Source organism: Lepisma saccharinum, chromosome 15 (genome assembly GCF_977018435.1).
Source record: "Lepisma saccharinum chromosome 15, izLepSacc3.1, whole genome shotgun sequence".
Lineage (NCBI taxonomy): Eukaryota > Metazoa > Arthropoda > Insecta > Zygentoma > Lepismatidae > Lepisma > Lepisma saccharinum.
In genome coordinates, this window is record NC_139243.1 from 6,676,757 (window position 1) to 6,737,475 (window position 60,719).

The following is a 60,719-nucleotide window of genomic DNA, read 5'->3' on the forward strand; positions in this document are numbered from 1 at the left end:
AAATCGCCACGCTCCAAACGCAATGTCTCGACCCCATTCTGAAAATCGATTCCGAACTGAAAACGCTCATAAAAAATTATGTAGACGTACCTTCTTACGACAGCGTTCAAAATATACAGTTGAGCGTGGATTCGCTTCAAAATGATTTGGCCAAATTACAGCAATTTCAATCGAAAAATGAAGATTTGGAAAAACTGAAACTCGAAATCGAAGAACGAACTTCCGCAATAGAAAAGAATTTCTCTGAATTTCAAACCGTCGTGAACGATATAGACGCAGAACGCTTGCATGTTGTTGTTTCCAAATTACAAGAAGAATTCACCAGCACGTTGGAAGAAATTAAATCCAAGTTGCAGACTTTGGAAGATACAATGACGAACCTACCATCGTCGGACGAACTGCAGGTCATCGGTAAAAGCGTCGCGAACATAAAAATTCAATTGGAGGCCTATCAAGATTTCGAACACATTCAAACCACCATCGCCACGCTTCAGGCGTCCTTGGAATTGATCAACGAAGAAATTAAAAATATTCACGCTGAAGCGAGAGCGTTGACGAGCATTCAAGACACGTTAAGCACGGTTCAGCAGAAGATCGAATATTTAGAAAATTTGAACGTCGAAACGAATCTCGCTCATTTTCATCACGTACTCGACAACATACAGGGTGACTTGGAATCGTTACGGACGAGCGTACCTTCGAGCGAAGATTTGGAAAAATTGAAAACGGCGGTGACGGCACTATCCGATTCGAGCGACATCAAAAGTTCATTGAGCGATCTCGAGAGTAAAGTGGCCAATCTCCCCACCTCCAAAGAATTGCACGTTTTGAAAAGAAACATATATCGAATGCTGAAACGACTAGAAACGGAAACGGCGAACGTGGAACAGATTCGAGACGAAATCAGTTCGCTGGTGTCGACGCTGCCCACTTCGCAGAGCGTCGCCGACCTTTACACGCAGTTTACAGAGATGCGAAGCATCGTGAACGATCTTACCGAGAAGAGCTCGAAATTGAATCAAGTCGAGAACCTTCAGAACATCGTCGTCAACATCAGAGATCAAGTTGGAGTGCTGGAATCCACGCAGGAATCGACGCTGGCCTCTTTCGGTGCCAAGTTGCAAGAACTCAACGAAAACTACAAGCAGTTGAACGTGGAAGTGAAAATCAAACCGTCGTTTTCTACCGTAACGGATACCATAGTCGAGCATTTGCTGCCCATCGAAAATAAACTCGGACAAGTTCACAGTAATCTGCTCGGCGTCGACACTAAATTCGCTAAACTGCATTTTCTGCAAGCCATCGAAATCAACAGCATACCCAATCAACAGAGAATCTCCACGTTCGTCGAAGGTAACAAACTGTACATGTTGCATCCTTATCATCCGTACTACAAGTTTCTCCTCGATGGAACAATTCAGATAAACGAATTTTCGTACTGGTCTCACGGTAGAAAAGCTAGCGTTCCCACCATGACTTTGATATCGAATCGTGGTGTCCAGAAAGCGGGAAACATTCCTCTGGCACGTTGGAACGAAACGCGCAACATATATGAAATACACGAAGACGAAGATCTCACCGTTTTCGACGTGAGTGCCGGCGATAAGCTGATCATTCAAAACACGAGCGAAGTGCCACCCTCTTTGAATCCCATCACGCTGGTGCTTCTCTTGAAACGTAATCTCTAAGAAAAAATGTCTAGGCAAGCCATCGTCGAAGAATTGCATAAACCTGCACGCCGCAACTACGAACGTTTGGCCGTGGTAACCAAGGGCATCGACGACCTCTGGCAAAGCGACCTCGTGGAGATGAGTAGCGGCAATTTGAAAAACGTACATAAATTGAACAAGGGCAACAAGTACCTTCTCACCGTCATAGACACGTTTTCGAAATTCGCATGGGCTCTACCTTTGAAGGCGAAAACGGGATCGTGCGTCACGGAAGCATTCAAATTAATTTTTCGCGAAAGCGGCGGCAGACGACCACGGTTTCTGCAAACGGACAAGGGGAAGGAATTTTACAACGCCGTATTCCAAAAATTTATTCAAAAACACAAGATTCGACATTATTCGAGCTTCAGTCACATCAAAGCCAGCATCGTGGAAAGATTCAATCGAACCTTGAAAACACACATGTGGAAACGATTCACGCTTCGGGGAAATTACAAATGGGTCGACATCCTGCCGGAACTCGTCGACACCTATAATGAAACGGTACACAGAACGATAGGCATGAAGCCAGTTGACGTTACCAAGTCCGACGAGCAGCGTTTAATTTCTACCGTTTACTGTCCAAAGTACACACCCACGACAAAAAAAGCTAAATACAAAATTGGAGACCGGTGAGGATCAGCAAATTCAAACGCACCTTCGAGAAGGGATTCACAAAAAATTGGAGCACGGAACTCTTTACGGTGGTTCGAGTTTTACCTGGAAACCGACACACGTATATAATAAAAGATAGTAGCGGCGAGATTTTGAAAGGGAGATTTTACGAAGAGGAACTCTCTAAAACGAAACACCCCGACACGTACCTCATCGAGAAAGTATTGCGTAGGAAAGGTGACAAACTGTTTGTCAAATGGCTGGGACTTCCGGAAAAGAGTTGGATCGACGCGGACGAAGTGATCTTGTAAGTACGTGGAACGTGGTGAAGCGTCTACCGGATCCAGAAAGTCAAACGAAGAAAAAGAACGGCAAGTTGCTTCCCGACAGCATCCGCTGTCTGATCGTAGGTCCATCGGGGTGTGGGAAAACGACACTGCTCGTGGACAATTTTCTCCTCGCACCGAATTGGTTAGATTGGAAGAACAGGCACCTGTACGTGTTCTCGAAAAGTTTGGAGCAATCCAAATACCAGCAACTGATGAAACTGTACGATGGTCTGGACATTGCAACGTTCGCTTCGGAAATAAAACCACTCGACGATTGTCGTGAAAATTCAGTCGTCGTGTTCGACGACGCCATCCTGGAAAATCAAAATGAAATTCGCAACTTTTTCACGCAAGGTCGTCACAAAGGAATGGATTGTTTTTACCTAGCTCAAACGTTTTCCAAAATTCCAAAACAGTTAGTACGCGACAACGCTAATTTCATATGTTTGTTTCGTCAAGATCACACCAACCTCAAGCACGCGTACGATGACTACGTAGGCGGAGACATGAACTACAATCAATTTTCGGAAGGCTGCTCTACTTGCTGGAACGGTGACGATTTCGGATTTGTGACGATCGACATGACGAGGAAACCCAACGACGGAAAATACAGAAACAAAATCAACGACTTTCTAAACGTTGCAACGTTGTGAGAAACGACGTATATAAATAACGTCATGACGAAACGAAAAATCGAGGACGAAAATCTCAAGCTTCGCGATTACCTCGCGAAACGCTTCAAAGGTTGGAAATCCGAGAATCGCGGATTCTACGAAGAGACGAAACGTCAGGATCAACCCGTGATCGATGCCATCAGCAGTCTAGGTAAAGAAATTAAAAGTGTCACGGAACAAAATAAAAATTTGATTAATGAACTCGTACCGCTCGCAGCTAAAAGTTATGCCGTACCCACACCCATTTCGAGCATTCCTTCGACGCCGTTCGAACTGAAGGATGCACCGGCACGACGTCGAGCCATAGGCAGCACGTCTTCGGATAAAATCGAGTTGGGGCCTTTGGCACGAGACTACCTGAGCACGGGGAAATTCGACAAGGATGAAGTGTTCGGATTGTATCCCAGCATGGAAACCAGCGAAGGCGGCGGTGTGGTGTGGAAGATTGGGAAATCGAAGGTGACCTTCGAAGGCAACGACATTAAAGTCAATTTAGGCGACAAGAATAGTTGGAACAGGTATCCGGGTACGGTGGGACTGTGGGAACTCGTCGCCAAAAAGCAGCCGAAAGATTACACCGACGAAGATTACCAAAGTTACAAGGAAATTCTGATCATGACGGATGCCTTGTACCAGAACAACGACGCCTCGCAGAATAGGGTGAAATCGAGCAGCGGCGAGAAGTACAGGAATCTCATCAAACCGATTTGGAACCAGGTCAAAACAGGCAGCGGCGTCAAACGCTACAACACGTTACCCAAAGAATTCGTTTGGGTGGAGGACGTTAGGAAACTCGTGGACCGATTGTTGGTGATAGCCGGCGAAGAGAATGCAGGCAACCGTAATTTCTACAACGAGAAGGTTGGCATCGTGGACATGATCAGCACGAAACTTTCCAACTTCATCGTGAACGACGACAAGGGCATAGGTTACCTGATCAAAATCATCAACACGCTGCCTCCGAAATTTTGGAACGTGGCCGAAGGAAAGGGACTCGTGAACGACATCATCAACAAGTTACCTTTCGAGATGCATCTACCTGGCTACCAGTACTGCGGGCCGGGTACCAAACTCGAGAAAAGATTGGAGAGAGGAGACAAGGGTGTGAATCCGTTGGACGCCGCATGCAAAGATCACGACATCGCCTACAACACCACGCAGACGGATCTGAATGCACGTCACGAAGCAGACAGAAAGTTAGAGCACGCAGCTTTCGAAAGGTTCGTGAGTAGAGACGCATCGTTGGGTGAACGGGTCGCCGCACTGGGTACCACCATCGCCATGAACACGAAACAAAAATTGGGGTGGGGTATATAAATAACATACAGTAAAAAAAACAACATGGCTTGCATAACTGATTTGCCACCCGAGCTACTATCTAAAATATTCAAAAAGGTAGTTAACGGAGATGTTAATAAACTTGTAATCATGGCAAGAACGATGCCGGAATTTCGCATCCCTTGTGAAATGGTTCTCAAGGACCTTCTTCGGGAGATCAGCGGCCTGAGGTGCGGTGATCTCAACACTCTGCTTTCGGCTGCAGGGGAAAAATTAAACGATAGGTCGGACGAACTGTACGAGGCGATGCAGGGAAGAAGACAGTATACTGATGATTGGTACAAGTCTATGCAGGAGAAGGAAGATATCACTACGCACATCCTCGCGTTTTCCGAAGCACGAACTTTCTTCCTCTGTTAAAAAAATAATAATATATATACGTGCCAAAAAAAACTTGATATATAAATAACACATATCATAAAAAAATAATCTTCGGTATATATATATATATAAATAACACACATCGTGAAAAAAAAGCAATTAAATTTCTCTCTAACACTCTGACAACTGAAAAAATGAGCGATCTCCAAGCATTAAAACAAATGCTAAATTTGTCAGTCGAGTATGTAAAAATTCAGGAATTGGAAGTCGACAAACCTTACACGATAACTTCCGGTTCAATCGTTTCTACCCAGTATGGTCCCAAGGTACGCCTGTTGCTCAACGCACAATACAGTCTATTTTTACCAGATCGATACGCTAACATGTTATCCGACGAGAAGCTATCTATTTTAATCGAGAACAAAACTCGAATCGTGTACAAGGGGACAAAGGAACTTCTTGGCAAGAAAACGAAGCACGTAATAGAATTTGTGTAACGACTGCGAGGCCTTGAAAATATATAAATAACATACCGTAAAAAAAAACTACACAAAAAAAATCTCAGAATATATATATAAATAACATACCGTGAAAATAACACATAGAGCATCAACATGAAGCCCAAGGGTGTCGTGTACCAGATACCATACTCCAATCTTAAAAATCTAGGTGCCCTCGATGGGTTACTCACCAAGAAACAACGCGAGAAGAAACGTTCTTGCTTGTCGAAAGGACACGGAATGAAATTGCTGCTCAGCACACCTCAATTGAAAAGATTGCAGCGTTCGCGAAAACAGCAAAAAATCGGAGGTTTCATATTCAGCATCCCGGCCATCCTGGCAGCATTGGGGGCCGTTGGAAGTTTGGCCGGCGGAAGTGCCGCCATCGCGAAAACCGTCATCGACTCGAAGAAGAACAAGGCGGAATTGGAAGAACAGAAACGTCACAACCTGGCCATGGAGAAGAAAAAGGGGAAGGGCGTGATGAGAAAGTTTAAAAAAAAGAAACAGAAGCACTCACCAACCGAGACATTGAATCTCTGATCGAACCGTTACAAATCAAACACTTCAGAGGAGTTTTCATGTCCGACTCGTTACCTTCAACCGTCAAAAGAAGAGAATGCGGAGTAGTCAACTTGGACGGTCAAGAAAATCCAGGCACGCATTGGATATGTTACCACAAAAATGATGATAAAGCATTCGTTTTCGATTCTTTCGGAGGTGTTCCACCTACAAATTTAGTCTATTATCTGAAAACGAACAAAACCTCCATATACTACAACGACGAACGCATTCAAGATTTCAGAGACGTGAACTGCGGTCATCTCTGCCTCTCCGTGCTCGCGTTTCTCTCTAAAATAAATAACCCTACGATCGAGGGTTTCCAGAAAGCACTGTGGAACCTCAAACAGCATCACTAAGATGGGCGTGTTCCATCTCACGAGCGAATCTTCAATCTTGAAACTCACGCTGCACGACGACATCGTCTATCCTAAATCCGTGGCTCTGCGTGCATTCTACAGCATGTACCTCATACCTAACGTCACCCAGCACAACAACAAAATTAGCGTTGGAAGCGAACACATCGTCGTCACGCCAGGCCAATACAATCTTTCCACTTTGCAAGCTCAATTACCCAAAGGCACATACCTTTCTCAAAATTCGGTCACGCACAGAGTGGAAATCCTATCCGCGACGGAGACCGTGGACCTGGGCACCATGGGAGAACTTTTAGGTTTCGAGAACGACACCAAACTCGAAGCTGGCATCAAGCACGTAGCAACCAACATTCCTAAATTTTTGGCCATAGAGACTCTGAACGTACACTGCAACGTGGCGGAAGGTATGATCACGAAATCTTCGGACGGATTGTTAGGAAGTCACAAGCAGACGGGAATCATAGCCACTTTCAAACCAAGTTCCGAGTTCATGGAACCGATCATCTACACGCCCTCTTCACCGATCTATTTTCCAGTATGTCGCAACCGCATAGACGACATAGAGTTGGTGGTGACGAACGAGAAAGGAGACGTGGTGGATTTCGCAGGTGCCACTACGACGGCCATCGTGGAGATCAACGTATAATAAATAACCATACATGTAAAATGGAGCAAATCGAAAGTTACGAATTGCAATCTTTCCCTCCCAACCGTCGCACGTTTGCCAATCTGAACGAGGCGAACAGGGAGATCGAATACGACGTGGACGTAGGCGATGGGTTCATTCATCCTCACAGAGCGGACCTCTACCTTCAATTCGACGTGGTGAAGAAAGAAAATGGAGACGCGTTTCCTGCAGCAGCAAACTTGATACTCGTGGACAACTTCGTGCCTTACCTGTTCTCGCAGGTGGAGGTGAGGAAACACAACACCGTCATCGACAGAATAGATTATCCAGGCATCACGTCGACGGCAGTGGGAACGTTGAAATTATCCAAAACGGACGCAGCGTACTACCAGGCCGGGGGATTCGAAGCCGGGACCAAAATATCGACGAAAAGTCACACGGTGCTCTTTCCCATGCGTCTGCTGCCTGGTTTCTTCTCGGACTACAAGGAGATCATGTGGAAGGGAGGACTGAGGGTCACGTTTCGAAGAGCGGCCAACGACAACGACGCACTGATGCGATACGCTACTTTGGGTCCGGACGGCACCACGCCGATAGCCAACACTTTACCCGAAGCGGCGAAATGCGTCATCCGGAGCATGGAATTGAGAATGCCGGTGGTGGAATACGAAACGAACTACGCCCTCAAGTACAAAGCGGAGATCTTGAAAAATCCGCAGGTGTTGATTCACTTTCACGGTTACCAGTGCGTGCAGAAGATGGCGTCGGGAAGTCACATGGAATTCGACGTGACGACGCAGTTCAACAACATACAGTTCGACATGCCAGATTTCGTCGTAGTGCTTTTTCAGACCGGGCGCGATAACAATCAGGAGAAAGATTCCAGCAAGTTCGACGACTGCAAGATCAAGAACGTTTATCTGAAGAATGGACGCAACGAAGTGTTCCCGCGCGAGAATTACAACCTCGACGTGACCAAAAACGATTACCTCAAACTTTACGAAGCTTACACGGCTTACAAACGCGTAACCGAGGGAAGCGTGGACATGTATTACACGCCCAGCGAATTCAAAGCACGGAGACCCATGACCGTCATCAACACATCTAAGAGGAAGAAGGTTGTGGTCAACGATCGAACCAACATCAAGGTCGTCTGCGAGTTCCACGACGCCTTGCCCGAGGATACTCTATGCAGTGTCATCCTGATTGCAGAGAAGTCCTTCGCCTACGACGTGAAGAACGAGAGGGTCACAGAGCAGTTTTAAAATTCATAAAAAATTGCCACATACTAAAAATCAACATCCAACACATTTTAGGTTATATAAAATTTGTGAAAACCTTATAATACTGAAATATTAAAACAAACAGAGTCCCTTGTAGGTTAGTTCGGTGCGTAAATAAAAAAATGATAGGTTAAGTTATATCACTTAGGATCGTAAAAAAAATTAAAAAATCGTAAAAAAAAAGGATAGGTTAAGTTGTATCACGTAAGATCGTGATATACCTACCAAGTATAAATGGAAAAAATGAGTGCAGTGAAAATTTGTACTAAAACATCGCTAAACGCTATAACATCGACAAAAAATTGTCAAAATATGTCAAAAACTTATATTCGATTGATAAAAAAAAATACCTACAAAATATGATCCTCAAATGATGACGTTCAAACAGTGCATAAATAAAAAAATGATAGGTTAAGTTATATCACTTAGGATCGTAAAAAAATTAAATAATCGTAAAAAAAGGATAGGTTAAGTTGTATCACGTAAGATCATAATATACCTACCAAGTATGAGTGGAAAAAAAATGAGTATAGTGAAAATTTGTACTAAAACATCGCTAAACGCTAAAACATCGACAAAAAATTGTCAAAATATGTCAAAAAGTGATATTCAATTGATAAAAAAAGAGGATACCTACAAAGTATTGCGTTGAAACAACTAATATACACTACTAATGTCCAACCCTGAGTTGGGGTGAACTGTACTCAAGGCCATTGTCTTGACCCGGTCATCAGTTTCATCGGTTAATCTGCAGAAAAAGTGAACAACCAGATAATAAGAATAGATAAAGGAACAGCTGTGGCGGTGATTCGACCACTCGGCCAGGTGAAATGCCTTTTTATATATAAAAAAAATGCTTAGGTTATTGCACTTGCTTTGACCTGAAATAATACCTGATTAGATGGTTTTGTCCTGCGACCAACATCCAACCACACACAACATTAAAGTCAGCTCAGACGTTACAGCTTTCACTGTTATTGATTATACCTTACATTTTCATTATTGCAGTTAAAGCTATATCCTTTTAGGTGGTGCATTTCCAATTCAGTGTTGCCAACGCTGCTACCTGTAATTCACGAATGAAAAGTTTTCATCATGTGCAATTCTCCATTAAATGTTTGCACCGATACGTACTACCTTCGTTTTCTTTGTTACAGACAAGTATTCTTTGCACATTACATGTAGGAGGAGAGTTGCATCTACATTTCACACTGGTCAGCTCCTCCTAGCTATTCTCAAGAACGAAAATTTGTAGGGTAGTGGTTACCGTTGTATATTGTCAACCTGATGGTCGTAGGTTCAAACCCCTCCGGTGGCAGAAAATTTTCGTAAGTTTTAGACATATCCCATTGTGTTCATTGTCCACGCAGTGCGAAACGGAATGATTCTGCTTGGAATTAACGATGGGGGGAGGAGAAATGTTAAATAACAAAACCTCCATTTCAACGAACTGAGAAGTGGAGAAAAATTGGATAATTCTTATAAATATGAAAATTACATTCATGTTTTTAGTGGTATAATCGCAGGTAGAATCAAAGATCTTACGTGGCAGATTTTATCTCGCTCTGTACTCAGCCAAATGGCTATTCGCACAGATCTAATACATTCTCCAGTTCATTTTAAAATATTATTGAATGTTTCATGTCGATATTTTGATCAATGCATCAATTCTTGACGCTGAAACGATATTTTTATACAAATACTTCATCTCTCCTCTCGTCTCCTATCTCTTATCTCCTTCTCCATCTTCTCTCCCCTTCTTCTCCTCTGCTTATATGTCATAACCCCTTCCCTCCTGTTCTCGCCTCTTGTCTCCATCACATTCTTCTCCACTCTTCTTATCTCCTTTGCTGTCTTAGATTTCCGACTTCACTGCACTCTTCTTTTCGTTCTTCTCATGTTCTCTCTTTTACTCTACTCTCAACTCCCCTCTTCTGGTCTCCTCCTCTCCACTCAAACCTCCTATTCTCCTCTCCTCTCATTTCTTTCCCTCCTCTCTTCTCCTCTTTGCTCCATTTTCCTCATCTCTCCTCGCATATTTTCCTTTTCTCCTCATTACTTCTCCTATCCACATTTGTCCTATCTTTTCTTCCTCTTTACTTTTCATCTCCCCCTTTCGCTCTCTCTTTTCTCCTCTCATTTGTTGTCATTATTCGTTTCCTCTCTCCTCTTTTCCTTTGTGTAGACGATTTTCTTTCTTTCAGAAAGTATTTCTTATTTGCGACAAATGTAATACTGATATATTTTTAAAAGTTTTATACAATAATACTTGGTTATATTCCTTTCGCGTATTTCATAAATATCTATTGTGAATATGGCAACCCTGAAATTCAGCCTAACTCTACACGCAACCCACCAGCGCCTTACGTAATTTGGGTTGCCTAGTTTAGAATGACGTTGTCCTAAAACTTTTGAGAGACACTGTACAAGCAAGCAAAAAAAAATATTATAAATCCAACCGGCGACGATTTTCTGTAAGCCGGCTCGGTGGCCGAACGCGTTAATTACTCAGCTTTCGACCCCGCTATCGAATTGCCCGGGTTCGAATTCCGGCCTGGGCATGGGTATCAAATTCCCATTATTTTGTAACTTGTCTTTAGGGTTGGCAACTCTGGTTCACATTTCCTTAAGCGCATTATGCTGTACTGAGATAAAAAAAACTTGTCAATTATTATCCCGTGATGCACATAAAATGTGACTATTAATGACGTCACAAATGTTCCAAATGCAGTTAGAGTACATACATTAAAAGATTCTGCTTTATGTGTATTTTGTTAGGGTACCATCCAATAACATGTCATGTCGAACATTCTACATTAACATAATATTCGCATGCAATCGATACACACAATTAGGTTAATAATAGAGGTGATTTCGATTTTTCTCAAACCCCTCCTCTCTATTTACTGACTGTGTACAGGGTGTCCACCAATCTGGAAAACCTCGAAATCCACGAAAAGTCTGGAATTTACTTCTTCTGGACATGTCAGGGAAACTTACGCTTTTTCTGGAAAACTCAATATTATTTTGGTGCAGTGAGAGTAGGTTTTGATGGAAAAAGAATAGACAAGTTATAACTTTGGTAAAAAATGACTACAGGACTTCGGACAAATGTATTCTGCACCACCTGCAAATTTTCCTCCAGTGTGGATGCTGAGGGACGAACGCTTTTTATAGTATCTAACCCAGATTCCATACATCTCGCACCCTGTACATTCATGGAACGATGCATTGCATTGGACAAAGCCGTAACTTCGCGGGGGAAAGGGGTGGGGCGCTTGGCCCCCAAAATTTTCAGGGTACTAAATTTAAAAGTTAATGATGTTTTTGTTAACCTCTTTGGACCTGAGTAGCAAAGTGTTGAAGTGTATTTGTTTATGATTGTGCAAATGTAAGCTATTCAGAAAAATAGATCTGAACGCTATTTTTATGGGATGGAAAACTTATTAATTCTGCCCCTCCCCAGGTTAAGTGCTAAGTTTGATTATGACCCCAAAGTTAAGTCCCAAGTTTATTCTGACCCTTAAAGTTAAGTCCCAAGTCTGATTCTGCTCCCAAAGTTAAGTCCCAAGTTTGATTCTGCTCCCACCCCCCCAAAGTTAGGTCCCAAGTTACGTCCATGGCATAGGGTAGTTCTTTACCTTTTGTACCGGACTCCCGGATGGCGCAGTGGTAATAGTTCGCATTGTAATCAAGGGGTCCCGGGTTCGATACCCGGTGGAGGTACATAGTGGTTCGGATCCCACTTTAAACTGTAAGTCCAGTCCCGATTAGCCTTTCTGTGCATAAAGTGGACTTAAAACGACAAATCAATCAATCAATCACTGTTTCTGAGGCAGTTTTTAAACTATCCTCACCTTTTTCAATGTGTTGTGTTGCTTACTATTTTTTTCAACCTCCGATAGGGCATGAAATCAAAACCACAGTGAATAGCAAAATGGGTTTATTGACAAAAGTTACGTACACGTATAATCTACTTTTCAACGTAATCACCAAGAAGATTCAGACATTTATCGTACCGATGCACCAGCTTTCCAATACCCTCTGCAAAGAAAGGTGCCGCCTGTCTGTTGAGCCAGGCCTGCCGAAGCTCCGCATTGGTGTGGAAGCGCCGTCCTTCCAATCACTTCTTCATCGCTGGGAAAAGGTGGAGGTCACTCGGCGCCAGGTCTGGGTTGTAGGGGGTGTGTGATCAAACACTTCTTGGTGGAATCATTGAATAAGGTCTTGGGTTGACGCAGTAAAATGCGGTCGGGCATTGTGATGAAGCAAGACAATATCTGAAGACAGCATTCCTCTCCATTTGTTCTGGCTCTGCGAAGTCTGCGCAATGTCTCACAGTATGCAGCCGAATTGATTGTGGTCGCCGGCTCCACAAAGTCAACCAGTAACACACCTCGCACTTGGCGGGAGAGTCGATTGTAGCAGACATCTCTACGCACCTCAGCTTCAACTGAAGCGTTGCCCTTGGCGGTGATGATGGTAGTGGCAGGCGGGACGCCAATCATGCTGCGTGTCGCCCCGCTTCTCAGCGCTTCACGGGCCACCTGGCGGCTCCATCGGAGGTTGAAAAAAAATAGCCCTCGTATTTCAGTATCTAATTGTCTTATTTTTATTGCTGGTGAGTGTACTTACGGGTAATGACGGCATGATATAAAATTGGTAAAGACAGAACTTTATTCACTCCTGTCTGTTAAGAAAAATAGAAGTATAACAGGTCTTTTGACTACTCAGCAACATTACCAAAAAATAGTTCATGAAGTGGTTATGAATCAAACGTTCAAACGTCAAACACAATTACTATGCACAGACCACTCTCAAACGCACAGCATGAAAAAACGGTACAGTCACTACAACAACCTTACACTTGACACAACCCTTATCCTATCTGTGAAAGAGTGGTTAGGACAATATTGATAGCGTAGTGATGATTTATTCCGTTTGTCCACTCATCGATTTCTTCAATTCATCACTCATCCTCGTCGTCGCAATTAATACAAGATGAAAAAAAAGTAAAAGAAAGCAATTTATGAAAATGGGAGAAACCTTTATTGAACTGATGCCATATCAACTACATTAGGCTAAGAGTTCCCATTGTATTAGCCAGCAAAGAACTGTGTGATGAGGTTCCTCGATGACGTACTGGCAATCATTGACTTCTTGTATTCATGCTCCTGGTGCAGTCATTGTACAGTGATTCGGATAATACTTTCAACTTTCGGTCCAGTCCCGATTAACCTATCTGAGGAAAGAAAATCCAAACCATAAGCTGAAGGGAAAGTAGTGTAAATCCGTTAGAATCACACGTGGTTGTAAATAGTATACACTACGTTGTTCATTTTACATTTTTATGAACACACGCATAAGGTAAATTCCTCCTAAAGTTCCTTCATTTCTATAATACGTGTGAAATTCTTGATGTCAGTTTGACAGCGAGCCTGCATTTTCTTCAGATACTCTTTTGGAGAGAGAGAGCATAGAAATATTCGCTAGAGCGTGTTGTGCATATGTACAGTCAACGGTAAAGATTATGGTAAGCAAATTGTCCACCGCTATTTTCATTACTTTCTCATTCTGCATCCTGTGTTGTTCTAAGGAATGAAACTATGTTGGTTCGAAGCAGGCATTGTTCCCTGCTAATTGACGTCTTTATTTCAATTCATTGTCATCACATTGTGTAATTCAAACCGAATGAAAATGGTGGTGGACAATTCGCCTACTGTTTCTTTCGCTGTTGGGTGTACAACGGCAAGTCTTCGCTGCTACGTCATTGAGAAATATGCGCAGTAGTCTCCTTGCGCACGCGCAGATGGAGGAAAAGCGTCAAGTAGGAGGACTCTTCTTTTCAACGTCAGACGTTAGGCTCGCATCCAACGTGCACACAAGGCATGGCCAGCAATGTTGCAAACGTGAACCGTTTGTATTCAATTCAGGAACGTCATGGCTGAAACCAAATCGCTGAGATTCCGGTGTCAAACCAACTGATTTTGCTATGATGGAGAAATCTGCTTAACTGGAACATAGCTGTCCTTTCAAACTTTCTCTTCCAGCTTGGCTGCCAAAAACCCTTCCCACTTCTTGTTCATTTTAGTCATATGGTGGTTCCAGTAGTATGCGTTGAATGCCATGAACACCAGGGGAAACATCAAGAGCGAAATTGCATCCAGACATCCTTCTCGCCGTAGCAAATTGCCGAATGCACGACAGCATTTTCCACACACATTGACACATTTCCATCTACTTTTGGTCACCTTTTTCTGCAACTGAAAAATTAAAGAAGATAGGAGTCAATTGCGACCCTTTAAGCATAATTCGAACGTATAGCTCTTTACGAAAACTGTGGCATATGAAACTTGTATTGTTCTAACAAAATGCCAGAGTGAGTTTGCTATCTATTGCGGAGATACATTGGTACTTCCAATTAATTCCAAATGTACTGGTAAATTAAGATATTTTGAGCCAGTGACAAATAAAGTATCTGCGTGAACAAAGCAATAACAATATTCTCTTTTAAGTGCCGAATGTGGCTTGAGTATAATACTGCTGAACGTTTTAAAATTCACAGAAAATTATGATAATAGTAAAAATAATAAACTACATATGTTTTCTGAGAGGGAGATCATATGAACATATTAAGTAACCATAAAGTACAGAATAAGAATAATTGATGGTTTGATATGGTAGGTTCGACTTCAAAAATAGTTCAAAACTTCAGTACAATAAACTTGCAGATGAAGTATTTTGATGACGAACAAGATAAACTTGGAAATTCCACCCCTTAGGAGCACCACTGCTTAACCTGCATAAAGATCAAGGAAGAAAGAAGATGGACCTCACCATAGGCTTAAACCTCGGAGGCATTGGGAAGACCATCTCGGAGTTCTGCTCTTTCCTCAACGCCTTGCACCTTATTCCTAGAAGGATGAGTGCATACTCCAGCAGGGCTGCCACCACGAAAGTCATGCACACCATTATCCACACCTCCACTGGCTTCACGTCGAAGGACGGCTGCAGCTTCTGCCTGTTGGAGTAAAGGGTAAGTACACAAAGTTCAAATTGTCTCTTGCATTATGGCAAAACTAGGTAACTAGGGAAAAGTACTTTATTTCTGTGGGAATGGAAGTGCAAACCACATATTACAAATCTTGTGTAAACTTTTGTTGATCTTTTTGGTACACGACATAGACGTTACCAAACATTTTTGCAGAGTTACAAGAAAATCCTACTTTAACGCATATACTAGCAATGAGATCACAACTGTTGACAACAACTTCATCAAGCCTCTCCGATGATGCAGTGGTAACTTCGTCAATTCGTGATCAAGGAGTCTCCATGAAGGCACATTACACAATGACTAGATGAAGTCAGAGAGTTCTGCAACCTCTATTGAGGCTCGGTGAGGCTCGCCTTAATGGATTTTTCTCGTAAGGCATGAGCCTCATTTGATAGCAGTGTTGCCAGCTGCTTACGAGAAAAAATCACCAAGATTTTTTTGGGTCTAACGTAGCCTAAAGCAAGGAGCTGGCAATCTTGCTTGAGGCTCGCCTTAATAGATTTTTCTCGTAAGGCATGAGCTTTATTTTCTCGCAGTGTTGCTAATATTTTACTCGAAAAAATCACCAAGGTTTTTTTTTTTGGGGGGTAACCTAGCCTAAAACAAGGAGCTGGCAACTTTGCTTGAGGCTTGGTTTACAGTGCATAAAGCACCTAACCTAACCTAACCTAACCTAACCCAACCTAACCTAACCTAACCTAACCTAACCCAACCCAACCCAACCCAACCTAACCTAACCTAACCTAACCCAAACCAACCCAACCCAACCCAACCTAACCTAACCTAACCCAACCCAACCCAACCCAACCCAACCAACCTAACCTAACCTAACCTAACCCAACCCAACCCAACCCAACCCAACCCAACCTAACCTAACCTAACCTAACCTAACCTAACCCAACCCAACCTAACCTAGCCTAAAGCAAGGAGCTGGCAATCTTGCTTGAGGCTTGCCTTACAGTGCATAAAGCAAGAAGCTGGTAACCTTGCTTGAGGCTTGTCTTACAGTGCATAAAGCAAAGTTGCCAACCTACTGGTATTTTTGCCATAGTTTTTTAAAAAAGAGGAGAGAGAGAGGGAAGAGTTAAACAACCGACGGCCCACCTACAGCTTTTTTTTTGTCTAACCTAACCTAAAGCAAGGAGCTGGCAACCTTACTTAAGACTCGCCTTACAGTGCATAAAGCAAGGTTGCCAACCTACTGGTATTTTTGCCATAGCCTTTTACAAAAAAAAGAGAGAGGAGAGAGAGAGGGAAGAGTTAAACAACTGACAATGTCGCTAATATTTACCTACAGTTTTTTTTTTACTTGGCAAGGGTTTAGCCAATTTATATACTGGCGTAACATACATACACTGGGCAAGGAGAGCCGGCAACAAATATATACTGCCGTAAAAGAGAAAGAGATGGATGGATGGCAACACAGTATGCGTGTGCGCGTGTGTGTATAATATGTAGCATTATTAACTAGAGTGTGTTGGCAACCCACCTGCAACTAAAAAAAAAGATAGAGATACCAACATTGCTGTAAGATAAAAAGAGAGACCTATCGTGATTTTTGTAAACCTCTCTCGGGGGAAACACGATGTGCTATACACACGTGCGCGCGCTGGTGCTTCTTATTATTTTTGTATTGTGACGCAAGCAAAACAAATAATTTTTTAAAATTTTTTTTAAGATTCCTGGCCCCTAACCCCGCCAGGGTGCGTGGTGCCCAACCCAACAAGGTTCTAACGGCTACGGCTCTAGATAACCGCACCTCTGTAGGGTTTCACGTGTTTTTTTTTTTCCCCCAAACTTCCATGAAACCCTACAGAGGACCTCCGTAATGCATGCAACGTGTACTAACGACTCTAGTGTTATTTGATGTTGTGATATTTTTGGATATAGAGTTTTATTGTGAGATATAGATAAAAATAATTATGTTTATTATAATATTTTCTTGATGAAGATGGAGAATATGTGTGTGTTACAAATAAAGTTGCATGCTTTTTTTTCTAGTGTGTGTGTATGTGTTTTTGATGTTTCGACAGCATCTGAAACGATAAAAAAAGAAATTTTATTGTTAATTTTCACGTGTAAAAACAAGAACAAATTTTTTTTGTGCAAATTTTCTGATTGTCTCTCGTGCTATAGTGCAAAAAAGATATTGTAACTGATAACTAATGAAATTGACATTGTAACTGATCTGAACTAGTGAAATTCGTATTGTGCTATTGTAACTGATTGTGCTAGTACAAAAAATTTCTTATTTGTGCAAGAAAAGATGTTAAAAAACTTGTTAAAACTGCTCTGTGACCCTCTCGTTCTTCACGTCGTAGGCGAAGGACTTCTCTGCAATCAGGATGACACTGCATAGGGTATCCTCGGGCAAGGCATCGTGGAACTCGCAGACGACCTTGATGTTGGTTCGATCGTTGACCACAACCTTCTTTCTCTTAGATGTGTTGATGACGGTCATGGGTCTCCGTGCTTTGAACTCGCTGGGCGTGTAGTACATGTCCACGCTTCCCTCGGTCACGCGTTTGTAAGCCGAGAACGCTTCGTAAAGTTTGAGGTAATCGTTTTTTGTCACGTCGAGGTTGTAATTCTCGCGCGGGAACACTTCGTTGCGTCCATTCTTGAGATAAACGTTCTTGATCTTGCAGTCGTCGAATTTGCTGGAATCTTTCTCCTGGTTGTTATCGCGCCCGGTCTGAAAGAGCACTACGACGAAATCTGGCATGTCGAACTGTATGTTGTTGAACTGCGTCGTCACGTCGAATTCCATGTGACTTCCCGACGCCATTTTCTGCACGCACTGGTAACCGTGAAAGTGAATCGGCACCTGCGGACTTTTCAAGATCTCCGCTTTGTACTTGAGGGCGTAGTTTGTTTCGTATTCCACCACCGGCATTCTCAATTCCATGCTCCGGATGACGCATTTCGCTGCTTCGGGTAAAGTGTTGGGCAGCGGCGTGGTGCCGTCCGGACCCAAAGTAGCGTATCGCATCAGTGCGTCGTTGTCGTTGGCCGCTCTTCGAAACGTGATCCTCAGTCCTCCCTTCCACATGATCTCCTTGTAGTCCGAGAAGAAACCAGGCAGCAGACGCATGGGAAAGAGCACCGTGTGATTTCTCGTCGATATTTTGGTCCCCGCTTCGAACCCTCCCGCCTGGTAGTATGCTGCGTCCGTTTTGGATAATTTCAATGTTCCCACTGCCGTCGACGTGATGCCTGGATAATCTATTCTGTCGATGACGGTGTTGTGTTTCCTCACCTCCACCTGCGAGAACAGGTGAGGCACGAAGTTGTCCACGAGTATCAAATTTGCTGCTGCGGGAAACGCTTCTCCGCTTTCCTTCTTCACCACGTCGAATTGAAGGTAGAGGTCCGCTCTGTGAGGATGAACGAACCCATCCCCTACGTCCACGTCGTATTCGATCTCCCGGTTCGCTTCGTTCAGATTGGCGAACGTGCGACGGTTGGGAGGAAAAGATTGCAATTCGTAACTTTCGATTTGTTCCATTTTACATGTATGGTTATTTATTATACGTTGATCTCCACGATGGCCGTCGTAGTGGCACCTGCGAAATCCACCACGTCTCCTTTCTCGTTCGTCACCACCAACTCTATGTCGTCTATGCGGTTGCGACATACTGGAAAATAGATCGGCGAAGAGGGCGTGTAGATGATCGGTTCCATGAACTCTGAACTTGGTTTTAACGTGGCTATGATTCCCGTCTGCTTGTGACTTCCTAACAATCCGTCCGAAGATTTCGTGATCATACCTTCGGCTACGTTACAGTGTACATTCAGAGTCTCTATGGCCAAGAATTTAGGAATGTTGGTTGCTACGTGCTTGATGCCAGCTTCGAGTTTGGTGTCGTTCTCGAAACCTAAAAGTTCTCCCATGGTGCCCAGGTCCACGGTCTCCGTCGCGGATAGGATTTCCACTCTGTGCGTGACCGAATTTTGAGAAAGGTATGTGCCTTTGGGTAATTGAGCTTGCAAAGTGGAAAGATTGTATTGTCCTGGCGTGACGACGATGTGTTCGCTTCCGACGCTAATTTTGTTGTTGTGCTGCGTGACGTTAGGTATGAGGTACATGCTGTAGAATGCACGCAGAGCCACGGATTTAGGATAGACGATGTCGTCGTGCAGCGTGAGTTTCAAGATTGAAGATTCGCTCGTGAGATGGAACACGCCCATCCTAGTGATGCTGTTTGAGGTTCCACAGTGCTTTCTGGAAATCCTCGATCGTAGGGTTATTTATTTTAGAGAGAAACGCGAGCACGGAGAGGCAGAGATGACCGCAGTTCACGTCTCCGAAATTTTGAATGCGTTCGTCGTTGTAGTATATAGAGGTTTTGTTCGTTTTCAGATAATGAATTAAATTTGTAGGTGGAACACCTCCGAAAGAATCGAAAACGAATGCTTTATCATCATTTTTGTGGTAACATATCCAATGCGTGCCTGGATTTTCTTGACCGTCCAAGTTGACTACTCCGCATTCTCTTCTTTTCACGCTTGAAGGTAACGAGTCGGACATGAAAACTCCTCTGAAGTGTTTGATTTGTAACGGTCCGATCAGAGATTCAATGTCTCGGTTGGTGAGTGCCGTTGTTTCTTTTTTTTAAACTTTCTCATCACGCCCTTGCCTCTTTTTTTCTCCATGGCCAGGTTGTGACGTTTCTGTTCTTCCAATTCCGCTTTGTTCTTCTTCGAGTCGATGACGGTTTTCGCGATGGCGGCACTTCCGCCGGCCAAACTTCCAACGGCCCCCAATGCTGCCAGGATGGCCGGGATGCTGAATATGAAACCTCCGATCTTTTGCTGTTTCCGCGAACGCTGCAATCTTTTCAATTGAGGTGTGCTGAGCAGCAATTTCATTCCGTGTCCTTTGCTCAAGCAAGAACGTTTCTTCTCGCGTTGTTTCTTGGTGAGTAACCCATCGAGGGCACCTAGATTTTTAAGATTGGAGTATGGTATCTGGTACACGACACCCTTGGGCTTCATGTTGATGCTCTATGTGTTATTTTCACGGTATGTTATTTATATATATATTCTGAGATTTTTTCTTGTGTAGTTTTTTACGGTATGTTATTTATATACCCCACCCCAATTTTTGTTTCGTGTTCATGGCGATGGTGGTACCCAGTGCGGCGACCCGTTCACCCAGCGATGCGTCTCTGCTCACAAACCTTTTGAAAGCTGCGTGCTCTAACTTTCTGTCTGCTTCGTGACGTGCGTCCAGATCCGTCTGCGTGGTGTTGTAGGCGATGTCGTGATCTTTGCATGCCGCGTCCAACGGATTCACACCCTTGTCTCCTCTCTCCAATCTTTTCTCGAGTTTGGTACCCGGTCCGCAGTACTGGTAGCCAGGTAGATGCATCTCGAAAGGTAACTTGTTGATGATGTCGTTCACGAGCCCCTTTCCTTCGGCCACGTTCCAAAATTTCGGAGGCAGCGTGTTGATGATTTTGATCAGGTAACCTATGCCCTTGTCGTCGTTCACGATGAAGTTGGAAAGTTTCGTGCTGATCATGTCCACGATGCCAACCTTCTCGTTGTAGAAATTACGGTTGCCTGCATTCTCCTCGCCGGCTATCACCAACAATCGGTCCACGAGTTTCCTCACATCATCCACCCAAACGAATTCTTTGGGTAACGTGTTGTAGCGTTTGACGCCGCTGCCTGTTTTGACCTGGTTCCAAATCGGTTTGATGAGATTCCTGTACTTCTCGCCGCTGCTCGATTTCACCCTATTCTGCGAGGCGTCGTTGTTCTGGTACAAGGCATCCGTCATGATCAGAATTTCCTTGTAACTCTGGTAATCTTCGTCGGTGTAATCTTTCGGCTGCTTTTTGGCGACGAGTTCCCACAGTCCCACCGTACCCGGATACCTGTTCCAACTATCCTTGTCGCCTAAATTGACTTTAATGTCGTTGCCTTCGAAGGTCACCTTCGATTTCCCAATCTTCCACACCACACCGCCGCCTTCGCTGGTTTCCATGCTGGGATACAATCCGAACACTTCATCCTTGTCGAATTTCCCCGTGCTCAGGTAGTCTCGTGTCAAAGGTCCCAACTCGATTTTATCCGAAGACGTGCTACCAATAGCTCGACGTCGTGCCGGTGCATCCTTCAGTTCGAACGGTGTCGAAGGAATGCTCGAAATGGGCGTGGGTACGGCGTAACTTTTAGCTGCGAGCGGCACGAGTTCGTTGATCAAATTTTTATTTTGTTCAGTGACACTTTTAATTTCTTTACCTAGACCGCTGATGGCATCGATCACAGGTTGATCCTGACGTTTCTTCTCTTCGTAGAATCCGCGATTCTCGGATTTCCAACCTTTGAAGCGTTTCGCGAGGTATTTTCGCAACTTGAGATTTTCGTCTTCGATTTTTCGTTTCGTCATGACGTTATTTATACACGTCGTTTCTCACAACGTTGCAACGTTTAGAAAGTCGTTGATTTTGTTTCTGTATTTTCCATCGTTGGGTTTCCTCGTCATGTCGATCGTCGCGAATCCGAAATCGTCACCGTTCCAGCAAGTAGAGCAGCAGCGTTCCGAAAATTGATTGTAGTTCATGTCTCCGCCTACGTAGTCATCGTACGCGTGCTTGAGGTTGGTGTGATCTTGACGAAACAAACATATGAAATTAGCGTTGTCGCGCACTAACTGTTTTGGAATTTTGGAAAACGTTTGAGCTAGGTAAAAACAATCCATTCCTTTGTGACGACCTTGCGTGAAAAAGTTGCGAATTTCATTTTGATTTTCCAGGATGGCATCGTCGAACACAACGACTGAATTTTCACGACAATCATCGAGTGGTTTTATTTCCGAAGCGAACGTTGCAATGTCCAGACCATCGTACACTTTCATCAGTTGCTGGTATTTGGATTGCTCCAAACTTTTCGAGAACACGTACAGGTGCCTGTTCTTCCAATCTAACCAATTCGGTGCGAGGAGAAAATTGTCCACGAGCAATGTCGTTTTCCCACACGCCGAAGGACCTACGATCAGACAGCGGATGCTGTCGGGAAGCAACTCACCGTTCTTTTTCTTCGTTTGACTTTCCGGATCCGGTAGACGCTTCACCACGTTCCACGTACTCACAAGATCACTTCGTTCGCGTCGATCCAACTCTTTTCCGGAAGTCCCAGCCATTTGACAAACAGTTTGTCACCTTTCCATTCAATACTTTCTCGATGAGGTACGTGTCGGGGTGTTTCGTTTTAGAGAGTTCCTCTTCGTAAAATCTTCCTTTCAAAATCTCGCCGCTACTATCTTTTATTATATACGTGTGTCGGTTTCCGGGTAAAACTCGAACCACCGTAAAAAGTTCCGTGCTCCAATTTTTTGTGAATCCCTTCTCGAAGGCGCGTTTGAATTTGCTGATCCTCACCTGGTCTCCAATTTTGTATTTAGCTTTTTTTGTCGTGGGTGTGTACTTTGGACAGTAAACGGTAGAAATTAAACGCTGCTCGTCAGATTTCGTAACGTCGGCTGGCTTCATGCCTATCGTTCTGTGTACCGTATCATTATAGGTGTCGACGAGTTCCGGCAGGATGTCAACCCATTTGTAATTTCCCCGAAGCGTGAATCGTTTCCACATGTGTGTTTTCAAGGTTCGATTGAATCTTTCCACGATGCTGGCTTTGATGTGACTGAAGGTCGAATAATGTCGAATCTTGTGTTTTTGAATAAACTTTTGGAATACGGCGTTGTAAAATTCTTTACCGTTGTCCGTTTGCAGAAACCGAGGTCGTCTGCCGCCGCTTTCGCGAAAAATTAATTTGAATGCTTCCGTGACACACGATCCCGTTTTCGCCTTCAAAGGTAGAGCCCATGCGAATTTCGAAAACGTGTCTATGACGGTGAGAAGGTACTTGTTGCCCTTGTTCAATTTATGTACGATTTTCAAATTGCCGCTCCTCATCTCCACGAGGTAACTTTGCCAGAGGTCGTCGATGCCCTTGGTTACCACAGCCAAACGTTCGTAGTTGCGGCGTGCAGGTTTATGCAATTCTTCGACGATGGCTTGCCTAGACATTTTTTTTAGAGATTACGTTTCAAAAGAAGCACAAGCGTGATGGGATTCAAAGAGGGTGGCACTTCGCTCGTGTTTTGAATGATCAGCTTATCGCCGGCACTCACGTCGAAAACGGTGAGATCATCGTCTTCGTGTATTTCATATATGTTGCGCGTTTCGTTCCAACGTGCCAGAGGAATGTTTCCTGCTTTCTGGACACCACGATTCGATATCAAGGTCATGGTAGGAACGCTAGCTTTTCTGCCGTGAGACCAGTACGAAAATTCGTTTATCTGAATCGTGCCATCGAGGAGAAACTTGTAGTACGGATGATAAGGATGCAACATGTACAGTTTGTTACCTTCGACGAACGTGGAGATTCTCTGTTGATTGGGAACGCTGTTGATTTCGATGGCTTGCAGAGAATGCAGTTTAGCGAATTTAGTGTCGACGCCGAGCAGATTACTGTGAACTTGTCCGAGTTTATTTTCGATGGGCAGCAAATGCTCGATTATGGTATCCGTTACGGCAGAAAACGACGGTTTGATTTTCACTTCCACGTTCAACTGCTTGTAGTTTTCGTTGAGTTCTTGCAACTTGGCACCGAAAGAGGCCAGCGTCGATTCCTGCGTGGATTCCAGCACTCCAACTTGATCTCTGATGTTGACGACAATGTTCTGAAGGTTCTCGACTTGATTCAATTTCGAGCTCTTCTCGGTAAGATCGTTCACGATGCTTCGCATCTCTGTAAACTGCGTGTGAAGGTCGGCGACGCTCTGCGAAGTGGGCAGCGTCGACACCAGCGAACTAATTTCGTCTCGAATCTGTTCCACGTTCGCCGTTTCCGTTTCTAGTCGTTTCAGCATTCGAGATATGTTTCTTTTCAAAGCGTGCAATTCTTTGGAGGTGGGGAGATTGGCCACCCTACTCTCGAGATCGCTCAATGAGCTTTTGATGTCGTTCGAATCGGATAGTGCCGTCACCGCCGTTTTCAATTTTTCCAAATCTTCGCTCGAAGGCACGCTCGTCCGTAACGATTCCAAGTCACCCTGTATGTTGTCGAGTACGTGATGAAAATGAGCGAGATTCGTTTCGACGTTCAAATTTTCTAAATATTCGATCTTCTGCTGAACCGTGCTCAACGTGTTTGAATGCTCGTCAACGCTCTCGCTTCAGCGTGAATATTTTTAATTTCTTCGTTGATCAATTCCAAGGACGCCTGAAGCGTAGCGATGGTGGTTTGAATGTGTTCGAAATCTCGATAGGCCTCCAATTGAATTTTTATGTTCGCGACGCTTTTACCGATGACCTGCAGTTCGTCCGACGATGGTAGGTTCGTCATTGTATCTTCCAAAGTCTGCAACTTGGATTTAATTTCTTCCAACGTGCCGGTGAATTCTTCTTGTAATTTGGAAACGACGACATGCAAGCGTTCTGCGTCTATATCGTTCACGACGGTTTGAAGTTCAGAGAAATTCTTTTCTATTGCGGAAGTTCGTTCTTCGATTTCGAGTTTCAATTTTTCCAAATCTTCATTTTTCGATTGAAATTGCTGTAATTTGGCCAAATCATTTTGAAGCGAATCCACGCTCAACTGTATATTTTGAACGCTGTCGTAAGAAGGTACGTCGACATAATTTTTTATCAGCGTTTTTAGTTCGGAATCGATTTTCAGAATGGGGTCGAGACATTGCGTTTGGAGCGTGGCAATTTCCGACTCTAAACTTTTGTTTAAGGTCTCCTGCAAAGCGATCAAATCGGTCCTCAACTTCTTAACTCGAACGTCCAACATGAGAATCTCTTCTGCATGGTCTACACGCTTGGTGTTGCCGAAAATGTCGTTAGGCATTTTTGGTTAACGGTTATTTATAATAGGATAGACGATTCGTAATTCTACGAAGAGAGGAATAAGTTTGTCGTAATCTCCGAGGAGTTCCATGTAAAGATAATCTCCTGCAGACACATCGTACGTAATGTTAGAAAGCATCTTGTCGTGCTTGATTCGAAAAATGTTCTTGCCGGTAGAAATTTTGATTTCGCCTGCGTTTTCCGGATTCACGGTGATTTGAAGTTTCCCGTCGATCGGAATTTCGTAGAAATGTAAATTGTTATTAAAAACATAAAACATTTTGCCCACATCGTCATTCAGTTTCGTCCAAATGCTGTTGAGGTGAATGATCAACAGACCGTTGAGTTTAGGTAACACGGAAGGTAAGACTTCATGATCTGGTATGGTTTCCATAATGATCTGTTTTTTGAAACCGAACAAATTCATAGGCATGCTGGTTATTTAAGAATACGGTCAAAGTTTTTTGTAATGACAGTCAAAATGTTTTTTTTTGTTTTGTTTTGTTTTTATTAATCTTCTGTTGAAGATGGACATATGTTGCAGGTTTTGCTTTTTGCTAAGCGATAGTGCCCCCACGACAATGTGTGAATACCACACTCGAGGACGTACTTCTTATCGTCATTGGGATCCAGCGCAATTTTTCTAACTTTGTTTGTGGTCAACACATGGTCGACGCTCTGGATGCGCTGTTCTGCTCTTAAAACCAGCGACCTGGTCTTGAGGCAATCGACGAAGTCCTCGAATGTGAGATGCTTCCGAACCACCTGTCTGCCGACACCCTTGGCCTTCTTGGTAACGCTGCCCTCGGCTTTGATGGCATAGGTTTTGGAGCGAAGACCGGCATCCTCGAGAGCCACATCACCTTTCTTCTCGTCTTTGAGTTTGCCGGGCACCATCTTGTTGCGAGCCGAGATGCCGTATCGGTTCGGCTGGGGATAGTTTGAGGTGTCGAAGAGGTCAACCAAAGATGGAACCGTGGCCATATCCTTGTACGCGTCGGCTGTGCGAACCTGATATATTAAACTGTCCGTGTCCGTGTAGAGTAGGCTAATATTGTCGTTATAGTGCTGGCGTAGTATCCCATAATATATTTGAAACATGTGCAGCTTGCTCAGGTCTAATACTGAGGCGCCAACATAAATTGGCTTGTTGAGCTTCACCTCGCTCTTCCTCATATGCACCAGAGCAAGCTGTTCGTTATAAATAGTCCCCGATTTGAATAACGGGTTTGCTACGAGCCTGCAATATTGTGCTTTGTTTGATATTAGCCTCACATCTACACGATTCCGTACATTCTCCATGGTTTTCCCGAACACCGCATTGTTCATAAGCTTAAAGAAATCCTTATCAAGCTCGGACGTGGCTGCGGTGCGGTGTTTGGTGTTGACTTCAATATATGGACGCAACCACGGAGAATGCTTGAACTTGAGGATGCGGTGAACTGCGTGGACCGCGACCCCTTGCTGCATCAACCACCGGAGATTCTGGTAGTGTAGGACGTAATTCTTCTTGGGCTCGAAATCCATGACGAGCTTCTTCTGGTTGGAATTGGGTGGACACTTGAACTCGGGTGCAGGGGAGAGATCGTTGAACAAATCCTGCAGCTTCTCGGAGAATTGCAGATCAACCTCGGCGAAGAACCCATGTTCTGAATCGTCGAAGCTTTCAATGTTAAAGTTGGAGGGGTCGGCCCACTCGAACCCTCTAAAGGGGAGTGGCTGCATCATGGAGTGTCCGTACAAGTTATTCACGTCCGTGTGCATGATGTAGCTGGACGGTTGTGAGGGGTCGTAGCCAGTAGCCATGTGATGGTTGTTGGCGCGCGCGTACCGTTGCGACACCTGGACCATTCCACCCCGGATGCCGCGTTCCACAAACAGCACCATGTCATAATCGGAAAGAAGCTCCAGCTCGATCTTCGTCACCAGAAACATGGCTGACCACGCCAGTCCGGGGAGACTATAGAAGTAGGCGGGGTCCAGCTGGTAGATTTTTATTGCGGTCGCACGGAACGTCTGGAACACGTCGGCGAGGAGCGTTACATCAAGTCTGAGGTAGGCGTCGTGGTAGTCCCCGAGAGTTCGACAGCCCAGCTCGCGCCACATGGACTGGGCATGGTGATATTCTTCGTCGGTGATGTTCGAGCCTCGTAGCTGACTGTAGAACTTCGCCTGGGGAGGTAGCGACGTCTCCGCGAACTTGGAAGGGTCTGTGATGTATTCGTAGGGATAGACCCCCTTACGCTTGAAGAGGCCGGCGTCCAAGTTCGGAACGTTTGCAGAAGTGATGAGCATTTGCTCGTCGCTAAGCTTCCCCGCGAGAGCATCGAGGCTTGCCGGGAGGAACCTCAGGGAGTCGAGGAAGCGAAGCTCGACGGTAGAGCGTGATCCCGGGATCGACACTCGTTTGCTCACACTGATGTAACGCTCCTCGTTCTGGGCGAGAACGTTGATTCCCTTGTTGTCGTATCCAAGATGCTTGATCAGGTGGTGGAAGTCGTATCCCGAGCCATTATGAAAAAACACAGGGATGAAGCGCGGGTCCCGGGCCATGAGGTTGCATCCGTTGCACCATGGACCAACATACCTACCGTTAAAATGATCATGGTGTTGGACTTTACGGTTGTTGGCGGTGTACTCCTTGACGCAGACAGGGCAAGCGATGGCCTCGTCGTGTCTACGTTGATCGTCGGGGGACAGTGGGAGCATAGACTTGGGGGCCAACAGTACCTTCCCTATCTCGATGGCCTCGACAACCATCCTCTCGAGGAAGTGTTTGGCTGCGTCGGGACCGCGATACACGTAGGGCTCGGGGGCGATGTGCTGGTCACGTCGCACCACAACGTATGCGAAACTGGATGCCTCGTGGAGTTGGTAAGGGGTGGTGGAGGAAACTTCGGGATCGGGATCGCAAGTGGACAGGGGTTTGAGGAAGGCCTCGAAATCTGCGATGATGATAGCGGGGTGCTCCACCATGGCACCGTGCATGCGGAAACGCTCCACGACACCAGGTTCGGGCAAGACTGCCACACCCGGCTCGTTGTTACTACAGTAGAACTTGTGGCGAGCGAGCTTCTCGGCAGCGATGTTGGGGCCTCTGATGCGCTGATAATCCTGCTGTTTTTGATTGTCAAAAGTGAACAGACACCTTCGACAAACTTCTATGCTACCACGATGCTTGCTTTTTTGGCTCGACACCAACCGGGAGAGGGAACGGATAAGGGTGTAGTGGTGATGGGTCTCGTCCTTGATGAGCAGAAGGTGAATTTCCTGCGCACCATCGTCCTCTACGTCGCTCACCTGGATGGGGTACACCGCATTTTTGTCAGTGAGGCCATAAACGTTGATAGCCAACCGCGCACGAGCCTCGAACTTTTGAATGTCCGGGACCTCTACGGAATAGTCGATCCCAACCATCGCAACTTCCAGCTCTGACTCGTAGGGTAGGTAGTGGTTAACTCGGTGTGGTTGGTTTTTCCTGTTGACAGGGTGCAACGCTGCCAGAACACACCATACGAAGCACTTGGCGTCGCTGTTCTGAATGTTCAGGACGGCCTTCTTTGCCGCGATGGAAGGTGGTAAGGGGACGTAGCTGGAGGCGGAGAGAGGCGTAAACTTGCAAAGTTTGACGCACAGTTCGTGAGGCCCCCCACACAGCGAACCCCCCGAGCCCTCAGCTTCATGTTCTTCTTGTTTCGCCACCAGCTCCTCGGCAAACTTGTTGTAGATGACCTCGAGGTTGTTGACATCCGCCAGATGCAGCGTCTTCGCCTTGGTGTTGTGGCAGAAGCTGTAAATTTCATCGGACGGCTTCTTGTACTGGCAACGTAGCGATGCGTAGAATTTGGTGGAGTGCGTTGCAAGCGCATCACCGAGAATAGAAATTATCTCTGCTCGCTTCTCCTCCAAAAAGCTACGCACGTCGCATAAGCCCTCCGAAGTGATGACAAAATCCTCCAACAAACGCTCGAAAGCAGACCGGTCTGCTTTCATCGCAGGCTTGACGCGTTTGGCGGATGGTGCATTGATGGAGGCTGCTTCTGCCTTCCTCTTGGTGGAGCTGGTCGACGGTTGTGGAACAGGTGTTCCGACGACAATTTTGCATGATGTTATATGCCTCTTTAAATTATTAATGGTAATATGTATACCGCACCTGGGACATGGTTCGGTGGCAGCCAAATGCTTGCCTGGCACGCAGGTACGACAATGTCTTGCAAAATTTCTGCTTGATATGCTTATTTTGCACACAGGGCAACTTTTCATGGAGCGCATTTTTTTTGGGGGGTATGTTTATTTATATGTGATCTGTTGGTGGTAGAGTGTTTACAAAAAAAATGCCTTACGAGAAAAATTTTGTTTTCCTCAAATATGTGCTTTAATATACCCTGTAAAAAAATTTAAAAAAATATATAAGAAAAATATGATTGTAGATAGAAAAAAAAGCACAATAAATATTGTATGCATGTGTAATTCTATTTAGTTTATTTTTTGCTAGACACGAATCTTCTTCAGATTTTATTGCCCATTAGTATATTTTTCTACCAATCTAGTAGAGGTATGAAACTATGAAAATGTACTTGTTTATATATATTCTATTGTTTCGGCTGATATAATAGCAAATATATATATATATAGCTATTTTTGAAATTCTAAAATTTTCAGGTATACTTATTTTTACATGCAAACATACATCATAAAAAATTACACAATCGTATTTTTTTTCCATACACACATTTTTTTTTATTTTCAGAAAACAAAGTTATTTTCGATTTTTTTAAATCAAAACAATAAACATTATTTGTGTTTATAGTATTTGTCGGGCAATAGCAGATAAAACAAGAATGGGTTTTTATACGACCCCCAGTTTACGAGTTACAAAACAACTTAGAAATCACATCTTGAAATTTAAATTTAAAATAACTCGAAAACAGTAAGCACTAATCATTATGTTTCCAATAGGTTGTAGAGTATATTCAATTTTTTATCAAATGTCATTAAAATTTTCGAAATAGGGTAAAAACTAAGCCGGCAAATCAAGTTTCTCAAAAAATTAAAAAATTGTCTATATTTTCGAAACTTGAGGGGGTGGAATCGATTTTATTTGCTAGTCGTATAGTTTTCGTCAAATCCTATCCAACAAACCTAAAATCATCATCCTAGGTCAATTAGGAACCAGGAAAATCAATGTCTTGGAAAACATCTTAAGATATTTGTCTTAAGAAAATTTTCTTGACAGACCGGAAGTAACATCTTGACAGACCGGAAGTCGACTTTCTTAAAGATTAAGACAAATATCTTAAGATGTTTTTCCAAGACATTGATTTTCTTGGTTCCTATGGGGCCTAGAACCACGCAACTTTGGATTATGTATATACCGTTGTTTTTTCCTACATATTCACTAGGGCTCGAAAGTGCGGTAGTTGTATTGTTGCCTTGTAATCAAGAGGTCCTAGGTTCGAACCCGATAAAAATACATAGTGGTTCAGATCCTACTTTAAAAAAACTGTAGGCCTGGTCCAGATTAGCCTTACTGCGCATATGTGAATATAGGAAAATACAATGCAAAGTCAGCAATGTGTGATGTGGTCAGCACCAAATATTTTAATTTTATATGTATATTTAAGTTCCATGCATAAACATGGCAGTCTTCCTATATGCTTTTATGGTATGGTGCTATGCACAAAAAAAGCATTTTATTTAAGCATATTTAACTTCTCTTTCCATCTCTCAATCTATTCATATTTGACACGGTCATTGTAAGTCGGCCATTTTGTTTACGTAGCAATTAGGCTTAAAAAAAACTTTGACACACTCATTGCAAGTCGGCCATTTTGTTTACGTAGCAATTACGTTAAAAAACTTTAAACCACATTATTGTTATTTTTTTTGTGAATGCTTGTTGTGATAAAAAATACATAATTAGATATATTTTATTTAATTTTATGTTTAATATCTTTTCTGTGTATAAAACTAAATAATAATAAAATTCGAAACACTATGTACCTCCACTAAATATCAAAGGCACAAAAAAAAACAAACAGGCTAACACACGCAAAATTATACTGGTCTGCCAGACGCCAGAGCCTCGTTACTCTACAGTCCAGGGTGTACTACGTGGAAGTGAGGTTAACTGTTGGGCGTCTTACCAGAAAATCGTCCTCTTACACCCCTGCATATTGCTATTTTGCATATGCTTGGTGTATATAGTAATATGTAATAAATATATATATAAAAAAAGCAAGAAAAAAAAAGAGATACATGCAACACACTTAAAACTTGTATACTTTCTCTCTCTTCTTTTTGCGTGCTTTGCGAGTATATATTCCTTCCACAATATGCTTAAGAATTGTTTGGTTTTTGTAGAGAGTTTTACCTTTTATCTACAATTCCTTTACATTTGTTTGGTTATTACAGAATCAAATCACAGAAGCAACACTACCTATTTATATAACACAAAGCCAACTCATGCAAGCTAACAAACAAATTTACTCACGTTAGTTAATTTCAATCACAATCACAATGTTCTTCTTGCAGCTCACAATAAAAAATAAGACCTGATGCCCCTCGAGCTTCTAGTTTATTAGTCGAGGAGTAATATGTAGGTTAACAACGTGGACTAGTAGAAATCCAGTCTAGAACATTCTTCCCCCTACATTTCAGCCACATCATTTTACCAGTTCGAAAATTCACAAGTTAATGCATCGCATCGCATCGCATCACTGCTACCAATGCTGTTAACTGACGTCACTATTTCTCAACAGTTGCCAGACCTGATGTTAACAGCTGTTGTAACCTAAGCAGCATGTGTATGCTCTAGAAAATAGTTCTATACTTCAATTTTTAGCACTGTCATTTTTCCTACTTTCGTAAATTCATCACGTCACCCCCACCAATGCTGTTACCTGACGTCATTATTTCTCAACAGTTGGCTGAGCTGATGTGAAAATTACATAGCATTATCTGTGCTGAACACGAATTTTTGAGCGAAATAAATGCGTCAGCATGAAATTCCATCATTATTGTTAGCTTTTGAAAAAACAGGAAGTACATCCGCCACTGTGAATAGCCAGAAATGCTGCCCCCCTCCCAGTCACCCATCTCTCTCTTACAACAGCATGTGTGTGCTGGCAACTCTATCTAGTTGCAGGTTTTTTAGTTAACTCGTAATCCTCGTCAAAAACTACAGTAACATCATAATATCATATTGCACAGAAGAGAGAGGACATCGCTCACCACTGTTGCCGGCCATAAATCTCTCTCTCTCTTCATCTTACAGCAACATTGGCATCTCTATTTTTTTTAGTTGTAAGTAAATTGCCAACACACTCTAGTTAATAATGCTACATATTATACGCACACACGCACACACATACTATATTACCATCCGCCCATCTCTCTCTCTTTTACGACAGTGCGTGTTTGTTGCCTAACCTAACCTAACCTAACCTAACCTATCTTCTTGTTTAGTGTGTGTAGGTTGGCAAAAATGGCTTTATGCACTGTAAGACAAGCCTCGAGCAAAATTGCCAGCTCCTTGCTTTAGGCTAGGTTAGACCAAGAAAAAAAAAGCTGTAGGTGAGTGTTGGCAGCTGTCGGTTGTTTAACTCTTCCCTCTCTCTCTCTCCTCTCTCTTTTTTTTGTAAAAGGCTATGGCAAAAATACCAGTAGGTTGGCAACCTTGCTTTATGCACTGTAAGGCGAGTCTTAAGTAAGGTTGCCAGCTCCTTGCTTTAGGTTAGGTTAGACAAAAAAAAAGCTGTAGGTGGGCCGTCGGTTGTTTAACTCTTCCCTCTCTCTCTCCTCTCTTTTTTTTAAAAAACTATGGCAAAAATACCAGTAGGTTGGCAACTTTGCTTTATGCACTGTAAGACAAGCCTCAAGCAAGGTTACCAGCTTCTTGCTTTATGCACTGTAAGGCAAGCCTCAAGCAAGATTGCCAGCTCCTTGCTTTAGGCTAGGTTAGGTTGGGTTGGGTTAGGTTAGGTTAGGTTAGGTTGGGTTGGGTTAGGTTGGGTTGGGTTGGGTTGGGTTGGGTTAGGTTAGGTTGGGTTGGGTTGGGTTGGGTTAGGTTAGGTTGGGTTGGGTTGGGTTGGGTTGGGTTAGGTTAGGTTAGGTTAGGTTAGGTTGGGTTGGGTTGGGTTGGGTTGGGTTAGGTTAGGTTAGGTTAGGTTAGGTTAGGTGCTTTATGCACTGTAAACCAAGCCTCAAGCAAAGTTGCCAGCTCCTTGTTTTAGGCTAGGTTACCCCCCCCCCCAAAAAAAACCTTGGTGATTTTTTCGAGTAAAATATTAGCAACACTGCGAGAAAATAAAGCTCATGCCTTACGAGAAAAATCTATTAAGGCGAGCCTCAAGCAAGATTGCCAGCTCCTTGCTTTAGGCTACGTTAGACCCAAAAAAATCTTGGTGATTTTTTCTCGTAAGCAGCTGGCAACACTGCTATCAAATGAGGCTCATGCCTTACGAGAAAAATCCATTAAGGCGAGCCTCACCGAGCCTCAATAGAGGTTGCAGAACTCTCTGACTTCATCTACTACAATGGTTCGGATTCCGCTTTAACCTGCAGGTCCTGTCCCGATTAGCACATCTGAGTATAAAGTGGACATAAAACTTGAAAAACTCCAACTGGAAACATGAATATGTGTCTGGAAATTACAAATTGAGGCAGCTAATCTTGTTACGTGCCTTTCAGTCAGTTCAGGAATTTACCCTTCACTCCTCATGTCGTTGTCAAAATACACTTGTAATCACCATGTGTGGAAAACAAAACTTACTATTTCACTTTTATAAATGGATTGTATTTAGATAAATGCTCTTAACAGTAATTTATAAACTTTAAACCACACATTACCATTATTGTCGACATTTCTTTACCACTATTCTCCCGTTTCTATCGTATTTTATGCTTGTTGATAAATCTATCAGTTTGTCAAATGTTGCCAGGTCCTGGCACATCAATGTTAATTTATTTTCTATCTGACACTAGTTGTCTGTGACATCATAAATATTTGCCAAATTAGAAAACGAACTAACAGAATATTTTAACTAAATAACAAAGATTACCTAACGGTGGAAGCGGCCCCGGCGCCTACCCAGCGTCGAATAACATGGGTACCTGGGGGAAACCCTGGGGGGTAAAGGCGGTCAGGGGCGTGATGCTGATCACATCACCCCCACTCACGACCGGATCAAGAAAGTGTGGGGCGTTACCCCCACACCCCCTATACGCCTTCATGGCGTGGTGCTATGCACAGGGGAACACTTTACCTTCACTTTTTTTTTTACAATGTAATGTCCAGGTCATTACAAAGAAGCGATGCATACACATAAATAATCTTAACGTATCCTACCTGAGCGAGCTGAACATGGTGACGAGCGTCAGCAGGGAGGTGACCATAAGAGCCACCCTCCCGGGAACCATGTTGGGGTCGATGATGAAGCTGCACCAGGAGATGATAACCAGCAAACCGCTCGGGAAATACGTCATAAGGAGGTGAGTGGAGAGCTCCCGGCGCAGATAAATGGTAAGGAACAGTGAATAAGGGTTGAAACCTGAAATTTGTGAGAAATTTCCACAATAATATTCTTTCACATTTAATTTATTCGTTCAACTTTTATTTTTGAATTATAATATATTATTTAATTTAAAAATAAGATTAGTATTAGCCAACATGGGTATATTGTTGGGAGATCAATAAGTACGAATCTTTCTGTCTTCTTAACTGACATCACTCAGGCTTTCGGCGAACAACACCGATTAGAGTTGTCTAAAGCGTTTGATTCAGTGAACCACAAAGCGTTGGTTACTAAACTTTATAATTTTGGTACACAGATTTATTGTAAATGGTTGAGCAGCATATATTATTCAGATTCAGGTTGCAAAACACTGTCTCTAAAACCTGTTTTTATCAATAGAGGTGTACCACTAGGATCTCGACTGGCTCTGTTTTGTCTAGTTTATTCTTGAACGATATAGAACGCCTTGTAATCAAGACGTCTCGGTTTGATACCCAGTGGAGGCACATTGCACAGTGGCTCAGATCCCACTTTAAATCGTAGGTTTAGTCCCGATTAGCCTTATCCATGTTTAGTGGACTTAAAACAAGAACTCAAACTCTACATCAAATCTCTTTGATGGACCAGAAACAAATAGATTGATTCACTACAGTGTGTTTTTGACGAGAAATTAAACAAAACAACTAAAGTGAAACGTCGTTAAACCGAACCTCCATAAGCTGGACTTCGCTTAATCCGGACAGGCAAAAAAAAAAAAAGAAAAGGAGAATGCAAGGTTTTAAATGTGGCTAGAAGTCAACAAGAGAACTTCCCAAAGAAAAGGCAGTCAACCACTGATGAAATTCTGTTTCACGTAGACTTTGTACTGTACTGTATAGTGTATTTAGGCCTATTCCCTTTAAATACACCATAATAAACGTGTTTTCTTGCTATAAACGGATTTTTAATGCGCTTTCTACTGTTCTTTTGAGTTAATCCGGACTTTCGTTAAACCGGTCAACTTATCCCCCCCATTAGTCCGGATTAACGAGGTTTTACTGTATAAGCAAAAGTAACTATTAATTTCTCTTCTAGTTATTAAAAAAGAAACTATATTACAGTTCTAATTTCAAATAGTAATCAGAGTTACTAAAATGGGCAACTGCAACTTACAGACAAATGCGTCGAAAGACTGTTCTAATAATGTTAGCTATGCCTATTGAATTACATAATACATACGAAATCCTGTAGAGTGTTGCGACGTTTGAAATCTGAATTTGAAACTTGGCAGCTCCAGGTCGTTGTTGTCCCAGCTGTTGTCTTTTATCTGTATAGGTGCTCTGGACGACCATGTCAAATTCACGAACAGTTGCTCTGAAGGTAGAACAAGAGAATATTGTATATGCACGTCCTATAGGCATAGGCATTTTTTCTGAGGCGTCTCAAGCCTTATAGTGTTTACTTGTAAGTAAACATTAGAAGACAAACACAGAAAGGCATATTGGAATGGCAGGATGTTCTCCTGTGTTTGGAGCGAAGACCTTACAAATTCCAATACTTGCTTCATCCTGTGGAAAGGTACAAGCCAAACAGCCGCATCTGAATTGACAGGTATTTGAATTTGTGTATGTAAGCAACCGAACCGATCTGAGAAGATCGAAAAGAAAATTCGAGACCAGTTTCGGATTTGAATGCAGTGTGTTTCAAAACCGAAATTATATAACCTCTCTGTACTCTTTTTTACACGTAGATCCCTAAATGAAACCAGCAGAATAGAGAATGTACAAAACAAGTTCCTTCGATTCCTAAGACTGAAAAAAAAAGCGGCGTTTACCCCAAATATACTCCTCATCATACCCTAAAAAAATATTTCAATGTACAATCCCTAGGCGATAGAAGAAACATTCATCAGTTACTATTCTTGCATAAACTTTTAAACAACTCATTAGACTCGCCTCAGCTGCTCTCAGAAATCCTTTTTTATGTACCATATAATAAGGTAAGACCACGGAAAGAACTGTTTCAAGTACCGAGAGCTCAAACAAAGTCAGCCAACGCGGCACCCACTCGGAGAATGTGTAGGTTATATAACGAAATTGCAAAGTCATATGATAAGATAGACATCTTCCAAAGTTTTAGAAGGTTCAAAAGGGAAACTGAAACTTACTTCCAACACCAGACTACAGCGCCTTGAATAACGTAGTGTGGAAAACGACCGAAGAAACTGGTTCCCCAGACGGATGAGAAACATAGATGGCAGTGCGATCAATGTCGGTGCTAATTTTCTTATGAAAGTAATGCGGCTTTGTTAGTTTTGGAATATATTATGTAGATTTGTTTGTCTTGAAAGGCTGTACGTGAATTGATGGAAACAGTTATATTTGTGGAGTGATTTGCAGCCACGAAATGGCATTAATTTGGAAAGAAAAGTAAAATAAAATGAATAAATAAATAGTATGCGTGCGTAACACAAGAAGAAACATCGCAATGTGATTCCGGACGTCAGGTCTTGGACTGTGTATTAGAGTTTATTTTTTTATGTTATTAGAATATAAATAGTATCCTTAGAGATATTTCATACCGAGGCGACAAACCACAAATGTCGCTTGAAAGCGAGCAGTCGGAAATCAATGCAGCCTTTTGAACCGTAGGGACACAAGCCCTGACTGCACCGTTTCCTCAAGGAGATTTTACACCAAAGCGACACGCGACAAATGATACGAGGCTTTCACACCAAAGCGACACGGGTCATTCGATCCAAGGCAACTTTCATACCGAAGCGACACATGTTGCTTGGAAAGGAGCCAATCAAGAGCAACATTTCACATCGTAGCGGCATGACGGGAAGCACAGGCCAGCGTTCGGTTGGTGAAATCCTCAAGCGATAAGTGTCGCGTGCCGCTTGTCGCTTTGGTGCGCAATCTCACTAAAGCAAGACACTCATTGCATCGCATATGCGCGAACAACAAACCACGGCAACATGTTGCAAGCTATTGAGGAAATGGCTCAGTTTCAGCGACGCAGAAGCGACAAAGCGACACGTGTGGCTTATCGTGTCGCCTAGCTCTGTTGTTGTAATGTGCGGTTTATTGTGTCGCCTATCTGTTGTTCGCAAGCAACTACACTCATGTTGACTGAACGCACCATGTCGATGTCACTTAGTTGGGAACTCCCCCTGTAGCGCGTCACTTCGGTCTGAGCACCCTTCCTTTAAGGAGCTTTCCGACCGAAGTAACAAGTAGCACGCGAATACGCCATATGAACGTGTCGTTTGCTGTTTGGACCCTCATGTGCAATGAATGCTATTTTACAGTCTGGAAGTGTGTGTCACTAGTGTGACAGTGTGAACATCCCGTGTCGCTTGTCCCATTGGTTTGTCCCTTACACTCATGTCGATGGCACTAAGAAAGTTTTGTGGGGTTCCCCTTGTCGTTTCATGCAATCATCGTTATCATCATCGCCGCGATTACTTTAAATCGGAAGAAAAGAGACAGTAAATATCAAAAATACAAATGCTTCAGTGTGTATATCTTTAAAAGAAATGATGATGATTATAATAATAATGAACGTAATTCATACGCAAAAATTTAGTGGCCAAGAGCATTCCACGCCTATTTTTTCTCCCGTATTATTAACGAAAGTATGACGATAACAGGACGTGGTCGACTGTCTAGAATGTTCGTTAATATCTTCGCGACCACTGTACCAAATATCATAGCAATTATCACATTTATAGAAATGCTTCATGTAAAAGAATCAGACGTTGCAGCGAAAACTCCATTTACTTCCATTATAAGCAGACGAATACCAAGCACCGGGTACAACACCAGCGCCTCTAGCGGATCATTTTCGAGTGAAACCAGCCAGAGAGCGTAGAACCGTGCCGTTTTCCACACTACGTTATTCAAGGCGCTGTAACCAGACTTAACTTTCTTTAGTAGTTCAGTCTCTTTATGTACAGAAGATAGAGTCCATCCTATTTTTATTTTTTATTTTTGTGTTATTTACTAATTACTATCATTACATCTATATATCATGGTTTATATATAAGGTGAAGCTCATATATTTTTCCTTGGTTATTTTCTTGGTTATCATGTAAGTTCTAACCTCACTTACTTCTTTTTCATATCTAATCTTATATTAATTTTTATATTACTGTAACACATATTATCATAGTATTGTACCTTATGAATTCTGCTGATTGCATATTTTGTGTACCAAACAGTGTTATAATACAAGACACTGTAAGTGGGCATTTGCCTGCAGTGTCATGTCTTTAAATAAATAAATAAATTAGGAATTGACAAGTAAGGTTAGGAGGAAACATGGTGGAGACGTCGGGCAAACAATAGATTCTTTTTATGAATATGCAAACACACACGCGTCTCCATATATACATCGGCTTTCCCATGTGAATCATAACCTGTAACTTCTCAAGAAACACTGGACTTACTTTCCCCCAATTAAAAAAAAAAGTGTCCCCGCCGTGAAAATCAAGGGGTTCCAAGTTCGATACCTGGTGGAGTCACACAGTGGTTCTCATTCAAACTACGTCCAGTCCCGATTAGCTTATCTGTGCATAAAATGGACTTAAACTCAACAACAAAAACACATACGTGGAGGTACGTGTATAATATACACTGCCGTACGCAGGGCAGTAGCGGCTGCTGCCTATTCGCGCACTCGCACGTGCATACCCAAATAAATGTGCAATGTAATTGATTTTTATTATATTTATTCATTGAAAGCAATTTCTTCAAAACAGCAAATGTTCCCGGACCACATCGCCTTCCATTTACTTCCTTACGACAGCTTTTCTGTCTGAGTAACTCGTGACGAATGGGCATGAACGCAATTAGGAAGTGCACACAGCTGCACATTGAAATGGCGCTGTGTTCGACGGTGTGTAGAGGAAGTAGAAAGGCTCTTATGGCTTGGATCAAGTGCTTTCGGACTCGCTTCGCACAAATAATTGTGACATAATAGCTACGGACATGCGCTGTTTCCCCTTCGTCATTTAGTGTTGCAATCTTTCCACTCCTTGTCGTGTGACGGAGTCGAGAACAACCCAAGCATCATTGCAAATTGAGGGATTTTTTCTCAGCAAGGGAAATTTTGATTTCTCTCGCCTCACGCGGTTCTGAGCAAAGCTTGAAATCCGAATTGGGGGAGGGCGGGAAAGGAAGGGGAGAAGGCGTGGTGTGTAGTGACGAGCATTTTCAACCATGCAAGGCCAGATGTGATGAGTGGAATACGTTGATACAGGTGCTGGAAAAATAGTTTTCTAAAATGTCAGCGGTTTGAATTAAAAACATTCACAATGTCGTAGGAATTGGTGTATTTAGACGCTATGACTTGTATTTGGAAGTTCAACGAAAATTTCAAATAATCAGAGTATAATCTTGTATTTTTGTCACAGGACAGTCAATCCAATTCTTTATTCAGTGCATACGAGAATCTGTAACTTGTACTATTATGTCACTGATTTGAGAATTTTTGTAGAGCTGCTGGCAAGAACTATTTGAATTTGATTAGGATTTCGAGGATCCTCATTACAATGACTAAAGTGAATAAGTACATTAAAAATGGCAATTAACTTAAGTGTACGATGAAATGTTTATGTGCATTAAACTTGGGTTTCTAATGGGACTAGGTTAGGTTAGGTTGGGTTGGGTTACGTTAGGTTAGTTTAGGAATACTAGACATTGAACTTACGTGTATCAATTTCCCACTGACACATCTGCACGTCCATAGGGTAAAAATCGAATTCCATGTCACAAATCAGTTCGAGAGAACAACTGAAACAAGAGGCAGAAATAATTGGGGCCTTCTTTTTACAGAACATAGTCAAAATAGAGTGAAGTAGGAAAATTTGGAACAAAATTTTTCATAACTAGTTGCAATTTAAAGAAACAGGCAAATAATAATTTTGAGTCTTACTACGAAATCGTTGACATTCGGTGGAAATTAAATTCTGATGAAAAATACAGATGTGTACGTTTTTCAAAAGGTCGACAAATATGGTTCAATGCACACACACACACACACACACACACACACACACACACACACACACACACACAAAAAATAGCTGAGCACTTAACAATGTTGTTTTGTAAACTTTGTTGTTGCCGATAATATTCTTTTTAGAATTCCAGTTAAGTAAGCTGTTTTGCTAGAAAAACAATTCTTGACAACAAAGTTTCAATGAAAGAAAAAATAAACTTACTCCGATGTTTTTCGGAGCATGATATATACAGGGTGTCTCAAAAGTAATAGCGCAAGCTGACACAGGTGAAAGCACACGATAATAGAATCAAAAAAGTCTTAGTAAGCATCTGCAAACGAGCCGTTTTCCAGATAATCGCGAATGTGTGATTACAAGCCGCCACTGACGTCATTATTTGTAAACGTCGTCCTAGTTGGTAAAATGCTAATAATACAGTAAGAAAAGTCATTGGAGATCTCATTGCTTTTATTGAACATTCAACTTACATCCTGTTTGATTCCAGCGCCACCTCTGGGAAATGTTCTGTTTTGTAAACGAAGAGCAAACCTCGGACCGCGCAAGGAGTAAAGCACTTGGTGTTTACAAAATGTAATCAATGACGGCTTGTACCCACACAGTCGCACACATATTAGCATTTTACCAACTAGGACGACGTTTACAAACAATGAAGTCAGTGGCGGCTTGTAATCACACATTCGCGATTATCTCGAAAACGGCTCGTTTGCAGACCCATGTTTACTGAGACTTTTTTGCTTCTATTATTGTGTACTTTCACATGTATCAGTTTGCGCTATTACTTATGAGACTTATATTACTTATGTATAAACCAAGTATCAGATGAATATTTTATCATGTTCATTTCAAAACCCAAATGTTCTTCATTAATATAAACCGAAGCACGATAGGATGTGAACCTGAAAAGGTTTTCGAATGGAAGTTCAGTAATATATTTGAAGAAGTTTCAAACACAGCTCCACCCAAATAAGAAGATGGCCAGTAACAAAAAACAAAACAAAAAAAAAACAAAAACTATTGAAACAGTGAGACGAAGCACCACGAGATTGTCCGGCATCAGAGTTAGAGAAAGAAAAAGATGCCGCTGTGTTACAAGGAATGACAGGTATGAAGTGTTTACTTACCTCATACTGTACATGACATCCATCTTCTCACCAGGAAAATGATGCATCATAACGTTCCTTGAGTCGCTCATACCGCTCGAGAACTTGAGTTCTGTCATAGGCCGGAAGGTAATCTGTGGCAACCACATTTCATCTATGATCTCTGGAGGAGCGTATATTACACTGGAACGTTCGTTGTGCAGGCGATGATCAGACCAGGAAAATCGCATGATCACATTCATTGATATATCCTGAAAGATAGCAAAACGTTAGGCATCAAAGTACAATGGACTTTTCTTATTCGGTAATTCGAACAGAAGCTTATTCCCCCTGAAATTCCTTTTGGAACCAGTTTTAAAATTTAATTTGTAATTCGAATTTTCGAACTTTTTTTGTATAATTCGAAGGCAGGTATCAACGGAAAGCCATATGGAATAGAAAGTTTCTATTTGCTGGTATGCAGTCTCACCCCTCTAATAAATAAAGTGGAATTTGCCACCTCTTTGTTTGCAGGTGCCTGTCTTTGAACATCCTTCCCCACTAGTCTTCTTATATGGGCCCGGTTTAGCTCTTAGCAATTCGTGATTGCTAGCAGCTGGATTTGGCTGGAGACTGGCACCTCTTTTAGCGCCAATTTGCATTTGTGCATGGCAAATAAGTGTATACGTAATGTAACACTCGTCCAGAAATGTTTTTCACTCCCCCTCGTCTGTCTTGCTATTGATTTTTTCCTCTGGCGCCGTCACCAACTTCACAACTATTCTCGTGTTTCTTCGTACTCTCTGCTACGCCCTTTGGGGGTACGTACTTAAATGTTATTTACCACGGCTACAGAAATATCTTAATCTCAGGGGGATAGGTTCTTTATTCGAGAATTCCAAATAAGAAAGCGTTTTATAGCCAAGAGGATATAGTTAAATGCGGATCTATATTCTGAGAACTATACAAAATACAGAGAATATATATATATATATGTATAATCGAAAAGGCTTCTTCTCCTTTGGTTATCAAAAAGGCTTCTTCTTCTTTGACTATCAACAAGGCTTCTTCTTCTTTTATTATCAAAAAGGTTTCTTCTTCTTTTAATATGGAAAAGGCTTCTTCTTCTTTTATTATCAAAAAGGCTTCTTCTTCCTTGATAATCGGGAAGGCTTCTTCTTCTTTTAATATGGAAAAGGCTTCTTCTTCTTTTATTATCAAAAAGGCTTCTTCTTCTTTGATAAACGGGAAGGCTTCTTCTTCTTTTAATATGGAAAAGGCTTCTTCTTCTTTTCTTCTTTTAATTTATTATCTTTCTTTTTTAAAGCGTAATCTTATTTATGCGCTCGCTTTCCCCGCTTCTTTGGCAACAATACAAGCTATACTTGTAGAAAGAGTAGGGTCGACTAAACTGACAATAGCGCCACCTCCTATTTAACGACCAAAGGGGAATAACCAGGATCGCTAATAACAAGCGCTACCAATGGCCCAGTGCGACTAATAAAGAGCGCAACCGAAAAGTGCTTCGGGGCGTCTAATTTGACACAGCGCCACCGGGGACAAGCAACCAAAACACTGACGATGTTCTCCTCGTCAAAAAAATAAAAAGAGATAGATTTCTGAATTCGTTCGCTTACTTAATAACTTTCCTAAACGTTTCATATGCGGCCATATTCTTAATTATTTTAATTTGCTATATACAACATTCTATTTATTTCTTTTATAGCATTTGAACTCTTCTTTTATATATTTCTCAATTTACTATAATATATATAATCGCTCTTCTCCGCTCCTAGTTTGTACAATGAGCACTGCTCTTCTTTATATGGCGTGCTGCCATCTATCGTCGCTTTCGGGAACATTTCTTCCTTGTGATTTTCATTGTGTCGTCGGAAGTGGCACGTGACATCTCACGATCATAGCAATTGTTGAATGATCGATTTTTCTTCGTCTACTTTTCCTTACTTAATGCCGGTTTACTCTGTCCCAGATAACACAAAAGTTTGTGTCAAGTTTGAGGTAGCTTGCTTGTTGCTTGTCAAAGCAGCCGAAACCAGGCTGTGAATAAAATACACGGAAATGAACAAATATACACAATTCTTCTTCCTGAATGTTCCAGCTAAGAGAACACAAACAAATAGCACCAGAATAAATTCCATCCTGGATATTTTAAAACGCCCACTAATCAGCACCACGCGTACAAAACAAGCCTCTTCAACAAGACATAAACAAAACACGTGAGTTAGAACGCAACGTGGCAAAAGCGTCTACGTAAGCGCCTCTCTTCTGCCTTCCATTCGCTCCTCGCTGCCCAGCAGACGACTTTTTCCTCGTTTCTCATTGGCACCGAAACTGTCGCGCCATAGATAGCGCGGGAAACGGGACAGGTTCTAACACGCGATATAGTTGGCTTGATTCAAGCCTGATGCAAGTTTACACTTGCCATTATATGCTTGCAGCAAGTTCGTTCACCTCACTTGTTCACTTGTCGAAAGCTTGAAGCAAGTTTACTGTGCTATCTGGGATAGGTTTAATCACAGCCAAAATAATAAATAACGAGAAGCTTCGACTTCAACTCAAATCTCTCATTGTGTTCCCCTACCACTACCCAGTGATTATCATTTATATGAGTTTTAAGTGCATTACAGCCCTTACAATTAGTCTGTCCCGGCTCTCTGGTAAAGAAACGGCCAAAACACATGCAATGTTATAAACAATCGAATATTCGTGAAAGAAATGTACAGTAATTATTGTTAAGAAATTTAGCTGACAAGAAATAGGATAATGCTGTTACCTGCTTCTCCTCCCTCACTATTGGATTTCTTAGGATTGTCAAAGCCATTGTCACCTGCACAGGAATCACGTCTAAAAGACAAATAGGCTATACATTTTAACAGCTAAATATTAACATACAAACATATAGATGATTGTAACTTGTCTTGTAACCACATTGTGGTGCAAGGTAACTCTTTCTCAAGACATCCAAATGTGGTCCACCCCGGACTGCATTTTGGAGACTTGCGAGGCTCTGGCGACTGAACCCCTCCATGGGACTTGTGTCCATCTGTGTTTGTGATTGCCCCTTCATCTATTTCATCTTATCATCATTCATCCTCATCTTAGCAATTAGTCAAAACTGGCTGAAACGCAAAGTAAAACAAGGATCTTGTGACCACATTCATTTTATATTAAAGTCCAAAGAAATAATTTCTTTGATTGATACTTTTTCATTTATTCGATTTTTCGACCGCTATGCGAATGAAGCTTTGGGGAATGCTCACTCAGCGGCGTATTTTTAATTAATTTTGGGAGGTAGTTTTTTTTGAGGGGCGGTATGGAAATTTATATTCAGGGTGTTTCCGAGCTGATTTTACAAACTTTCAGGGATGATAGAGAAGGGCACATGTATCAATTTGAGATAAGGAACTCTGGTCCGGAAGCGACTTTGTCGAAAGTTATAAGCGAAAATCGGTGTATGAAGGTGTAATACTTTTATTACCTGTACAAGTTTCATAAGCCGCTACATTCACAACATTTGTTCAACAGATGCGTCCCCACTTGATTTCTTCTTGTGGGTTCATGTGAAAAGTCTTGTGTACGAGACACCTGTCGAGACTGAAGAGGATCTCCTGGCAAGAATTCTCGCTGCCTGTGACATTGTTCAAACGACCCCAGGGTTGTTCCAACGGGTACACCAGGACTTTGTAGGACGATGTCATGTCTGCAGCGAAGCTGGGGGACACTACTTTTAGCAACTGTTGTGAATGTAGCAGCTTGTGAAACTTGTGCAGGTAATAAAAGTATTACATCTTCATACGCCGATTTTCGCTTATAACTTTCGACAAAGTCGCTTCCGGACCAGAGTTCCTTATCTCAAATTGATACATGTGCCCTTCTCCATCATCCCTGAAAGTTTGTATCATCAGCCCGGAAACACCCTGTATGTCACCAGTCAGTAAACTAAACATTTGATTTGAGGTTACAAGTACCCTAGAACGCTAGTTCTAACCTAGGTCATTAAATCTTACGAAAACATTTGCACGTAATTTAGAAATAGTATACAGTAAAACCTCGTTAATCCGGACTAATGGGGCATAAGTTGACCGTTTTAACGAAAATCCGGATTATATGAAATAACCTAAAAGAACAGTAGAAAGTTCATTAAAACTCCGTTCATAGCAACAAAACACGTTTATTATGGTATATGAAAGAGCATAGGCCTAAATACACTATACAGTACAGTACAAAGTCTGCGGTAAACAGAATTTCTTTGAGAAGTTCTCTTGTTGACTTCTAGCCACATTTAAAACCTTGAATTCTGCTATTTTTCTGCCTTTTGCCTGTCCGGATTAAGCCAAGTCCGACTTATCGGGATTCGGATAAACGAGGTTTTACTGTATTCACATTCTAAGAAACCCGAACACTCGTACACAAAAGGAGGTACCGAACTAGTAACACTTGACCAAAACTCTATTGAAAAGTTCAAACTTATTAGACAGGTATAGCCACATCTCTTGACTTGTCTAAACTTACAGACTGCATATCAGCGCCGTTTGCAGAATGGTTTCAGTTATTAATACAAAATTGTCAATTGCAAAATTCGCTGCAACATCCTTGAGGAGATGGATATATTTTTCTCCGAGCTTGTCTTTCTGTCTTCTATTAGAAGAAACGTTTGTAATTAATATCAAATAGTGCAATTTTTTAGTTATTTTTTGTTAATTTGCTATTCATTTTTGTGATAATTTGTTACTTTTAATTATTGTTATTATTTTGCATTTTCATTGGTGAAAATTTCAGTGTATAATGGTCACTTGTGCTGTATCTGGAATTTTCTCAATCTATCTATCTAAAAATGGATGTACGTATGTGTGTGTCTGGGTGTGTGTATTTGTTTGTTCCGGCATAACTCTCGAACGCCTGGAGCAATTTCAACCAAACTTGGTACGCGTATCACTTGCAATCTGGAAAAAAATATTTTTGGGGTAAGACACCACTTAAGGTGGGATGGGAAGGGCTGACATGTAAAAATAATCTAGAACCACCGATATTAAATTCCGCACAAACAGACATCCGTGACTTTATGCAATCCGCACAACGATAGTGTTTCTCGGGTTGTCTAACATTCAGGCTGTGTTCCGAATGGAATCCATAGTTTTCGTGACACTCCCAATGCGGTTCAACTCCAAGTTCATCACCTATCGGCATGGGGGATGAGAGGGGGTGAAAAATAAAATGCCACAAATTACCTAGATTGGTGTCGAATCCATAGTTTTCGGAGTCGCTAGGTGACATTCACGATCACATTTAAAATTAGTTACATTTTACACTATAGTTAGAATTCATTATTTTCTTGTTTAATACAAGATCAGCTAGTAAATAAATAAAACACCCTCTGCTTTTTTGGTATTTGTCCGCTAAAGGGTATGATTTTGCATAGATTTCATGCCTTTGCAAGGATAAATGGTCGCATTTTCATTGAAAATTGTGAGGTTTTGATATGTCCTAAAATTGGGGGAGTAAACTTGGATCAGCCATATCGCTTGTTAAAAGCTCCAGAGTTCTCGAACATCATCATTTTCAATAGGTTAGCGAGGTTTTCTTGCCCTTAAATAGGGAGTTAGAGGTGATGACAAAAACTCACCCCGGCTGGAGCCGACTTAGAGGACTCTGATATCAGGCTGGTTGAGGGGAAAATAACATCGGTTTCGTAGGAAGATGAGGTCGCGCGATGCGGAATAGCTCTGGAATCGAATTAAAATCTCAAGATTTGAGAGGGCCAATTTGGAGGGTGTTTTAGGATCGGCAGTACACATCTACTGGCCTCGCCAATGGCGTAGTGGTAACGTCGTCGCCTTTTAATCAAGGAGTCCCGGGTTCGATACCTGGTGGAGGCACATTTGACAGTGATTCGGATCCAGTAAGGACGCAGCTACTAGGGCAAATCAAAAAGTAAGTTACACCCCTTTGTATAAAACAATCAAGACACACTAGAAAGAAAATAATTATTGGAGAAAAATGCATGAACATTTAACATTCTTCGACATAGTCACCAAGGCATTCCAAGCACTTTTCGAATCGTGTGACCAGATTTTGATTACTTGTGTGTAAAAATTCCGTCCAATTTCAATTGAGTTTACTTTTGTGCACATCGGTTAACAATCGTGACACCCAGTGAGAGCACAGTTTACTATATACCCAACTGGTCATGAATCAGCATAGACACACTATTGTATGATATATTCAGTTCACTTGTAAACTCTTTTAATTTTCACATGGTGGTTGGCAAGGATTCACATGCTCCGTTTTGTCGATTGTGTTCCAGTTGCAGGCTGCCCGGTACACTGTTCGTCTTTCACGTTCGTTCTTTCGAACATCTGGCAATTTCCTGATCATGGGGTGTAATATTGCATTCTCACCATACACCTTGATAATTTGGCGATGGATTTCACTCTGATTATGCCTTCGCGTCGACAAAAATCGGACGACGGAGCGCAACTCAATGTTGGACGCCACCTCAGTAGGACGCGCCATACTGACACGGTGACTACTCTCATATTAATGCAGCTGCAGCATGGCTGCTTTGGGTATGGGGAGAATACATTCCGGACAGTGTTGCCATCAAGCGTAATTATTTTCTCTTTTTTAGCACAGGAACACGGGTCGGGTGTAACTTGCTTTTTGATTCGCCACGTACTAAACTTAAGATCCATCTAACCTCCCTATACGTTTCTTGTAAACACCTTAATACATGTAAAATATCAGCACTATGCCATGATAACTCAAGTGAAAAACAGGCTGCTTCTGTGAGGTTGGTCAGTTTTAGAATAGTGTCCTCCTTTAATTCACAAGGCTGTATACTTTTCGGCAGGAAAATCTTTGATGACTGGACCATTAATGGACACGAATGATTTTAGTTGTGTTTGTTACATATTCTTTCAATTCCATTTTGTTGGAGGGGGATAATTTGCGATTAGCCAAAAGTGGCGTAAAGCGAAGTAAAATAAACAAAATCAATCAGTGCTTGTTGTTTAGCCTTTGTCAAGGAAAAAGAATGACCACCATGTAGCAATGTAATAAAAGGGTTGTGACCACTGGCGTACGCAGGATTTTGTTTCGGGAGGGGCTGGGATTGTAAAGGTGCCTAGTACGCAGCTGCTATATAGGGGGCATCATACACATTATGACATTTCACGTTTTTAGACCTTTCCGCTTTAAAAATGACAATCATGGCTCATTCTAAGGAAGGTATGCATTTGCCACTTTGGTTTTTGTCGAGTTCTTCACTGCATTTATTTGAAAATATCGATTTTCTTAAAATTTCGGAGGGAGCTGTAGCCCCATCAGCCCCCTTCTGCGTACGCCAGTGGTTGTGGCTCTGATCTAAACCGCGTTTGTTACAACCTGTCCCGCTTCCCGCTTCCCGCGCTTGCTGACCGCTGGCTTCTTTAGCAGAAACCACGCGGCATTGCCGCTGCCTACCGCGTGCACAATTCCCCTTCCTGAATGTTCCAGCTAAGATGACACTAAACACAAACAGGACACAAGCAAATATCACCACAATAAATTCCATCCTGGATACTTTAAAACGCACACTAATCAGCACCACGCTTACAATACAAGCTTCTTCAACAAGACACAAACAAAACACGTGAGTTAGACCTCAACGTCGCAACAGCGTCTACGTAAGCACCTCTCTTCTGCCTTCCATTCGCTCCTCGCTGCCCAGCAGACGACTTTTTCCTCGTTTCTCATTGGCATCAAAACTGTCGAGCCATCGCTAGCGCGGGAAACGGGACAGGTTCTAACAAACGCCAGTAAACAACAGCAATAGGTCTCATAGCACTAACCGCCCTTCTCCCAATCGAAAGTGTAGCCTTTTTTGTATTTCCTCCAATGTTCCTTCAATTAAAATTTACCTTTCACTATTGAGTGAAATTTTGACCACTAGATTTTAAGCTTTGACGCTTCTTAGTCTGCAGATGACGCCTAGACGTTCATCCCCATGTCAAACTTTAACACACACACACACACACACGTACTTACTTTCTGAGTCATTCGTGAATGTAACAGGCGGCATACTCTTCTTATAATCCTTGTCAAAAGTTAGAGTGAATAAATCTTTAATTAAATCCTCGGATAATGCAGAGCACAGACATACACTAAAAGGAAGAAACAAATAACAAATGTAAAAATAATGAAATTATTTTTAACGCTTATCAAATTGTATTAATTTATTTATTAAATAATGTTTTCTATTGGCAAAAACTGGACGTGTATAAAAGCTTCTTTAATTTAAGTCATGATGGTAAAGGTGAGGGAGGGATAATAAGGATCGTTTCTATCATATATCCATGACAATAAAGGTAAATTTTCACTCCTGCCGGGGGTGTTGCATCCTCCCATCTCCATAAATAACATTTGTAACAAATAACACAAAATGCAAACTTCTTCCTAGATTAAATATTTTTTCGTTCTTTCAAACATCGTAATTATAGTCACTACCATCTCGTACTATGTGAAAGTGAAACTTTCAGAGTGTAACGAACTTCATATGGGGAACTACTTTACAGTTAAGTATTTATCGTTGTTGAAAAACTGAGTAACGATTTTTTTAAAAAAAGTGGAAAACTTATTTCTCCATTCACGCATTAAACACTTGCGTAACGCGTTACTATTTTGGTAATTCTGTTACTATCGCTTTACCGAAATTACAGTAGTTGTAAACGCCGTTATTTTACAAATTACTTCTCGATACTTCACTTGCGTTTTCTGGATGAATTCTAAGCTAAGGTTATTAATTTTCCAAGACAAAACATGCTTTGTTTTGGTAGAGAAGCGGTTTTCACGTTTCGCAGCTATAACTAACCATGTTATAGGAGACAAGAGACAGACGATAGCAAAAAACATACCAAGCACATAGACTTCTGTTATACAACCTATCACTTGTATAGCACCGACGGCTGTTGTTCTAGGAATTAATTTGTGCACCTGGACAAGAGATGGCGTAACGAGAGTATCGTCCCACAGTTCCGTGTAGCCACACATGCGTTGAAAACTCCTGTCAGCGCGCATCGTTCGTAGTATAGGGCAGTTGATTGACGCGTCAAGAACAGCATTTTGTAGTCAACTGAACATGGCGCAGTTCGTGCCAGATAAAGTGTTTTTGCGGGGTGTTCGGCTTCATTACTTTAACATGCAGAAAAGTGCTACCGAAAGTCATCGTATTTTGGTGGAAGTGTATGGTGACCATGCGCTAGCTGAGCGAACGTGTCAGAAGTGGTTTGCACGGTTTAGAAGTGGTGATTTCGGCCTGGAAGACCAAGAGCGACCTGGACAGCCAAAAAAATTTGAAGACGAAGAATTGAGAGCATTGCTCGATCAGGATTCGTGTCAAACGCAGGAAGAACTTGCAGAAGCATTAGGCGTTGATCAAACAACAGTTTCCAAACGCCTCAAAGCCATGGGAATGATTCAAAAGATGTCACATTGGGTTCCACATGAATTGAAAGACAGAGACGTTGAAAGACGAAAAACCATTTGCGAATTGCTGCTTCAAAGACAGAAAAGAAAGGGGTTTTTGCATCGCATTGTTACTGGCGATGAGAAGTGGATCCATTACGAGAACCCGAAACGAAAAAAGGCCTGGCTGAAGCCAGGTGAACCAGGTCCATCACAACCGAAACGAGATATTCACTGTGCAAAGGTTATGCTGTGCATATGGTGGGATATGAAAGGTGTGGTGTACTATGAGCTGCTGCAACCGGGCGAAACTATTAATGGAGAACATTATCGACGACAATTAATGCGTTTGAAGCAAGCTCTGGCCAGGAAACGACCAGAATGGGAGAACAGACATGATAAACTTATTTTTCAACATGATAACGCTCGCCCACGTGTCGCAAAACCGGTCAAAACCTATTTAGAAAATGTCGGATGGGAAGTTTTACCCCACCCGCCGTATTCACCAGACGTTGCTCCTTCGGACTACTACTTGTTCGATTGCATGAATAACGATTTGATTGGACAGCGGTTCACTTCTTCAGAAGATATCGAGAAATGGGTCTCTGACTGGATCGCTTCAAAGGATGAGGACTTCTTTCGCCACGGAATCCGTAACTTGCCTGACAGATGGGCGAAAGTGGTGGCTCGCGATGGACAATATTTTTCTTAAGGTATTTATGTATTTTGTGTTTGAACTACAGCTTCAATGTGTGCGTAACAACCGCACGAATTAATTCCTAGACCAATAGTAGTAAACATAGTTCATCTTGGAATCGTGGGCTACTTAGATACAGACCTAGAATAAAATGAATATTTGTTTGTATTAGCTATATATTCTATCTGACCTGTGTCAATACTTTTCGTAAAATTCAAAATTTGATTTTCTCCTATGGGTACCGCATTTAGTCATGCATAGGCCGCAGACTTTTTTTTGGCGCGGCTTATACTCGAGATAACTAAAGGCCATCCTAAATTTTTAAGATATCCATAATTAACGACACTTACCTTGTAAAACTACTGTATAACCAATTTATTCATTTGAACAGCACTTGCCATTCGTCATTTTCTTGATCATAATTAGACTTCGGATTTTTAAGTTCCTAAAATAGGCTCTAAAAATCCTAAAATAGGTCCTAAAATCTTAAGTTAGGCTCGAAAAATCCTGAAGTAGGTTCAAAAAAACTTAAAATAGTTCAAAATTCCTGAAAAATACTGATTAGGTATAGTCACCGACAATCAAAATGGGACACCTATATCCTGAAATACGCACTATCTTGCATAACGTTATGTGTGTTGCCTAACCCTACGGCGATGGCAGAACTTACCATTGGAAATTTGCTATTAAAATCCACTCTTCGCCACATAGTTAGGCAACAATCGTTTTTTCATGTTATCCACAGTCAAATTCCGCAATTTTGTCTGTGACGATCATCTTATATGCTGAAAATAATCTTTCAACAAAAACATAGTCAGTGGTGCAAACTTCAATGCTGAAATGTTGCAAGGTGAATGCCACAAAGCATCGAAGTGAGGCCAAAGTGAGCAAGACCACGCAGATCAGAAGTTTGCACTTTGGACTGTACAGGTAACAGTGACATCAGACATTTGAACTTTGAAAAATCACCATGCACTTGGAGGAAGGGAAATCGACAGAGAGTACGTTTCAAACACCTCCGTCATTGAATTGTTTAGTGACCGAACAAAGGAAATGTCTCTCTGACAAAAATCCTGAAAAACCTTTAAAAATATATAAAAACCTAAAAATAGGCTTGATTTAGGCATGTAAACCTAAAATAGGTTCTATGAAGCAAAATAGTTTTTTTTAGGCGCTATAAAACTTCATCAGTTGCGTTTTTTAACGAAACGCTGACATGACTTATTATTTCTTACATACCTGTAAAGGAAAAAAAAATAGGTTAAAATCCTAAAATCCGAGGTCTAATCATAATGCATCATTTGCAACTTAAATTTCGGAGTGTTATATCCTGTCCCAACTATCTCTAAAGGAAAGGAACAAAAAAATAAGTCTCTGCGCAAGTAGTGATGCGAGACGGCTCCAGCAATGAACACGTGAGAGGAACGGGATTGCGTGGAGGGGGTGAGCGACTGCAGTTACCAGCCTTCGAGCAGCGTGTACTGCTTCGTTCTGCTCACTCGACCCCCCTCTCTTGGTATGCGTGACCTTGCTAAAGAGATACCCGAGACAAAGTATATTCGTTCATATTCGACCCCATTTTTCAACGACCAATGGCCCGCCACTCAAGGAATGTTGGAAGGGAGAATACTACACACCGTTTCAACCCTTTTGTCCCGTCCTGCTTCAATCTTGGAAGGAGAGATCATAGAAACTTGAAACAATGTCATATTTATCAATACCTTTTGACATCTCCTCCTTGAACGAAGTTTCAAGAACACTATTATTTTCTGAATCCGGTTTCAAAAAATTCTGCGTTAAAACGTATGACGTACGATATTGAAATATTTTACTCACTCTTATCATTCGAAATTTGTTTAAATGATTCCCCAATTGTTATTGAGTCTGTTTCAGAAAATTATTTTGACAGATTCCCACCAATTGTAGTTTTAACAGATATTGCTATTCATTTACAAATCAGGAAATTTAATGAAGTAAAAACTTACAATAATCACGTCTGCCCGAGCAAAAGGATACTGTTTCAACGATAGGTAAATAATATATTTCCGGGAGGGTCAACGTTGATCCATTCTTATGTGTAAATTATTTTCTTAGTGGCAGTTGAGAAATTTCTAAACCTGCAATCGAAATTGGACAATTTGGCGGGTAATGAGGTTTGGCGCCCCATCCGCCTAATGTGATATTGTCTCCAAAAGCAAATTCACGTACACTGAACAACAGTATTTTTTACAGGAGGAGACAGGCGCGTGGAGAAGGTTACATAATTTAGAACTGCATAATTTGCATCCCTGTCCAGATATTATTAGAATAATTAACTCAAGAAGACACGTGAGCAGGCCATGTGGCACGAATGGGAGAGGAAAGACATAATCCTTGTTGGGAAACCTGATGGCAAGAGATCAGTAGGAAGGTCAAGAGGAAGATGTAGGGATAACCGGAGATGGACCTAAAGGAAATCGGTAAGGATGGAAAAGATTGGATAGATCTTGCAGATGGAAGACTTGTGTTGCCGCAGCCATAAACCTTCGGGTTTAAGAAGGCTAGATAGTCAATTAGTTAGTATTTTTCCCTAAGATCCAAATTAAGACCACATACCTTAACAAGAGTATTCCAAACACTGAGATGTGAACACATCTCGTTGCAGCCATCACATCTGATTACTTGATTTCAGTCATAGAGGAGACGGAAACAAGTGATGTATTGCGTTTTGCCTTGTTTTCAGCCGTAAAACCTGAAAGATAAATGTGTACAGGTCAACATATAAGTATCCTTGTAAAATACGAGCATCGTACAAGTCAAACCGGAACTCCCGATTTTTTAGAATAACGGAACATGTCCAAACGTGCTTATAAGAGTAAAGAGTCCACTGTTACCGCATGTAGCGTTAACGTCGCATGCAACGCGTGTCACTTGCTAAATATGATGGCGGACAAGTCTCTGAGTGCAAACATGGAACAGACTTTTGTGATGAAATTTATTTGACCGTACATCAGTGCAAGACGGATCCCACTACGGTCGTTGCCTTGAATATTCGGCGAGTGAAACGCATACTCCTTGAAAATCAACGGACAATATATCGCCAAAATGGGGAACAGACTCATCTTTCTGTGCGAACTTTGAACACAATTACACAAACTGCCTGGTTTGATCACTAAGGGCGTTCTGTTGCTGCAAGACAATGCACGTCCGCAAACTGGAACTCGGCTGAGAGTTACTGCCACACACCTCCTTACAGTCCTGACCTCGTTCCAAGGGATTTTGATCTGTTTGGACCCTTAAAGGAGTTCCTCCGAGACGAGAAATTCAGCAGTGACGAGGTGAAGCAAGCAGTCTGATCATGTCTTCGACGTGCTGAGAAATGTTTCTACGCAGGTAGTATCTCAGCACTACTGAAAGGCTTGGATAAGTGATTTAGTGTACAGGTTGAATTATACCGAGAAAAGTTCAGGACTTGAACGTTCCTCGTATATAGTGTGGAACGATTCAAGGGAGACTCTGTAAAAAGGTAAAATCTCTCGCCAGACATCAGTGCTCGGTCAAGCGACAATTTACAACACAAGGTAACATTCCTCAAATAGCGGAAACACATGACGTCAGGATACATGGCATTCTTTCTTCGTACTACCGGGTTCAAGCCCGTCATCGGCTGGTGTAACGATTTATGGCAAGTTAATTCACATAAATCTTACAACTTCCAACTTCATGGTTGGAAATGTCTATGCTCAAAATACGCGATATACAATCGCTTATTATTTAATTCATACGATTCACGACAGATGGCTCTACTAGTCACTTGCAAGTTATCAATCGTAAAATCACGCCCCCTGGTTCTACGGAAGTAAAAGTGTGCAGACATGTGCGTGGAGAGAACTTAGTCGTGTATTCCGTTTGGTACCACCAACAACTCTCTAGTCTACTCTGCGGAATGTCGTCGTCGGTAACGAAGTTTGAACCTTGATTGTCTGACTTGTAAATCGTAATACGCGAGGAAATTGCCGAGCTTCGTTAAGTCTAATCCGAGAAACTTTGTTGTAAAATTTGCAAGTATTACTTTGTAAATATGGTACCTAGTTGGTGAAATGGACGCGTGAGTTTGAAAAAAGACCATTTGACAAACTGCTATTGGAAGTCATATTGGATATCGAGGAACACGTACTACTTCGGAATTCCAGCCAAGACGTGCACCAGTCAATGTGGATTTGACTGCCATTAATTGAAGGAAGTTGTGTCCCTTTTCCAGGACTGAGAAAGTTGCCACTATTAAAATAAGGTAGGCAAAAGTGGATTTTGATGTATTTTTTGTGGTGAATAGGAGTGCGACGAAAAAAACCCGATTTTCTTATTTGACTACGAATTGTGTGAATTGCTTACGAAGCGCGTCATGTTGCAAAAATAAATCTTTAGTTAATCGAGTTGGTAAAAGCTCACAAAATTGCTAATCTGAATACCGCTCATCGTAAAAGTAATGGTTCATCACGATACCGTGATACACGTCACCCAGTTTAAACGTGTGGACAAAAGTTACAAAATGATAATATGAAACACGCGAGTGCAAAACTGCTTACTGTTTGATGTTTGGCAATGCCCTCACATTTTCCTTTTTGTTAAGAAAAGCCTTTGCTTGGTATTTGTAAAGTACGTCGCAAATCCGTACTTGGGAAAATCGCGACAAGACTTAGTCAACGTCATTTAGTCCCCCCCCCACCCACTACTTTCTTGTTCTTGATAATAAGCTTTGATTAAGTTATTGTCGAACTGCACAAGGCAATAAATTACGCTGTTAGGGAATGAGCATCTAGGGAGAAACATTCTTCCTCGTACAAAAGATTTTTGTAAATTCTTTGCGCCGTTATTTCAAATGTGACTGTCCACAGTTTTATGAATCTATTGTAGAGATATGGAGACCATTAGACCGAGAAAACCTCGTATGTTAATATTCACACTTGTTCATTTCATGTTGTAAGCCCGTTTACCTGGGCTTTGAGAGGTACAGGGTAGTTTCATTTAAACATTTTAGGTAGAGCTTAATAATGTTTGATGGCTGAACCTGCTCCGTAGGAGTGTAGAGATATGGAAAGTTGGTGTAAAAGGTTATTCACGCTTGTTCATACCTGGTAGATGTGTGTGATGTCTTGTCCTAATGCTTCTCGCAGACCGAATCGTGAAAGTTCCAAGGTTCTATCCAGCGATCCTCAGTTCACCAAGCCAAGCGATCCCTTGCGCCTAGTAGCATGCTAGGCAGCGGTAACTCCGTGTTCCATCGTCGTAGTTAGCAGTGTAACGTGTTGTAGAGTAATCGGACTAGTTATCCATGTAGCGTCGATGAGTGTCAGAATCAAAAAAAAGCTAGCTCCGGGTAGGAGCTTGCTTTTATCATTACAGGCGTCGAAAGGTTGTTAAACCTTTCGAACGCGGTAGATCCTGTTTAGATCCACGCGTTTGCCTTTCCAGTTCCTGGTTTTTACGGAAGTTACAAGCTAGCGCATTCTTGAGATCGCTCGCTGGTCGGACAAGTTCAGGAAATGAACAAGTGTGAATATTAACATACGAGGTTTTCTCGGTCTAATGGTCTCCATATCTCTACACTATAGTAATCATAATTGGTGGTTATTGTTATTAAATGTGTAAGAAACGTTTTTTGATTAAACAATGTAATTCAAGAAGGTTAAACTTGGATAGAAACGGGAGTTGAATAAAATTGTAAATTTCTTTGCACATGAATCGAGGCGTTGTTCCTTAACGAAATCGTCTTGTTGAACAATTGATTAACATTGTGTGTTGAATAACATAGGCATTTAATTGATAAATGCGGTGAAAATTCTTATTTCACAAATTGTGTGGATGTTCCGATTTTATGCGTATTTAAAAAGGGGCATAACTTGTACTTGACTTATATTTTACGGTAATGTTACTTGAAAACAAATATTGAATTGGTTAATGTACTTATTGACTTAACCTGGTTTATGCTGTTACAAAGGGGAGGGGTTAATCTAGAATTTATTGTTGATTGTTCAACGCCAAAAAAAAAAGGTTGCATTGTTATTAAAATTGTTAAAATTGGACAGTTGCCTATTTCTTGACATAATTAACGCTAGTTACCTTCCCAATTCTCCATGCGGTTAAGACGCATGTACGCAAGAATACATCAGGTATCGTAGTTAGTGATATTTGTAGAATAGCGAAAGTAGTAGTAGTGATATTGGAGTGTCATAAGCTAGTTTGGGTTACGGTGCGTAACGCATTTTTGGAAACTGAATAGTTGCACTATTTATGTTATTACATTACCCGATCTTACGAATGCTCCTTTAGTCAAATTTGTATTTTGTCGACCATTTGCTAACCCCCCCCTTTTATAATTGTTTACAATCCTGAAAAGAAAGGATACTGAAGTTCATAGTAACTTGAGGTGTTGCGAACAACGCAACATTAACCTCCACCCGTTTGATTTTGTGACGTTTACCGAGGTGCTTATCAATTAGATCCCGGCCTTAAGGTAAATATTGTAACGATGAGTCTGAGTTGCTGTTTTAAGTCCACTTTATGCACAGTAAGGCTAATCGGGACTGGACCTACAGTTTAAAGTGGAATCCGAACCACTTGTGCCTCCACCGGGTATCGAACCCGGGTCTCCTTGATTACAAGGCAATGACGTATTGTAACGATGAGGCCCAGCCGCAATTAAACTAAAGAAAGGCACTCGGCGAATTTTCACGTTACACTGGCAAATACGGAAGTGCTATCCAAGCAGCTAGGAAGTATTTGCCAGCAGCTTAAAAGAGCTAGGCACTAGAATTCGGGAGTTAGTGGCACCTCAGAATTCAGTAGAAGCTCAAGGAGACTACCAGCTACAAGGTGAAGACCTCCTGCACCTTCCAGGTCTCAAGCCCGCTCGGGAAACCGAACCGCAGCTTTTCGCCAAGGCAACCGCTAACACACATGCGAGTTGGCAATCTTCCGTACCACGCCTTGTAAGTCGCAGCCGTAGGTCAGACCATCGTTCGAATAGCCTTCTCGAGGGCTACCTCTCCAAGACCAGCATGTGCTTCGTCGCCAAGCCACGGGCAAGAAGACCGTGGGCAGTCGAACTCAGGACTCCGTGCTCTGTCGCCTGACGTCCACACTCAACCGCTTGGCCGAGAGGTAAGATGTACGCCGTCTACATCCCTTGAAATCATTCCACTCTCTGCCAGAAGCCTGTCAGCGAGATTGTATGGGGACCATAAAACGTAACCTAGCTCTACCATCTGACCCCAAAGCGTTCAGTCACTATCCCCGTAGTTTAAGTAATTGAAACCAGTGAACGCATCAATATAGACAATCTGAAGCTTGCTTTCAAAATGTTTTCATTTCTTAATTTTTTTTTAAAGATTCGTGCTTAAATAATAACTGGAACCTGTTATTTTTCTTATTTATTTCGTCTTCTGTTCCATGGTGAAGTTAATTCATTGATATTTAGAATAATACATAAAATGAACAGTTATATACAGGTTGTTCAGGAAAAAGCACTTACGTCAAAAATGTCAATTTTACAGCAGACAATTATTTGTGTTTATTATTTTAATAGCAAACATTAGACATGATATACATGTTGGATTATCACTGTTTTGAATCTTTAGACATGCCCAGTATAAAATTATATACTAAAATTTTCTTTAATTGATTCAGTGTAGTGACTCATGTGACTTTTCCCGAACACCCTAGATATAAAGTAGGCTATTTTTTTAAAAACTTTAAATTGTTACACGCAAGACTAGAAGTCTAACCTACAGATTTAAATTAACAACTCCCACATACTTCTGATATAGTTGTTTCCAGCTCAGAAAATTATAATAATTAATGGATTTCAGTGGTTTCCTTCAACTAAGCATATTGAATATGTTCCCATAGTGTACTAGAATTAGTAACTGTTTTTGCCTCAGTAGAAAACGTTCTCGAAGCTCCTCTAAAGGAGAAATTGAAGGTCTGTTCCCGTGACAAATATTGCCACTACCATCAGTATGCTGACGATTCTCAAATCTGTATTCAGTGTAATGCAGAAGACTACGATAATGCGATGACCAAACTTCAATTCGATCTTGACGCTACAACAAATTGGTCACGGAGAAACTTCCTTCAATTAAATCCAACAAAATCTTGCTTCATGATCACAGGAACTCATGGTACACTTAAAAAACTTCACAAAAACGCACCTTCTCCCCCCAACTCTCGGCAGTATACCGCTAAGCGATGTCGATACAAGCAAAAACTTGGGGATTGTCTTCTATAGACACTTAAATTGGGAGGCCCAAGTCGAATTTATTGTGAACAATTGTATGGGGAAACTTAAATCTTTGTATCATTTAAAACATACTCTGGAAGCTAATGTTAAAGGTCGCCTTATGCAAGCACTCGTTTTATCTACACTAGACTATTGCGCTCCAGTATACAGTGATATCTCCCAGGGCCTCCTAAACTATAAACTTCAAACAATTGAGAACTGTTGTATACGTTTCATATTAAACCAAAAGAGATAAGAACATGTATCCCCCTATTTAAAGAAACTTTCTTGGCTAAACATTAACAAGAGAAGAAAATACTTAACACTCACCTTGATGCACAAAATTCTTAAGAGTGGCTCCCCAAAATATTTATCCGATAAGATCTGTTCTCGTAGATCATCAGTTGAACAATATACGCAAGAAACACAATCTAAAAATCCCGAAAC

General features: G+C 41.9%; 1 protein-coding gene across 1 annotated transcript; it reads right to left on the minus strand.

Annotated features, from left to right (window-relative positions):
* Positions 1 to 14,367: 14,367 nt before the first annotated feature.
* LOC145999743 (glutamate-gated chloride channel alpha-like) lies at positions 14,368 to 44,698 on the minus strand. Its single transcript, XM_083137028.1, has 8 exons — positions 44,651 to 44,698; positions 43,837 to 43,914; positions 41,899 to 42,128; positions 40,465 to 40,547; positions 35,989 to 36,123; positions 34,605 to 34,806; positions 15,173 to 15,356; positions 14,368 to 14,598 (listed from the first exon to the last, which is right to left on the minus strand). Exons 1-8 carry the CDS (start codon positions 44,696 to 44,698, stop codon positions 14,368 to 14,370), a joined length of 1,191 nt encoding a protein of 396 aa, XP_082993154.1.
* Positions 44,699 to 60,719: the final 16,021 nt, after the last annotated feature.

Coding starts and splice junctions, on each gene's coding strand:
- LOC145999743 (XM_083137028.1), bottom strand. CDS start 44,698: ATGGCTTTGACAATCCTAAGAAATCCAATAGTGAGGGAGGAGAAGCAG. Junction 34,807..35,988: donor GCAACACTCTACAGGATTTC/GTATGTATTATG, acceptor CACAAATTTCAG/GTTTCAACCCTTATTCACTG. Junction 15,357..34,604: donor ACCATGTTCAGCTCGCTCAG/GTAGGATACGTT, acceptor TTACTCCAACAG/GCAGAAGCTGCAGCCGTCCT.